This window comes from Perissodus microlepis, chromosome 6, assembly GCF_051167445.1.
Source record: "Perissodus microlepis isolate ML-2025 ecotype Zambia chromosome 6, ASM5116744v1, whole genome shotgun sequence".
Taxonomy (NCBI): domain Eukaryota; kingdom Metazoa; phylum Chordata; class Actinopteri; order Cichliformes; family Cichlidae; genus Perissodus; species Perissodus microlepis.
This window is the reverse complement of record NC_140466.1, coordinates 33,628,372-33,700,204: the sequence shown is the minus strand read 5'-3', so window position 1 is coordinate 33,700,204 and position 71,833 is coordinate 33,628,372. Positions and strand designations below refer to the sequence as shown.

The window sequence follows — 71,833 nt, the reverse complement described above, 5'->3', positions numbered from 1 at the left end:
TACCCAGAATCAGAAATCACTGATGCTGTAATTCGTGCTATCACGCCAGGCTTGCAGCTAAGGAGTTATCTTGAAGGAAAAGAAAACCTCACATTACCTGCTCTTAGGAGAATCCTCAGGTCTCATTACCAGGAGAAAGGTGCCACAGAGTTATACAAACAACTTACCTCTGAGGTTCAGAGCAGTAAAGAGACACCCCAAAATTTCTTGATCAGGACAATGGACTTGAGACAGAAAATCCTGTTTGCTTCTCAGGAAGTTGAGTCCAGTCTAAAGTATGATCCAGCTTTAGTCCAGAGCCTTTTCATGCATACTGTCCTGACTGGTCTTCAGAATGACAATATTAAAAGTGACCTGCAACCTTACCTCCTGCAAACAAATACTTCAGATGAGTTGTTGCTCGAGAAGGTAAATATTGCAGTCGCAAATGAAAAGGAAAGACAGGACAAAAAGAAACATGCCGCTCCATCACGAGTAACAGCTGTAAATACTGTCCAGTCTAATGATTCCCCAGTGGGAAAGAGAAGCACAGCCCAAGAGAAACCAGCCCCTCTAACCCCTGATCTTCTAACAGAAATAAAGGAAATGCGTGCTGACATGGTGCTGCTGAAAGACTTGAGGGCTGAAGTTTCCCAAATCAGAGAAACCATTCAAAAGACAACCCCAGCACCTCAGCACCCCCATTAAGGCTGAACAAAACTGCATGCCATTTTACCACCAGCACCCTCCTGCAGCAGCACAGGAATACCACTCATCACATGGACCTGGGCATGTGCATGGGACGGCACAGTTTCAACAAAGATTCGCACCAAGGCGATATTATCCCTCACCACGTCACCGTCCCAGATGTTTTGCAGGTGAGGCATATTGCCAGCTTTTGTTTTAGGTGTGGGAGTAGTGAGCATTTCCGTGCAGGTTGTAAAGCACCTAGACTGACCAAATCAGATAAAGGGAGCCCTTTAAACTAAGGGAGGTTGCTCCCACCTCTCCTCACTATTTCCCCTGTTTAAGGGCACAACATTTGCACACATGTTTTTTTGAAATTCTATATGCGAAAAGTGAGCGCGAGAGCCCTCGGTGCGCCTGCTTGCTGCTGAAGTCAAAGTAAACTTTATTGTCATCTCCGCTACATACAGTCCAGCATATAGAGAGACGAGACGACGAGGCTCCAGTTACAGCAGTGCAAGAAAACAAACAATAAATATTAGAAGAGTAAGAAAATAAATATAACTTTAGGACCAGGAGTAAAGGGATCAATAACAATTTAACATTTATAATTTAGAGTTTGATGATTTAAAGTCTCACACACAACCCATCGAAAGGGGAGTGGGGGGGAGCTGCTGCTTCCAAATAGAGCATATTTCATCCATAATGTTGTAAATCCAAGCCCATTATGTATTCATGATTTGAATCCTGGGTTGTGTGAAATCCCAGAAATACACCTTAGACAAAGTGAATCTGTGAACTAAGGTGTAGGTCTATTAGGTTATGTTGTGGCGATCCTCGGGTTGGGGGATTTGTGTTCATACTGGAGTGCGAAATTAAAACCAATGGAAGATGGACAAGAAAAGTTCAAAGCCATCAGGTGCTCAGTTTAGAAAAAAGAGAAAAGAAGAGGAGGAGAAACGAGCAAAAGATGCAGGTAAGCAGATGTGTGATTGGATAAGAGAGAGAGTGAGAGAGTGTTCACCCGGGGCGCCAAACAGGCTAGGACCGCCACTGACCATCACGTTAATCTAGCTAAGTGTAAACAGCAGTAAATACTAAATATTGAATGTTGTTGTGTAGCAAGCAGGACCGACAGCGCACAATGTGCTTGGAAATCGCAGCCAATAAAGGTGTAGTTTATGTCTATGAACAGTGAACACCCGTGTTCACACCTGTGTGGATCAGCGTGCTTGTATTCAAAAGGTTTCCCCATGTAATGATCTGCTAGAGGGTGTAGAGAGCCATAGCCCTGTCCCCCAGGGCATGAAGCAGGCATGAAGGAGATCCAGGCTCCAGACATCCAGAGGCCCCAGAGTGCGAGAGCCCAAGGAGGACCACCGGAGGGGCATCCGTGCCACCCTCCTGGGAAGAGCTGAGGAGAGCCCCAGATGAGGGGTCACCCAGTAGCCACGGAGCAGAAGCCAGAGGGGGCTGCATTGGCGTACCCGCCGGCTCTGCCGGCAGCCAGTTGTGCCAGAGTGAATCAAGCCGCAGGCCCAGAGGCCGGAGGCTCGAGGGCCCCCTTTGCCCCGGAAGAGGCCTGACCGGGCAACAGGCACCAGGCCCCGCCAAGTAGTCACCGGGAGTGAGCTGGTACATACCTGAGCGCCCAGCTCCGGACACCAAGAACCACCAACACACCGACCCCTGAGGGCATCAGTTACCGGCAGGGAGTGTGGTGAGAGGAGATAGGCCTTTGGAGGGCCTGAGAGTTCCCAGAGAGGTGGAGTGTCAGACCCGACCTGACATATAGACACAGACAAACTCTGTACATAAGATGTAAGGGTGGTGGCCACAATTCAGAGATGGTCCTGGTGTTTCACTGGGATGCTCTCTCCACATTGCAATGTGTTTATTAAACCCACTTCAAATCAAGCTCACTGGGTGTGTTGCAGGTTATTGTTAAAATTTCCATAACAATGTGTTAGTAGGATTAATGCATTTTCTGTTTGTGTGTGTGATTTTTGTGTGCCTCTCCTTCTTGCAGTGTTTCAGACACTTTTCAATTCTCCACTCAAAGGCAGTCGGTTTTCCTCCCCAGGTTCCTTAGCCCAATTTGATCTCCCACACTAAACAACAGCATTCTTCCATGTCTCCTCCCCCTCCTTCCACTGTAGTCTCGTCTCCCCCCCTTGCAGCAGTCCATTGCAGTCAGTTGTCTTCAGCTTTGTCCTGTGTAATCCCACTGTCTCTGTCTGTTTGGTCATGCAACATGCAGCACCTGTATAAAAAAGGCCAAAGCAGACTGTACTTCCTCAGGAGCAGCACAGCACAGAAGGACTCATCCAGGCTGGAAAAACGAATCAGGAAGGCTGGCTCTGTGGTCGGCATGAAGCTGGACACTTTGGTGACAGTGGCAGAGAAAAGGGCATTAAAGAAACTGCTGGACATTATGGACAATGCTGGGCATCCTCTGCACACGGTGGTAAATAATCAGAGGAGCCTGTTCAGCGACAGGTTGCTTCTCCCAAAGACAAGAACCAACAGGCTTAAAAACTCCTTTGTCCCACACGCCATCAAACTCCTCGTTGGAGGGGAGAGGGAGGGGAAACAGGAGGACAAAGGAGGGCGGGAACCACTGAGCTGTAGTGCTTTTTTTTTCAACTGTGCAATATTTGCAGTATTTTTTATATTCAATCTTTTTGTGGGGCAAATAATATTGACACCAGTCATTTTGTGTTTTTCTGAAATTATTCTGTTATTGTGTACAAAATATTAAAAAAATAAGCTATAGGGAAATCCTCTAGTTGAAAATCCTGTTTAAAAAAAGCACTTGGGACAATTGTGTTGGTGACAGCTTTTGCTATAATATCAATAATATTTATATGAATATGGGATACTGTTACATGTTTGCATACTTTTGTGGAATATGGAGACACTCCTGGCATTATATGAGCAAAGTGAGACTCATTTTTTAGGGTTGGTGGAGATGAGTGTAAAGATCCAAACAATCCCTGTCAGTGATGGAGAAGCTTTGATGAAAATATTTGGTAAAAAGTTCACCAGCATGAAGGAAATGAAGTTTCAAACTTTCCTTAGGAGGACCCCAGCACGCCTGCTTAAAGAAAAGTAAGTGTGCCGATGTGGATGCTTGCAGCGACTGCTGTATAGAGGCCATCCTGGTACACATGAAACACATCAGAGTCATAATTGTTATTTTAGTCACGTGTTTGTTTATTATCCTTATTGTTTTATCTGGGACTGTTTGCAGACATCTCAGAGAGAGGAGACACCAGCATCTGAACAGAGACTCAAACCAGCAACCTGCAGCTCCCTGCTTGGCTGCTCCAGTTTTCTCCTCACTCATGTTGCCCACCAGTGATTTCTAGTTGCCCACCCACACAGCAGGCTAGAATATTGGTTGGTTCCTTTGTTTAAAAGGCCAAAATGAATCAAGGGAGAACGAGAAGAGGATCAGCGAGTGCTTCACCATACAATACAGCACAGCTGATTAACCTGCAAGAAGAATTTCAAATGATACAGGCTGAAAATGTCAAATTAAAAGAAGAGGCAGAAAAATCAAGAGGAGAAGCTAAAAATTCAAAGTTTGAAACTGAAGTAGTATTGCAGGAATTACTGCATGTGGGTCTCAAACTTAAAGGAGAGAAAATGGGAAAACAACAGGCAGAAAACGAGAATGAAAACATGAAGAAAGAACTGTTGGAAGCTCAAAAAGCATTGGAGGAAGAGAAAACCACAGCACAAGAAGCCAAAAATAAATATCAAACTGCAAAGGAGGAGGCAGGAAATGTGATACAGGAATTACAGGAGGTGCAGGAAGCTTTTGAAGAGGGAAAAAGGAAAATGCAGTTGGCAACACAAGAAGCTGCAAATGTAATGGCTGAAGCTGAAACACTAAGGAAGGAAATACTGCATGTGAAGCAACAACTTGAAGAGGAGAAAAAACGTAAACACGAGGCAGAAAATGAGATTGAAAATATGAAGAAAGAATTGTTGGAAGCTCAAAAAGTGTTGGAGGAAGAGAAAATTAAAACACAGGAAGCAAAGAAAGAAATGGAAGATACAAAGAGTTACACTCAAAACATGAAGAAGGAACTGATGAAAGTGCAAGAAGAACTTGCAGAAGAGAAAATTGAGGTGAAGGTATTGAAGAAAGAAATGACCGGCTCTGCGGTGACCAAGAAAGACTGCAAAGACGCACTTAAAGAAATACGAAAGCACAAAAAGGAAGCTAAAGAGCTCCTCAAACACAAAGTGAAACTGGCCAAACAGCAGCTGAAAGAAACATTTAAAGATGCCGAGGAGCAGCTCAACAAAACCTTCAAAGAACTGAAGGCAAAAGAAAAGCAAGCCGAGGACAGGAGGGGATTCTGGAGCAGACTGCTGAGAAAGAAGTGACCCAGCAGCATCAAGTTTGAGGACATCAATAGTTTCTTCCCCCTCTCTCCACCTTTCTTTCACCCCATCCTTCTTCTTGGGACCTTTGTTTGTTTTTTAAAAACTCTAATCTAAATACATGTACTGAAATACACAAATAAAATTGCCATAACTTGACCTCATGTTGCCTGCTTCTTTTCTTGTGTATCTGTGGATGTAAAACAGTAACACACTTCCTGCTCTGTGTGTCTTTAATTGTAAATAAATGCAATATGTTTTCATTTTAAAATGCAGTGCAAAAAACTTCTGCTCTAAATCAAAGCAAAAAGCTTTTTTTTTGCCTGTTGTGGACGTTTTCCATTCAAATAAAGCCTGCAGACGAGCGGTGAGCGGTAGCTAACATTCTTTAATCAAACACACAAAGAACAGACAACCAAGCTTGATGAAGTCCCTGCATGACCGCGGGACAGACGGTCAGCAGAGTCTCCCTGAGCCTAGCATGGCTCTCAGTTAAATACCTTCTCCAGGAACAAAAGGCAGTACACAGCTGTTTCACACCTTAAGGTTCACACTCCCTTGCTACCTCCCAGAGTCCTTGAAGACACAAAAGACTCTTCCTGTGGAGTTGTCTGCTTCCCCCAACTTCCTTACTACACCCCCACCATTTGTCTTACTGTATGAGTGTGAGACATGTTAAAATCCAGTGGCACCAAGGCATCATACAATAAAATAATGTGATTAATACATAAGTAAAAGAAATTCCTATACATGCCCCTTCCTGATTTCTTATGTTTTAACATGTTTGTTACACTTACATGTTTCCAATTTCAAATGTTAACACAGATGTTCAGAGTAAATACAGATTGTAGTTTTTTAAATGATGATTTCATTTAGTTTGGGGAAACAGCTCTCCAACTTTACCTCATGTAGAAAAAGTAATTTCCTTCTAAACCTAATAAGTGGTTTTATCATCTAGCAAGAACTGCAATCGAGCATTTGCAATAACTGGTGATGAGTGTTTTACAGCGCTGTGGAGGAAATTTGGTCCTCTCTTCTTTGCAGAATTGTTTTCATTCGGCCACTTTGGAGGGTTTTCCAGCATAGGCTGAGTTTTTAAGGTCATGCACTGTAAGAAGTCATCTATAGAATTTACCCAATAAATCTGAGGGAACAATTTGCATTGACTTTTTTGTGGTAGATTTAGTTCAATATATTGTGTAAATAAAATAGCTTCAATAAAAAGCTATGAAATACTTAATTAAATTGGGTAAAATTTACCCCATATTTATGTATACATTCAATAGCTACTTACTCATTGAAATTAGGTAAAATTATCTCTTGTTTGCTAGTTGGTAATACCTGATAATTACTAATAAAATTTATTATCAGTTGATAAACATTACCTATTCATATCAGGTAAAATGTACCCCCCCCCCCAAAAAAAAAAAAAAAGATATTCAAATGGTTCATCATCTCAATGTTTTTATTCCATAAAAACACAGAATAAAGTGCAACACAACAGCTAATGCAGACAACACTTTCAAAGGCCACTTAGTCCATTTTAAAAGCCAAAAGCACAGAAACTCTACAAGGTTGTTTCTGTGCATGTACGTTATCAAACATATGTATAGATAGAACAGAACACTAACACCAACATTCAATAGTTTCTGTGCTTGCTGTCAGAAGAAAAATTACAGCTCCATCAAGCTATGTCTGGACAAAAGATCCTCTGGGAACAAGAGGGGAAATGTGTGTGCATTGCATAAGCTTATTTTTGAGGTCGTGGACCTTGTTCAGTAGTTTCGCCCCGTCAAGTTCCAAAAACAGTTTTTCAAAAGTGTCAAATGTGTTCTTCAGCTCCTTCGGATATTCGAGGTTGAGGGCATATATCAGTCCCATCAGCAGTACACATGCCTTTGTTCGGCTTCCACATCCCTCCATCACTTGGTTTCCCTCAATCACAATGAACACATCTGATGGATCCTCCTCAGCCATGATGTTGTGGATCACGATCACCTTCATCATATTGTCTGTGTAATCCTCACATTCCTACGTGTTAAAAAGAAAGAAAGAAAAAGCATACACATGTTTTATTTTATTTAAGATGCTTTTTCAATATATTTCAGTTGATCTAAAGAGGGGAGTGGAAAGAAGATGAATGGAGAAGGGGAGAACAGGGGATAGGAGAGGACAGGAGAGAAGAACATTAGGATCCCTTGAGTTAATAAGTAATCTGTTATCAATATGACAAACCTGGCAGTCATGAAAAAGATCTTCTTGTCTTTCCCCGAGGTAGCTAATGAGGCAGCAGATAAGGAGATCCCTTTTCTTCTCAATGCTCTGTGTCTGTAGGGAGATACAATTTAGTGAAAAGACTAAGTCGAGTGATTTACATACGTTAAGACTGAATTACTTAAAAACAAAAACATGGCTGATGCCTCTCTCCAGCTTTCAATAGGTGAGAGGCTGGGTACACCCTGGACAGTCAATCACAAGGCAACATAGAGACAGACAGGATAAACAACCATGCACGCACACACTCAAACCTAAGGTCAATTTGGAGAGACCAATTAACCTAACAGCCATGTTTTCTGACTGTGGGAGGAAGCCGGAGTACCCGGGGGAACCCACACATGCACAGGGAGAACATGCAAACTCCATGCATAAAGACCCTGGGCCAGGATTTGAACCCAGGACCTTCGTGCTACCCACTGCAGCCCTCCATAATTACATATTTGTGAAAAAAGTCAAATAACATACGTCATTCAAAGTGTCCAGCAGAGGTCTCATCTTGGAACCAGCAGCTCCTCCTTTGGCAGGCATAAGCTGCAAAAGACCTGGTGTGTACTCATCAAGTTTCAGCATGAATGTCTCCACCAAAGAAACTGTGGTGATGCGTCTGAACTCTTCGATGATCTAAGAAGTAAGGGGACAAAAAAAATGACATTTCAAATGACAGACCAGATCTCATAGTTATAACATGAATGTTTTTTGGTGGGAAGGAAAAGTTATCACACATACTCACCTGAGCCTCAGTGAATAATGCTGGCCACCTTTCTTTTAACTCACCCACAGAGGGGCAGAGGCTGACCACTTCAAGTCTTCGGCTAGAGAACGTTTTATTCATTTTGTCTGCAATTATCTTTGCGTTGTTTTTCTTTGTTATTTCATAAATTAATTCCAGCCTCTCTTTCTCCAGTGTCTCTTGGGTTTCTCCAGTAGGATGCGGAGGGAGATAATTAACCTCTGCTTTTTTTTTTGGCTTTTTTACATTCTTTGATGGCACTGCATCAGCTGGATGCTTCCTTTTTAAGGCATTAATTTCAATTTCCGGGTAAGAAAATTTTCGAGATCTTAGCTTGGCACGGTAATTGTGCATCTTGTTTTTTATACGCTGCCACCAGCCATATAAGCCGGCAAATGATCCTGGCTCCTTAAGACACGGAAACTTTGAAACCAAGGCTTCAGCCACTGAGAGGATCTGCTGATTGGTTGGGTAAGCAGTGTACGAAAAAATTACTTTTGCAAGGTCTTGCATTCTTGCTGATTTAACACTGGCATCCATGAAAGGTCTTCCAGTGTTGCGATATGAGTTGTTTGCCTCAGCGAGGATTAGTTGTATGTCTCGGGAAAACTCCGGTACTTGAAATGGCACTGGCCACGCAGCAGGGCGACATGAATCAGGGAGAATGATGGTGTCACTGGAACTTGACGATGCGCAGTCGGACACCTGTGAGGGTGCATCATGATTGGCAGGGCAGATGTCCGTTTCAGTAGTACTTGCAGGATGGGTGCTCACTGAAGTCGAAGAGTTCAATGCAGACGATGATCCTGATTCACATACTGGTTGTAAGTCAAGGGTGATTACTGGCTCTTTAAGGATGACTTTAACAGTGGCCTTGTCATACAAGTCAGCAGTCGAGATGACACTGAAAAACTGATTGTCAAAGTCTTTGTCTTGGTATAGCAGTCCAAATTCCCCATGCAACTGGGAAGTTTCAGTAATTATGGAAACAAGATCTTCCACTGTATGACCTCTCCTCTAAGAAGGTACATGTAATGTCTACAGTGATTAGACATACTTAATAAAACAGTGTGGGGCACAGAGTATTGTTGTGCATCAGTGTGGAACATGTCAGTAACACTGAGGGTTACACACACTTTGCCAGGTACACCTGTTCACCTGCTCGGTAAACACAAATATCTAGTGAACCAATCAGACCTCAGCAAATTAAAGTATTTAAGCATACAGACATGTTCATGATGACCTGCTGAAGGTCAAAGCAAGTATCAGAATGGGGGAAAGAGACTGCGTGGTTGTTGGTGCCAGATGGGCTGGTCTGAGTATTTCAGAAACTGCTCATCCAATGAGCTCACAAAATTACCTCTACAGTTTACAGACTGTAGTGGCAATCCAACCAGCAAAAGGCCACCTGAGGGAATTTGAAGTATTTCCAACTCATCCTGGTGATGAGGTCAAATACAACCAGTACTTTTAACATTTTATCAATTATTTACCAAATTAAAAAACAACTTGTGGTAACTTATTTTTAATTTTGCTGCATACAAGTTGAATGTAACTAAATCACATGCCCTTTTATTGTCCTTGAGCTTATTTCTAGTACAGCATTTAATATAAACACTGTATGTTTATTTAAAAAATAATAATGAAAAACACTCCTTGTAATACATTAAAATCAGCTCAACTTTTATTTTAAAATCCAATCCAACTTTATTTATAGAGCACTTTAAAAGCAACATGGTTGACGAAAGTGCTTTCCAGTAAAAAAAAAAGAGATAAAGTGGATCTGACAGCGGTGGACGGCGAGCCATGCACACCGGCGCCATCTTGACTCACAAACCACAGCTGACATGAGTTGGATATAAACAAAGCATATCATGTAAATAAAGTATATCAGCCAACATACTGGACACTGTTCTGCTGAACAAACACATATTATCCAATATTGTAGCTGGTGTTATTTAATAATATTTAAATATTTTCAGAATTAAAGTTTATATTTATTTGTCACACTATTTGAAACTTAATAACCTTACAATAAAACAAAGTCTCAGATTTAATTATTCTGAAACTAAGTTTAAGATTCTCATAACATGGGCCAGCACCAGACACACTGGTGGTCCTGTGCTGGCCTATGTGTGGATTACCTCTGGCAAACCAGATGTGGGTCACCAAAGGGCCGTCATTCTTTGCGGTATGTGGGCGATGTATAAGCACATTGTATGCAGCCGCGGGCCAGTTGCAGACACACTGCTGGCCCAGAACAGTTTCAGCTCTGGCCTCAGATGTCAGCCTAATGTGTACCTTAATCGAGCCTTGTAATAACAACATGTGCCGGAACATAATAGTGCAGAAGTAACATGACGAAACAAACCACAATTGGGCCAGATGTGGCATGCCATCACATAGACAGTGCCATCTACACCAGGCCTGGCCCACATCTGGATTACATTTCATTTAGCATGCCAGAAGTCAGCCAGCAGTGCCAGCTTGACACCAGATCTGGGCCAGGCCTGTCTGCTATGTGGGAAGTATAAAAAGTATGGGAATGTACAACCATCATACCGCTCAGGGAGGAGACCTTGTAAAGATGCTCGCTGAAACTGGTAACACAGTGTCACTATCCACAGTAAAATGAGCCCTGTACTATCATGAGCTAAAAGGTTCCTCTTAATCTCTGGAGACATGTCCTGTGGTCTGATGAAACAAAAATGTAACTGTTCGGCTATAATGATAAACAATATATTTGGAGGAAAAAGGAGGACGCTTTGAAGCCTCAGAACACCATCCCAACTGTGAAGTATGGAGGTGGCAGCTTCATGTTGTGGGGCCGTTCTGTTGCAGAAGGGACTGGTGCACCTCACAGAATAGATGGCTTCATGAGAAAAGAAATGTATGTGGAGTATCTGAAGACATCAACCAGGAAGCTGAAGCTTGGGTGCAAATGGGTCTTCCAGATGGACAATGACCCCAAGCATACCTCCAAATTAGTTACAAAGTGGCTTAAGGATAATAAATCAAAGTATTGGAGTGGCCATCACAAAGTCCTGATCTCAGTCCCGGAGAAAATTTGTGGGCGGGACAAAAAAAGCGAGTGTGAGACCTACAAACCTGAGGCAGTTACACCAGTTCTGTCAAGAGGAGTGGGCTGAGATTTCAGCAAACTATTGCAGAAAGCTTGTGGAAGGATTCCTGAAGCATGTGGCCCAAGTGTGCGTATACTCAGACTACGAAGAAAGTTAAAAGAAACAAAAAACAAACGAACAAAGTTCTCTTTCTTTATTTTGAATGTGTAAACAGATTCTACAAAAAGATGTAAACACAAAGCGTCCAAAGCAAAAGAGTCAGTTCCCTTTGGGGATGTGATGTTCAACTAGGAAGATTACACTATGAAATAAGAAGTTATCTCTGTTTTTAATTAAACTGCTGCGCAGATAAGCTACACAAAAACACCACTATGTGTTGGAACAGGAAGCGATACTCTACCGCAGAGAGAGCGAACACCTGGATGGCGCTGTAGTCTGCACTATAGCTTTGTATTATTTATTCATTAATGAAAAAGCACACACATTGCAGCTCTTCCTGTTTGCTTACTGGATCTAGAACACCATTTAGATCATAACAGCTCCTGATCAGGATGAATTTCATTTTCAAATCAAATTTCATGTCGCAGTTTCACAATTTTGTAACATATTATTTCAAAGCTTGCTTATGGGCTTGTTTTGGAGCAGACCAACAGTCAGGCTCGTCTTCACCCTTACTGTCAGACTGTGAATTGATGGTTCTGCTATATCTCACCTGGCTGAGTGGGGACACACGTACTAAACATTAGAGTTCCCACTGCAGGAGCTTGGGTTTGAGTCTGCCCTCGAGCGTTTCCTGTGTGCCATACCGCCTCAGTCTCTCCCCACCTTCCTGTCTCATGTTCTGAAATCTCTTCCTCTCCATCATCTTTGAGTTTCTTTGAGTGGAGCTTCTTTTGCAGCTGTGACAAAATATAGAACAGTTTCTGCAACCAGGGGAGTAAAATGTGCTGCAGTGTGAGGGCGCACAGGTGTAGGTGTGGAATTTTACATATAAATATTATAGTTTACTTCATGCACAAGAAATGTAAACATTTAATCTAACCCACTTTTCATCAACTACATAACCTTTATTAGAGAGTATATTCATAAATTGTGTGTATCACACACACAAACACACATCCACTAAACTCTCTCTTTTTATATCTCTCCCTCTCTCTGGTGAATGATGGAAGTTTGGTGGACTGTGTGGTTTGTCTGGCTGAAAGTTGTGTTTTTTTATGTGTGGCATGTTGTGAGGCTGATGATGAGTTAGTGTAATTGTGTATGGTGTTGTTAGTGTAGTTTATGTGGCGTTAGTGGTTTTTCCTGGATGCAGAGCAGGTCAGTATGCCGTGGACTTTTACACCACCATGTTAGGGATGGAGGAAAGTAATAAAGCTTGAGTGGAGAAGCTGCTGCAGGGGTTTCCTCAGCTGAGCTCTGAGGACAGAGCTGTCCTGGATGCTAACTTTTCTTTGGAGGAGATTAGTGCTGCTGCTGGTCAGCTGGCTCCTGCACAGGGTGGGCTGCCTGCAGACTTCTGTAAAAGACCGTTACTGGCATCGAGTCATCACGTGGGGCTCTTTCTTCTCCCTAAAAAACAGAGATTTGTCTCTGCTTAGAAATGGAGACGTGGCTCTGTTATGCACAGATTACTAACTTCCTTCAAAAGTACTGGCCACCAGGCTGAAACACTTTGTGAAATGAATCACTCACAGAGATCAGTCGTACTGTGTACCACACAGCTCTAATGTGAACAAGAGTTTTCTCATGAGAGACTTGGTAGTTATTTGTAAATTGTACAGTTTGATGTTGGAATAATTTCTTTAGATTAAGAGAAAGTGTTTGATAGGATTGACAATCTTTTTTGTTTTTCCATTATGAGAAGTTTTGCTTTTTGGAGGTGGATTTTTGTCACTTTTGGGGCTGTTGTATCAGGCGGCTTTCTGTTTTGTAAAAGTGGATGATGGGCTGAGCTGCCCAGTATAAGTTTGGAGAGGATCTAACTGGAATGTCCTGTTCCTGGAATATATATTTATATTGGTATATTTGTTAGAAATTTAATCTTTGTTGAATGTTTTAAGAGAAGCAAAGTTATCTAGATTTATGTTGCCAGGTTTATGTCGGAGGCCTCTGCTGGTGTTGTCATTGTTTTTCTGTTTTCATTACAGATCAGAGTGATGTGGACTTTCTCAAAAGATGTTTAGATTTGTATGACAACCTTCAGCAAAGGTGAGCTGGTGAAAAAATATGGTGTAACAGGTTTGTTGGTGGTCATATAGAGACTTTTTTTTTTTTAGGAAAAGAATAGTCTCGGAGGTTGCCATGGAGACGGTCTGTGTCAGACTGTCTAAACCAAAAATGGATGCTGTACATACACTGATGAATGTCATTTCAGGAGTGGCCAGATTAAAATCCAGAGAAAACTATGCTGGAGGTGAAAGGTCAAACATTGGTCATCATGTTGAGATTTTTTTAATACCACAGACTGACAAAGAAAACTGAAATTTGTGAATTTTAAAGGTGTGCAAGATGTGCTGTGTTCAGTCGCAGGGCCTTGCCTTTTTATTTCATTTGTTTTTGGTTTTGAGTTTTTATTTGTGCTCTTGTAATTATTTTGTGATAAAACTTTTTCTATTTTGAGATCAAGATTCAAGTGGAAATCTTTGTGTGTCTGTCTCTCTCCCTTGGTTTCTGTAGAGGTACAGTGTGGGGGCGCCTGGATAAATGTTAAACAGAAGCTAGATGTAGTGTTCCTCCACTGTCCATTAAGGATATGAGGAAAAGAAATGGTCGAGAACAAAGTGTATGGTGTATTTATAAAAGAAAATGGCTTTTAAATTGTATACCAAAACGACCACCAGAAAGTCAACTACAACTTGCTACATAATCATCATGACTGTTGTGTCAGTTTAACAGTTTATGGGTTGACTTCTTTCAGTTCATTCACTGTTTACATCATGAAGGAAAAAGAAGGCAACAGGCTGAGAAATGAAGCTGTTGTGTGTCTTTGTGGCCACACGGGGGCAGTGCTGCATAAATAGTAGAATCTCTTCCTGGACACTTTTTCTGGACCTCTTTTTAAATGACTAATAAAGACAACAACAAAATTAATTACATCAGGATCTGATATGGTTTTGTTTTTTTGTTGAGCTTTATATATTTCAGAATGCCTAGAGTTTGTTTGTTTCCCATGTTTTGTGATACAGAACATCTCCTCTCAGACGGCTGTTGTCTCATAATGGGTCATTACCTGGTCTGATGGGGTGTTTGTTCCATTTATAAATCAAGCGATTGATTTGTGAAATGAGAGATGGCCTCTGACCTGCTGACTGGTGTCTGATCTTCTCTGCTCCCCTCAAATTTGACAACTACTCAGCTAATGTGATGGTGGACAGGAAGTCACTAAACCTGGGACTCTGGAAACACATTTCTAGGGATTATACGATACTAGGGCGATTATACTAATTTAGTAAGAAAAGAATGTATGAAAAAAAGATTTTTTATCTATACACTTAAGCAACGACCAGAGTCTTAGAATTGCGCTTTCACCAGGTTTTACTTGACTGAACAACAGAACTTCTCTGTCTCCTTTATAAGGGGTCACATCCTGAGTTACACAATGAGTCTTTCAAATGTGTGCGATAACTCACTGCATGTGTAGTCGTGCTGAGACCGCGTGGTCTTATTTTTATTACCCCTTGATTCAGCTGTGACCTGCTTATCAAGTCTTTTTACAAGTACATCATAATTATCTGCTCTCATGCAGACATAAGTTGAGCAATGGTTTAACAAAATTTCCCATCAAAAACTTGAAGGTTTAGCTTTAAGCTTATTTGTCCAAACAACAAAGGATAAACTGCCAGCACCTGGATTGAAACAGAACATAGTAGTGTTGGATGTAAGTAAAGGAAATACAAGCATAACTGTGACTATGGAACAAATCTCCTTCAGTGTTAAACCTTGATGTTAACCTGATTGTGTTTATTAGAAAAATCAGCCATTACAGTGTCTGTGATTGCTTCACATAGTTAGTTAACTCTGGTTGTCTGATGTTTGTGTCAAATTTGGAGCGAACAAAAGCATGAAAACTGTGGAAGATGCAGACTGTGAAAGTTTAGTTTATTTCATGAATACAAATTATTTTTTACAGTCGCTAGAACAAAGTAGCGTACATTCATGATAAAGTAAATACCACAACACAACATGGACAGTAAGAAGTAAACTGAATTGTCTTAGAACTTATTATATTCTTTAAGCTTAAAAGCAACACCCAGTATTAGACTGTTTGTGTTTTAAGCCTTTTATTCAAAACTAGTATGTGTCAACACTTCTTTCTCCCAGCAGCATTATTGAAGTGACACTTTAATGACACTTTACCTGCTGATGCTTCACATCACAATCTTTATGAGGAAAAAGCTCAGATGTCTGTGCTGTCACTTGTTATGAAAATGGACAGAACCTGGGCTCAGGCTTCCTCTTCTTCTTTCCTTCCTCTTTAATAATAACCATAGATCAGTAAAATAGCCATATTTTTAAACAAATGATTGTGATAAAGAGAATTTTTTTTCCAGTGTGCATGAACTCAAAATCTTTTAAGTTCAAATCTTTTATGTTTACCAACAACTGGGGAAATCCAAACTTGATGTACCAGGTCAACTCAGCGAGCTCCTGTCTTGACCTCCCCTCTGCTGAGCACACACACACACACACACACACACAGAGTATCATCATAAATGCCATGATATCTTTCTTGTTCAAATAGTTTATTCACTTAACAAAGAGGTAGCTTGGAAACTCAGTAAGAAGCAGGAAAAATAGTTTAAGGACACTTTCTCAAATAAAGAGGATTTCATCATCTTTCTGTACATAATACAGGCTAAATAAAAGAAGAGATACATCAGAAACAAATCAGTAGATCCAGAAATTATAGAGGCAAACTCTTTTCAGCTGTAGAGGTAGAGGTACACTTCATGTACTCATCAGTGTACAGTTCAAATGCCTGTGTTAGGGTGCATTGTTTCAGTTTCATTAAGTCTTCTTGCAGTTACATGACAATTATTATGCTGGACAAGAGTGATAAAAGCTATAGTGTCTTTGACACATGCTGACTGCATTCTTCTTATAACCAGAACAGGAAGTGAGATCAGAGGAGAACAAGAGTGAGCAGTTTGGTGAAAGGAACAGGAAGGATGAAGAAGAGGTGAACATCCACACAGTTTAAAAGGAGACATCATGGCACAATAAGAGCACAAGCTCTAAGATGAAGACTGGTAATGATTAAAAACTGCACTAAGTAGTATCATTCTGTGACTTCAAACTTTAGGTAGTGCATAACATTTACCACTTTATATTAATTTTACTATACGTTTAAATAAATAAAAACAAATAACTTTAAAAGGTGCTGTTATTGAGTGAAAATTCAAAAGATTTCAGGGCTGTTGTAAGCCCTGTATGCTTCAAGATCCAAGCAACGCCCTCACCAGCAGCAGCAAACTGATATGGACCAGTTTATGCCTTTTATTCGGTTGTAAACTCTGATATACTTTTATAATTAACCTTTGGGTGACTGCACAAAGACTGAGAGGGGTTGACAGAGAGGGAGAAAGATGGAGGAACACAGCACATATACAGTGGCTTGCAAAAGTATTCGGCCCCCTTGAACTTTCCCACATTTTGTCACATTACAGCCACAAACATGAATCAATTTTATTATTGCACGTGAAAGACCAACACAAAGTGGTGCACACGTGAGAAGTGGAACGAAAATCATACATGATTCCAAACATTTTTTACAAATAAATAACTGCAAAGTGGGGTGTGCGTAATTATTCAGCCCCCTTTGGTCTGAGTGCAGTCAGTTGCCCATAGACATTGCCTGATGAGTGCTAATGACTAAACAGAGTGCACCTGTGTGTAATCTAATGTCAGTACAAATACAGCTGCTCTGCGACGGCCTCAGAGGTTGTCATCTGTAAAATAACAAGTAAAGATGTCAGATATTTGTAGTGAAGTTAAATGTGCCAATTTCCACTTAGAAGCAGTGGAGAAGAAGCCACAAATGTGATGGAAAGACCAAATAAAATAAAATAAAGTACAAATTCCTCACATTTGTACTTAAATGCTGTACTGTAGTAATTGTACTTAATATCATCTGGAAAAAATGACCCAACAACCTCAATGCAAACATCACAGTTTCTGAACAACTGAATGATCTACTTGACGCCTGAAACTACATTGAAAACACACATGACATATTTATATTTTAACAATCGAAAGTTCACATGTAGAAACAATTCACACCGAAGCAGCTTCTTGCATTGAGGACTGTTTATTTTGAATGTTATTTTAATTTTATTATTTTCCATTACTCCGTGTAATGACTTGATTTATCCAACCAATGTAAGAGCAGACCTTCAGAGAAGTAGCAGGTCCGGTACAGGCATGTTCATAACCACCAACAAGCACACCATGAATCTTGTTGTTTTTGGCCATCACTCCACCACCAGAATCACCCTGAGAGAGAAAACATAAATTATGTTTGTTCCAAAACATCTGATAATGATACAGATAAAATGTTGGCAGCATGGCAACTCACCTGACATGTGTCCACTCGAGGTTCTTTGTAACACATCGTGTTTCCATTTGGCCATAAGAATGCTGAATTACATGGATGGAGGTTAAGCTCACACTCAACAACATGCATCTTTGCACACTGGAGATGAGGCGGTGTACCAGGGACTAGAGAAAAAAATGTAAAAAACAAAAGCTACTGCGTGTTTCATGCAAGGAAATCAGACATGAAACATGCTTTGCCTCATTTCTGGAACAAAATGTGTTCTTTAAAAGAAGCTGAGCAGCATTTAAAAAGGAGGGAAATTGACAGTATATCCACAAAAAAAAGAAATAAATACTTTATGTCATCACAGTTTTCAAATAAAATGAAAATGTAACTATAACAGGCACACAAGAAAAATTAAAATATTATATAAACTAGAAAATTGTGAAGTAATCAAAACAATACTGGTCTTACGTTTGTGGTAGGTTGCATTGACTGTATAACCACCAAAGCCTGCAATCTGAATGACACGCAGCCTACAAATAAAAAAAAAAAAAATAGTACATATCCATGTTTTGTGAGCACAAAATAAATCATCTGAATGGAGTCTGCAGGCTGGGTATTTCCAGTTCACTCTAAGTCAGCTAATCTAACTTTGCAGATTCAAACATTTTATTAAAACATTACATTTCCTTCCATTTCCTCATGCTCGTGTTTTATTGTCAGTTATTATAGATTATGGATGTACCTCCTAAGCAGGTACCTAAAATCAAAACCAGAACCCTTTGCTCAATATTCAAGTCTTAGTTACATTATTGTTAATAAAGAAGCTCTGCAGTCACTAATGGGGGTTTGTAACTTCAAAAGCATGATGTCATTTTTTTCATAGACTACAGATGTTGCTACATTTTTTTGCTCTTCCTGGATGTTTAAAAAACCAACCAACTAAACAAGAAAAATACATATTATGTCAACATATTAAGGACTTCCAGAATTCAAACTTTACACTTAAAAAGTTACTCAAAACTCACTTTTTGCAACGTGTACATTTAGGTAAGTCAACAGGCTTAATCTTATTCTCTGGTGGGTCGATTTTCAGAAGCATGATGTCATGTTTTCCTGTTTGGTCCTCAAAGATTTTGTGATCAGTAATTGTCACCATTCTTCCTGGACCTGGATGAATTCCTACATATGCAGACATAGTCCTAAACAATGGAAATGGTAAAAGAACAAAATACCAGTAATGATTTTTGTCTCTGGACTGTTTTTTTAAAATATGTGAAACAGTCATTTCTCACCATCAAGGTTGATCTTTCCAGCAGTGAGCTGCAGTTAGAACCCACTCGCTGTGGATCAGAGAGCCGCCACAAAGAGAATCATGTGTTTCATTAGTTGCAGTTATTTTTACGTGATACAGACGATCATTTTTCTCACAGCTATGGTCGTGAAAGATTCTCTTGTGCAAATCCACCTCTGTGCACACTGTGAAACCTGAGAGAAGAGGCTTACCACCTGAACAACATATTGTCTTAGCCAGGAGCCAGTTATTATGGTTGTAACCAGCAACATGGCTAGAAAAATGTACTAATAAAATTCAGACATTCTGAAAAATTTACAAAAACCTTGAGGCTGTTTTCCTGCCTTAGTGAACAAAGATATGAAATGCTATTTGATTCTGAGTAAGCGCAAAATGAAGTTCATTGTTCTGTGACATACAGCTGTCTTACAGCCTTAAAACTTTTTGTGTGGGCCTCTTTTAGTGGTCACTTATTGCACTCTTAGTTGTTAATACTCAATATTCAGTTTTTCCCCATGCAGGTTAATCAGTCATGTTTGCATGGTTGTAAAATAAAAATATTCATTGTTAATTACTGAAAATCAATAAGTACATAACCTAAGAAGTTGTTTCACATCCTCCTGGATCATATCTTGATATTGTTACCTTTTTAATAATAGCACAACTTTAATCAATTGAATTCTTTCACCTCAGGTGTCTATTTCCAAATCCACTCTAAGCTTCTTCAGAGCGGTTGGTGATGTGTCCAGGTGGCAAAGACCTTAAGGTCGGATTTGTGATATTTGGCTGTATAAATTAAAATATGCATACTATGTGATGTGATTGCAGAGAGATTCAGATGGTGCAAGAGGAGATTTAATGGTTCATTACCTGGACACAATTTAAACTACCATTTATCACAACTAGCTTGTAGCAGTATTTCTCTCTTTCTCTTTCTTTCCCACACATGCATGAGCGTGCAGTGGCGTGTGAGCACCTACAGAGTTAGTTTTTCGAATATATTTCAAATATGGACCCAAATTCAGAACTCAGGAGACAAAGGATGAACTCAAAGATCAGCTTCAATGCAGTAGCAAAAAATACAAAAACACAGTGGCAGGGCAGCAGGAGGGAAACTGGATACTAGCAAAACCAGGGAAACACTGAGGAAGGAAACAATACAGAGAGGGAGGACACAGCAACCAATTAAGACAAACTGAGGGAGTAAATACACAAGGAGCTCAGGACAAACAGGAGACACCTGGGAGGACAGCTGAACCTAAATAAGAAAACAGACAAGCGACGTAAAACAAAATAAAAACCACAAGAGACAACAGACTAACACAATAAGTAACTTGGTGTGCAAGAACAGAAACACAGACGTGACACAGAACGCAGGACAATGGAGGAAAATAAACTCACTGAACTATTTTTAATTACAAATTACAAAAGGAGATAGTCTGAGAAATAAGCTCAAAGCTACAAAATTCAAAGTAACCAGAACAAACTAAGCATAAAGATGAAAGGTGAAAATTTAAATCACAAATAAACTAAGAAACAAATTGAAACTATTTAATAATAACAGTAGTATCTTGGGCTACGTCCACACGTACCCGGGTATTTTTGAAAACGCAGATTTTTCTATGCGTTTGCACCTTTCGTCCACACGTAAACGGCGTTTTCGGTAACTGAAAACGGAGATTTTTAAAAACTCCAGCCAGGGTGGATATTTTTGAAAACTCAGTTTTTGCGTTTACGTGTGGACGAGAAAAACGGAGAAAACGCAGCGTCAAAGGTGTGCGCATTTTTTAACGCCACACTGTGCGCCAGGTTATTGTTTCGGTGAAATGAATTTCTACAATGGCGGACTTACACAAAATACCATTACTGTTAATTTTACTCTCTGCAGTGTTTAAATGCTTACACAGTTACTGTCCCTCCACACATAGGACTCAGTTCTGCTTCTATGCGCCATCTTTGTTTACTCTTTCCCACCCAGGCTGACTTCTGATTGGCCAACATTTCTACACGGATAGGAATATAGCGCCATCTGCTGCTTTGGCATGTTCCTAGCAGCGTTTTCCTTCGTTTTTGTGGACAGGATTTTTTTAAAAAACGAAAAATCTCCATTTTCAAAAGTACCCGTGTACGTGTGGACGTAGCCTTGTTTTGTGTTTCTAGCTTCTAGGGATTCTAGAAATGGAAAAATGTACTTGATGGAAGGGAAGAGCAGTCATGCTGTCCAAATGTAAAGTAAAACATGAGTTGAATCTATCAATTTACACACTTTTCTTATTTGCCTTTCCATCATACTGTGTCATAATGTGCTATTTCTTCTCTGCTGTGCTGAATTTCACAATAGAAGACGACCATTTGGCAGCCACTGTGCAGAGCTGTGGCCCAACTCCAAATGTAACCAGAGCTCTTATCCATCCATTTAGTGGGTTTATCAGCAGTGATCAGTCCCATAGATATGGGCTAGTAGGGCCTTCTACACCTGCTAGTCAGTTCAGAAGGTTGTTATCATCCATTCAGATGGAGGATCACTAACAGGAGGATGGGAAGACTCCAGAATCCATTCTCACTGATCTCCGGTGGATACAGCAGTGTTTACAAGTGAGATGATTTAAATGGACAGCATTTATAGAGTGACTATAAAAAGTCAGCGAGTGTCAGTAATCACTCAGTCAGTGTTGGGAAAGTTACCTTTAAAATGTATTCCACTACAAATGACAGAATACATGCCCCAAACTGTAGTTTGTAACGTATTCCATTAAGTTACTCATTGTGAGTAACGTATTCTGAATACTTTCAATTACTTAATATATTAAAAGTCTAAAGAGCTCGGAAAGAAAAGCGTCTGGACTTCTTTAAGCTGCTTGAAAACGTTTCACCTCTCATCCGAGAACATCTTCAAGCAACTTAAAGAAGTCCAGACGCTTTTCTTTCCGAGCTCTTTAGACTACGATGACCTGATGACTGAGAACCTTCCCAGACTTAATATATTGTCATGCTTTTTACAACTACATGAATGTAGCGATCACATCCTGCAAATTCTTGTTTGTTTTTCTCTACTAATTGGCTGTTAAGCCCAAATCTCCCTGAATATTTACTGTAGAGGAGCAAAGACTTATGTTAACATAAGTTAACATAAGATGTTAAGATAAGATTTGATATTAGCTTGGTGGTGAGTAGCCTTCAGTAATAATAAAAATATCACACAGCAGTAGTACATCCTAGATACTGACGGTAGTTTCAGTAGGCTAACGTTAGTTTTTAAAAACAAACTTACTTCCAGATGTTTCTTTAGGTTGGAGGTGGAGTCTTTGATGCTGAGAGCAGCTTGGTTGCTAGGAAACAGAGTTTGCGTTGCAGGGTCAGATTTCATCCTTTTCTTCTTTAAATGTGAAGTGGTGTTGGAATTTCCAAGTAAGAAATGCATTCCTGCCCTGCTGCTGGCTCTGTTGTGCTGGCTCCGGGTCCATTGTGTAACTGACGCCATCAACATCAACAGTACATTCGAGCCTCTTATTACGTGTTTTATTTGGGTTTCCGGCAATGCGTTTAATTACCAAAATTAGAGATGGGATATCCTAACATATGAAACAGAAAATGACTGCTGTGTAATCCATTTATTTCAGTAACTGTATCCTAATTATCACCTATTTAAACGGTAACTGTGACGAAGTGGTTACTCATATTTTGTATTTTACATACGTAACACCTGTACATGTATTACTCCCCAACACTGCACTCAATAATGTTAATGTGGTTGTGTTGAGTAATACTGCGAGTGCTGATATAAGAGCTTTGAGCTGCATTTGTAGATATTACTACGTGTTTTACAGTCTTTATGGTGCTAGCTTAAAGTTACGGTGTAAGGGTTAGCTTATATTGTGGTAAAGCGGTTACTATTTAAATGGTGTCTAGACAGAAATATTAACTCCTGTTATGACTAAGTTGCTAAGTTACTAGTTAATGAAGTTACCAGTAACATGGTTAATCGCATCCACAGATTCACAGTAAATATCCCGATTAGCTTCAATGGATCTATAATAAATTTCTAATAGTTCTAGCGCTTCATTTAAACCGTATGATACTCATACTTACCCAGAGTCAGTGTAAAAATAAAATTATACCTGTGAACAAAGTCTGGCTCCTTTAATCCTGCATGACAAACTTCAGGATGCAGGTTTATTGACCCACTTTCCTGCTGGCACACCTGTGACACCTGAGAGTCAGCTAGAAACTTACAGGAATGTTTACATCATGCAAAGACTGATAGACTCTGTAATACTGTAAATGATCAGTAACTTAGGTTAATACTAAACATTTGTGCCTCTCTGTCTGTGCTGAACCATTTATAATCAGGTTTTGAGTCAGGCTGCATTGAGTGTGGGACTTAAAAGCATTAGGCTTGAAGATGGTATGAAAATCTCTACTTACCTTCTACGCTATATTTTTGTTACTGATTTATTAATACATTTTACATTGTTTCTTTTGTTTATCAGTAGAGAGAACACAGATTTCAGAGGCGCAAAGAGAAGCACTGTTGCTTCATACTTAATACTTTAAAGCTGCATTAGGGGAAGACAAGAAGCAGAAGTACTTCCAGGTACAGCCGCAGTGAGGGAGCAGACACCTTACACTGAGTTCAGAGAAGTCAGAATTTCAAAAAGCGTCTGAAATGTGCTCAGAAACAGCACATTTTATAATAACAACTATAATATTATTATAAATAGTAGTTATTCTCTTATTATTATAAATAAATATCAAACATTTCAGTTGATTTTCTATCACATATATTGTGTTAGCCCTGTGATAAACTGGCAGCCTGTCCTGCTTTTGCCCTGTGGCAGCTGGGATAGGCTTCAACCTCCCACTGTCACAATCCTGGGTCTTTTGACCCAGCGTTTTAAGTTTTAGTTTATTTTTGATGTTTATGGTTTATTTTTAAGTTCATTAGGTTATCTAAGCTCATTTGTTTATTTAGATTCCCCTTGTGTCTTCTACCCCTGTGTTTTAGTCTCCCTTTGCCCTTTATGTGTTTCATGCTGCGTGTCTTATGTTATCAAGTTTATATTGTCTTGTCTGCGTCTCATGTTTCCTGTTTTACTTTGAAGGTCTGTGTCCTATGTCAGTGTAGTCAGCTTTGCTTCCTTTGTCTCGTTATGTCAGAGTAGTGTCAGCTGTTTCCCCATGTGTTTCCACTTCCCCCTAATCAACCTTGTGTGTATTTATTCTGTGTGTTTCTGTTCATTCTTTGTCAGGTTGTCTGTTGTTCCATGTCTCCCGGATTTTCCATGTTTATGTTTTTGCAACGGTCAAGGTTTTGTTCTTTGCATTTAGTTTTCCCAGTTTAGTTCTAGTTAGGTTCTTTCTTGTGTGCATCTGCCTTTTGTTTTTGTACTCTTTTATCAGCCACATTAAACGGCTCGCTTTTAACCTGACTGTGTTTTACCCAGCAGACATTTATTTCAGTGACTTTTTTGGATTTAACGGACTTTGGATTATTTCCTGTGCAGGGAAGCAGGAGGAGGAGAAGGAGGCTATTTGGGCTCAGATGACCCGGATAGCCACGGCTAACCCAAGGTTTCTGGATTTTCTTGCCTGATGATTTAAAGAACTTTGTTACTGCCTCAACCTCAGTAGTAATATAAAGGCACTTTTTAACTAGTTTAGGAGCATTTCACTTTTCTTTTGTGCTCTGAAAGACACAGAGGCTAGTAGTTTTTAAAACAGAGTACCACAAACAACATGTATCCTTTTAGAAATAAACTTTTCTTGTGATACTTCTAAAAACCACATATTCTTAACTAGCCACAATAGCACTGTATCGACCCCCCAATGTTCCTTTAATGCAACCTATAATTGTCTAGTAGCCACACAAACGCACTGCAACAGTAAGACTTGATGATTAGACAGAGGGGGTTACAGGTAGGGCCCCAACAGTCAGCAAAACAAGTCATAAAACAATAAAAGCTGCATACTTATCAAGAGCATCCCAGCACACACATCCCAACTGTAGTTCCATAGTTTCCACCTTTTTTCTTTACAAACTGCTCCTTTATCTAACAATGACACCTCCTAGCGACTAACTGAACCTCCATAGTTTTTCACCTTTTTTCTTTACAAACTGCTCTTTTCATCTCTCCATGTCAGAGGTCAACTGAAACCAAGTCCACCTATATAAAAACACCCCATCAGACACACAGTATTTTCCTCAGCACTTCACAACTTTCGCAAGGTATATCGTTTTAAAATGCCACCGGCCACACACGTAAGACCATATTTTGTTTGATTATTTCAGTTAATGCTAGAATCTGATTTTGGTTTCTGTGACTGTTTTATACTTACATTTATGTATTTGTTTAATACTGTATGAAGAACAAGTTTTTTTCTTTTTGTAAATTTTGGAGTAGATATACTGTGTGCCAAGTTCCTTGTTTAAAAATAATTTGGAAACATAAAAAAAGATGAAACATCATTCTACTCAAAATTTTAGCTTTTGAAAGATTATGAATAACTTTTGTTCTTTTCCTTTTTCTCTAGTCCCTGATGAACCACCTAATCTTCAGTGTGCAGACATGTGTGTTGCTGACTGTGAGCCTACCAGATACTCTCAGTGTACTGCATATGTGCCATATAACAACAGGCTGTGTCTGGAAGAACATCAAGTAGATGCACGTGGGGTTAGTTGACTGCTAATATTACTGTATATCATCTGTGTATGTTTTAGATATTTTGGGGAGCACAAACTACATTTCTCTTCTCTCGGGGTGATTCTGGTGGTGGAGTGATTTACAACAACATGATTTATGGTGTAATCAGTTCTGGTTTTGAACGTGTCTGTACTGGACCAGCTGTTACTGTGAATGTTTGTTCTGACATGAACTGGATAAATCAGAAAATTGCTCAAAATAATGGAAAATAACTGAATGAAAATAACATCCAGAATAAACAATCATCTCTACATGAAACTTGTGTGCTGTGTGTTGTTTCTACTCTAGAATATCTTCATGTTAACTGCAAATTGTGAACCTTTTTCTTTGGTCTAAAATATTGTGTCAGATTTGCAGCTTGTGTGTGTTTGAATGTGGTGTCACGTGTGTAGCAGCTCATCCTGTTGTTCAGAAACTCTCAGACTCACACTGTGAAGATGCAGAAAGGCTTTCTGATCAGACATGCCACCAATCAGCTGCAGGGCCTGAACATGATAAACTTCATAAATCTGAGTTGATTGTTGGGGGTGGAAATGTTTACATGGAGGCTGTTGGCTCATTGGTGTCAGATGAACTTTTTTTCAATCACTGCACTGAGGGCATTAAAATAAATACAGTAACCATCAAAATAAGTTTTGTTGATAAAATACATTTCTTGAAACCGTCCATTGTATTGTCCGAACTCTAAACACTGAATCCAATTTTCAAACTAAAAGCAGTGCTTTCAAAATTTACACTAAAGCAAAAAAACCTACAAGAACAAAAAATAAACAAAATAAAATTATAGTACATAGCGACATATGTGTTTTATTTCTCATAACACATCATTTCCATCTTGTCTTCAGTCCTGCATTTTTATACTTCTAAGACCAAAATGAAAACTAAACTCTTCATATTCACAAACACTATTTGTTTCAGGATTTCATCATGATTAATTTTCCATATGAGGCAGTGCTTTCAAATTACTTTTGAAGTAGTACAGAGAAATTACTCTTCTCCTCTTCTTTTAAATTGCATCAATATTTTCCAACTGAGCAGTAAAAGGACACGGAACTCAAACATGAAGCATCAACGTGATGTTTAGATGTCGATTAATATTACAATAAGAGACTAAAGTAACTCGCTTTGAACACTTCAGTTTTCTCTCTTGATGCTGCTCTTTGTTTCCTCCTCCACTTGTATTTTTCTGCACTTCAGTGAATGTGCATAGCGCCCTCTGTTGTATGTTTGGGAGAACTGCACTGCATTGTCATCAAATGAAACTGTGCAGAGGTGGAAAATGAGCAAAGGAAGCACATCAACTGAAGAAGCTTCTTGGATCAGAAGTTAAACATCATCCAGAACCTTAAAGAAGTAAAGTCACTTTATTTCCAGGCTCCTTAGACAACCATGACCTGGATGACTGAGAACCTACAAACACACATGAGCAGCAGTTTATTTAATGTGGACCTGAGCGGTGCCCAAAACAACAACCAAACAATTTTTATTGAACCCTACTTCAGCCAATCAGCAGTCTTTATCTCTTTCAGCATCAAACACAAACCACACCTTGAAGAGAGGTGACAAATCCACAAACACCTTCAAATGTAAACACACATCACACATGATCAACATGGATCCTAACATAGTTGATACTTTTTTTTGTAAAGCCTGATACTAAATGTATGCAGGCCACCTGAACTGCTTTGTCTCGAGTGCCGCCCACTGGGTTGGTCACTAGAACTGTGTGTTGCCATCACTGGAGCCGTGGTTGGTCTTTTAGATTATTTAGACTGGGACTGTTTTTTGTTGATTAGGCAGCATGGTGTCCTGACGGCTGCCTCTGTTGTTTTTTTTTCCCAGGAGGAAGAGAGTGGAGCACAGGTGGACAGCAGCCACGGAGCAGAGAGCACGGAGTTTTGGGTGAAGACATGACACAGGAGTCGAGAGAGCTCAAGGGATTATTGTGTTGTCTTATTTACTCCACTGTAAATAAAGAGCACTGTCCATCGCACGAGTCCTGCTTTTGGGTCCTCCTTCCCCACTTCACAAACACTGAAACTAATTATACAGGTAATAATAAAGGAACCAAAAGTTCACATCTATAGCTTTAAATTTGGACAAATCTGTCAACACAACCATCAAGAATAGAATAAAATACAAACAAACACTGAAACTAATGAAAAATTACACATGATATATGAACTGTGGAAACTAACTGAACAATAAAACTCAGAATAAACAAATTCAAACATTATATGAAAGGTATAAACTGATTTGCATCTTATTGATTTGCAGGCTTACTTTGCTCCAGGACTTGACGACTGGCCCAACCCGTACAGTCTTTGTCTCTTAATACTGAATGTTGAAAACTGATACTCATGGACACCTTATTTCAGTCTCTTTACTTTGCATAAGAGACCCAAAGCATTACATCAACATGATGTTGTCTAGTGGACCAGCACGTCCATTACATGTTTTGCCGTTATTGCTGTTTGTTACGAGTTCAAATATTGAGGGTGAGCACAAAACAATAATGGTCCAGAAGAGCTTCGGTCAAACAATGATTTTAATGAACACGCGCGTGGGGAGATGAACACTGCCCACAGACAGCATCGATCTCCGCCCAATGATACACAAGCAGTTTTTTTATATATCAGGGTTTACTTTTATGACGCCCCCTCATGCGTCAAGCAGATACAACACATGCATAAGTTTCAAAACCACAAATGTTCTGTTGACGACTTTTGACACATTTAAAAGGACATCTTCTCCGTCTCGAGGCCAGGTGCTTCCTATTAATCTTCTAACTCTCGCTTATCTCCTGGAACAAACTGTCCCTTAGGCAGACACAATTTTGCAATCACAAGCTTTTGCAAACTATTATTTGAACTCTTACCTAAATATGAGTCTAACTACTGTTTGTGTGTGTGTGTCTCGACCTCCAACGCACTCAGCCTCACCCCGCCCGTTGATGCTTCTAACCTTTTACCAGACAGACGCTCTCTGTGATAGGTGTAATAATCTTAACTAAGAACATGTGTAATCTATTGAATAAATGCTTTGATGAAATGATAATTAATGTAATGGTAATGATGATGGTTATGAATAGTAGCAGTAAAATATTTCCCTGATCTCCACACTCCCGCTTTTGACCTCTTGACCACAAGAGGTCACCATACGTTGCTTGTGTCACTCCTCGACCCACTCAGCTGCTTCCATGTCCATCAATGGCATCATGGGCCCGGGTCACCGTTCCCTCTCTAGCCGTCCTCTGGCCCAGGGAATGAGACAACACCCTCTGAGACATTAGACAAAAACAAACACCTTTCCCTACTACGCCTCCCACACTTATCTCCTCAATTGGTCTCTTAATTCTTCAAACTTGGTTCAAGCTATCATGTTTGGGACTCTCTAATCAAAAGCAAGCCTGACTTATGGCCTTGGCTCCCTATTTCGTCTACCTTTAACAACGGCGGGAGTGAAGCTCCCGTGGAATGTGCTCTGTCTCCTCTATTATCAGAAAAAGCAAGGTCCTGACTCTCTGAAAACAGTATTTCTTATACCTCAGCAGTATAATGCATCATAAAACAATATCATTCATTCACAATAAATCAGCAGCCTAATGTAATACAAATCAGTTTAACAAAGGTAATAGTTATCACCTTCTTCTAATTCAGGAGAATAATGCAAACTAAAACTACATAATAATTTCACAATCATTAATCAGGGGCATAACGTGGCATAAGATAATATAATAATCTCACAGTCCCCCTTTGATCTCTTTTAAAAGAGATCACTTACACCCTAGAATCCAGGTTTGTGAGGTCCATTTCTTCTTCTTAGTCCTGAGGCCCTGTGTCCCTGTTTAACGAGTGGACCATATTGGATGACCTCTGTGATTGCGCAGTTCAGATGCAAGAAAAACTATGATTACAACAACAGTAGTTACAGATAACACTCCCATCGCTCTCCAGTTCTCCCACAGCTTTATCTTGGTGCTCCAGTTTCCCCAACCTCATTTTGGTGCCACCTTGTACCTTTCAAACATACTCAGACTAGAACCTCTGTCCAAGGAGCTTTTAACCTTTACTTTATTGCTGCAGCTATCAGTGTCTTCCAGTCGGGTGATTCTCTGCTCTTCTTTCTTCGACCTCAGGGGTTAGACCACCCTTCAGTCGTTGCACAGATCAGGGGATTATTCTGCCCCGATTTTCAAACAACGATCTGTGTATTCTGGGGTCACAGCCGTGTCCCCCTTTTTACCAAGAGCCTCTCGAACCTCGTTGGTCTGGTGTTCCTGGTTTTTTGCCAACCCCTTCATGGTTATTGCTGTGTTCATGGGATCCATCCTTTTGAGGTGACTAACTAGAGCCCAAACTGCATGACCCTTGGCCCCAGTTGCTGTCTCGGCAGTCTCCACGTCTATCTCTGCTGCGAAGGATCCTCATATCTCCGTGACCTCGTCTGGTGTCTGTTCCTTTCTCTGTAAGACAGAAAACCAAAACACCTCTCTGCCTAGCCTTAATAATCTAATGTTGTTATTCATTGTTCCTCTAGCCATTCAAAATTGGTTTAGAATATTCAGAATGTTCAGGACTCTCTGGCCCAGGGACTTATTCTAATCATAATCTATGTGTGTGTAAGCGTGTTTGCATTTAGCCCTCTGCACTCAAAGTTAATACCTGCAATATATCAGTCCGGACCATCATGCCGAACGAAGCTTATGACCTTCTAAAGACTGAGTGCCAACTCATTATGAGCACATTTGCAATGCGTATATGAAAATAAAAATAACCACTTATTTTAGTAAAAGAAATCAAAAACAAATTAACCATTTTTACTTCTAACCTTTGCCACCTTTTTACAAAAATCATGTGTTTCTTTCAGCCTTCCGTCCTACGATTTCCTCTCCAGTGCGATACTCAGCTTCTCATGAACACAGGCATTTTATCCTCTAAACGCTATTCAGTTTATTTCAATCATTAATGCTTAAACATGAAAATCATGCTTTAAACTTCTCACTGGTTCTCTAAAAAAGTCTGGGAACTTTTGAGTCATTACAAGCTTAAGTTTTACCATACCTAAATTATTTAACACACAAATAAAGTCATAGAATATTCATAAAACCATTGTTTGATGTTAAAACTCATCTTCCCCCTTTTTGACACACTCCCATGTGTCAATTCACCTGGAGCTAGAAATTAAAAGAAAAGGTTAGTGACATCATATCTCAGAAAGTATCAGAAATTCTCCTCTCGAGTATCGTTGCCCCAGTCTTGTCATCCTGTGTTAGGAAATGAAATCAGTGTAGTTATTATGTTAAATCTGTTAAACTCCTGGCTCCGCCCAGAGCCTGCATCTGCACAATTGCCTAGAAACAAAACCTGTATTAATATGAACTTCACATTTGAAACGTCGTTTTTTTTTTCCCCACTGTTTTTCCCTCACTGACCACAGCAGGGTAATCTATGTCTTGATTCAGCCATGAATCCAGCTCACCTGATTCATCCCTGAGCCCAACCGTCACTGGCATCTGATAGTGCTGCACTGCATGTTTTTCCCTTGATGTCACTATTTTCAATGTTTAACCCTTGTGCTCCCCTTCGGGGCAGCCCCAGACCCCGGGGGTCCCAAAGTACCCCACCCTCAGTAGAGACAGGTGAATGAAAATGAAAAAAAAACAGAACAATCATTTGGGGTCGAAGAGTGCCCCAAAGCGATTCTAATGGGTTCGTCAGGGGATCGGGAAAGAAAACGTAGCACTTGGGGGCCACGCACAGAAGCTGCTGCGGCAGCGTGGGGGTCATTGATACCCCAGTACATAAAAATGAAGCATAATCACAATAATGATAATAATGATAATAATGATAATAATAATAATAATAATAATAATAATAATAATAATAATAATAATAATAATAAGAAGAAGAAGAAGAAGAAGAAGAAGAAGAAGAAGAAGAAAAAGAAAAAGAAGAATACAACACACAGACGCTTCTGAGTTTTATTTTATTTTATTTGAAATTACACTCACGATACAACTGAGCCAATCTGGAAGGCCATACCTTTTAGGGTATGCGCAATAGGGAGGGTGCGTTTTTAAAATGCCCCCCCTCCCCCCCGGGGCTGTATTTTTGATTACAATATCAACAAACTGTCCGTGTTTCAGGTGCTCGGTGCTGTACAGCGCCCTCGGTGGCTGTGAATACATGATCAGGAGACGTTGAATGGAAGGAATGAAACGCGGCGTGAGGAGTCTTTTCCTGATGCTGTAATAATGTTCAGCGTAAAAGTCATCCTCCAAGTGTCACAGCGGGATGGAACGGACACACGCGCAGGCTCTGAGTTGGGAAACACAAGAATCTTTATTACAGCACACCAGGTGATCTATTTACAGAGGTGAGGGGGAAGCTGGGCTCCGGGGGTCCACACACAAAGGGAAAAGACGCTGAAAGTCCACACGCACTCCGTCCACTCCTCACGCTCCTCTCCACACTCCACAGAAAACACGATGACGTACTCCACTCCTCGCACACTCAATCACTCAGGAAACACAGGGGTTGGTCCAGGGAATGCGGGTCGGCAACGGTCCAGCGACGAGAAACACAGAGCTGCCGTCTTATAAAGGAGCTGGAACACTCTCGTAACGAGCCACAGGTGCGTGATGGCGACCAGGTGCGTGGACCAAGGGCAGAAGCCCACAGGTGAGCTCCGCCCTGGCAGAGGGAGGAGGGAAAGAGAGGAAGGGAGAGAGCAGGAACAAAATGAAAAACATATGTAGCCATACTGAGCCGACCGGGTAGGCACAGGGACCCTGACACCAAGACTCGCAGACACTCGTGTTGTCTCTGGCTGGGGTGATTGGTCTTGCACCCGTTGCATGCTTCGGTGCGGTACTCGTTGATCACTAGGTCGAGTAGGTGATACACCTACGCAGTTTTCACGGTATCGACGAGTAAAGAAGACGCCCAACCGTCAAGCTCGGCGTCTTTAACTGAGAATATCCAAGGGCTCCACCGAGCCCCATGAGAACACAAGATGTAAAGTACGCTCCTGTGCCAAATAATCCCAGGGAAGCGAGGTGGAAGAATTTACACCGCTCCTTCAATTCGATCCTCTCCTCTTCTTCCCTTTTTCTTTATTCTTCCTCCTTTCTCCTCTTCAGCCTTTCTCCTTCGAGAGTCTTCTGGGCCGCCTTATACATCTCGTTGGTGTAGTGGTTTCCTCCATTGAAATCCACCATTTCATCCAAAAGACAGCCCCAGAGTGTCGATCACAGCGATATTTCTACCGTCTTCGCCCTCTGCCTCTTTTCTCAGACAGCCGTCGGTGACAGACTCGGGCGAAACGTCTTCTTTGAAAGCGTTCGCATCCCCCAGGATGGTGTTTCCGGATGCACTCTTTCCCGATCCTGTTTTACCGACCAGAAGGAGTCTCAGTTCTTCACGGGTCGCAGAGCCTGCGGGGTTGGGGAAATGATAGTAACATTTGAATCATTCTAGAAAAAAAAAAAAACATAAAATACTACGTTACACTAGGCTTTTCTTTTGTTATCTTTGTATTGATGTTGACAGCAAGCAGTTTGTCCACATAAAGCGAGTAGCACAAGCAGCACACAACCCTAGGATTGCACTTTACCTTTGTATCGATGTTGACAGCGAGCAGTTTGCCCACATAACGCCAGTAGCACAAGCAGCACACATCCCTGGATCCGGCTTTTGGTCGCCAACATTTTCAGTAAGCTAAGAAAAGAAGAAAGAAAAAAGAGGTGAAATTAAGGCACATTCAAGGAAAGTATTTCAGATCAGATTAGCAAGTTAAACCACACTGAAAATACACGTTGAATAAACCATGGCCCCAAACTGGTCGGTTGTCCCATGTGTTTCCCCCGTAGCTGCTCCGGGCGCACACACAATGAGCCCTGGTTTCGCGACGCAAGCGTAGCAACAACCTCCTTCTACTCCTCACTGCCTCCTGTATGTGTGTGTGTGTGTGTGTGTGTGTGTGTGTGTGTGTGTGTGTGTGTGTGTGTGTGTGTAGGAGGTACTGGGTTCCTCACAGACGGTGGTGTTCGCGAAACCCACCCTCCCCAAAGCTAAGGGCTCGCCAGCGAGGCGCGTGAGAGTGAGGAAAATGTTTTAAAAAAGGGAAAGGAGGATGAGGAGACACTGAGAGTCCGAGGTCTAAACGGAAGGCTGTGTTCAGGTAACCCGCCCTCCGCAGACCTAAGCGTACGCTAGCGAGGAACTTGAGAATGATGGAGAGGGAGCAAGGAGTACGAGAAGCAACGCAGAGCCCGAGGTCCAACTGGAGGGCGATGTTCGCATAATAGGAAGGCCAAACAGCTTCTCTTTCACTAGCGAGGCGCATGACAACGGTAGAGAAGGAGCAAGAGGACAAGGAGCAACGGATAGCCCAAGGTCCTCACCGAAGGGGGTGTTCGCGAAAACGGCCCTCCACACACCTAAGCATACACTAGCGAGGAGCATAAACGGAGGGCGGTGTTCGCGTAATAGGAAGGCCAAACAGCTTCTCTTTCACTAGCGTGGCGCATGACAACGGTAGAGAAGGAGCAAGGAGGACAAGGAGCAATGGAGAGCCCGAGGTCCTCACCGAAGGGGGTGTTCGCGAAACCGGCCCTCCGGAGACCTACGTGCACGCTAGCGAGGAGCATGAGAACGATGTAAAGGGAGCATAGATGAGGAGGAGGCAAGGAGTGTCTGAAGTCCAAACAGAGAGTGGTGTTCGCGTAATAGGCAGGCCAAGCAGCTGCACTTTCACTAGCGAGGCGCAGGAGAACGATGGAGAAGGAGCAAGGAGGACGAGGAGCAACGGAGAGCTCGATGTCCTCACCGACGGCGGTTTTCGCAAAACCCACCCTCTGCAAACCTAAGCGTACTCTAGCGAGGAGCGTGACAAGGATGTAGAGGGAGCAAGGAGGACGAGGAGGCTCGGAGAGCCTGAGGTCCAACTGGAGGGCGGTGTTCGCGTAATAGGCAGGCCAAGCAGCTGCTCTTTCACTAGCGAGGCGCGGGAGAACGATGGAGAGGAGCAAGGAGGACGAGGAGCAACGGAGAGCTCGATGTCCTCACCGACGGCGTTTTTCGCAAAACCCACCCTCTGCAAACCTAAGCGTACTCTAGCGAGGAGTGTGACAAGGATGTAGAGGGAGCAAGGAGGACGAGGAGGCTCGGAGAGCCTGAGGTCCAACTGGAGGGCGGTGTTCGCGTAATAGGCAGGCCAAGCAGCTGCTCTTTCACTAGCGAGGCGCATGACAACGGTAGAGAAGGAGCAAAGAGGATGAGGAGCAACGGAGAGCCCGAGGTCCAACTGGAGGGTGGTGTTTGCGTAATAGGTAGGCCAAACAACTTCTCTTTCACTAGCGAGGAACTTGAGAATGATGGAGAGGGAGCAAGGAGTACGAGAAGCAACGCAGAGCCCGAGGTCCAACTGGAGGGCGATGTTCGCATAATAGGAAGGCCAAACAGCTTCTCTTTCACTAGCGAGGCGCATGACAACGGTAGAGAAGGAGCAAGGAGGACAAGGAGCAACGGATAGCCCAAGGTCCTCACCGAAGGGGGTGTTCGCGAAAACGGCCCTCCACACACCTAAGCATACACTAGCGAGGAGCATAAACGGAGGGCGGTGTTCGCGTAATAGGAAGGCCAAACAGCTTCTCTTTCACTAGCGTGGCGCATGACAACGGTAGAGAAGGAGCAAGGAGGACAAGGAGCAATGGAGAGCCCGAGGTCCTCACCGAAGGGGGTGTTCGCGAAACCGGCCCTCCGGAGACCTACGTGTACGCTAGCGAGGAGCATGAGAACGATGTAAAGGGAGCATAGATGAGGAGGAGGCAAGGAGTGTCTGAAGTCCAAACAGAGAGTGGTGTTAGCGTAATAGGCAGGCCAAGCAGCTGCACTTTCACTAGCGAGGCGCAGGAGAACGATGGAGAAGGAGCAAGGAGGACGAGGAGCAACGGAGAGCTCGATGTCCTCACCGACGGCGGTTTTCGCAAAACCCACCCTCTGCAAACCTAAGCGTACTCTAGCGAGGAGCGTGACAAGGATGTAGAGGGAGCAAGGAGGACGAGGAGGCTCGGAGAGCCTGAGGTCCAACTGGAGGGCGGTGTTCGCGTAATAGGCAGGCCAAGCAGCTGCTCTTTCACTAGCGAGGCGCGGGAGAACGATGGAGAGGAGCAAGGAGGACGAGGAGCAACGGAGAGCTCGATGTCCTCACCGACGGCGTTTTTCGCAAAACCCACCCTCTGCAAACCTAAGCGTACTCTAGCGAGGAGTGTGACAAGGATGTAGAGGGAGCAAGGAGGACGAGGAGGCTCGGAGAGCCTGAGGTCCAACTGGAGGGCGGTGTTCGCGTAATAGGCAGGCCAAGCAGCTGCTCTTTCACTAGCGAGGCGCATGACAACGGTAGAGAAGGAGCAAAGAGGATGAGGAGCAACGGAGAGCCCGAGGTCCAACTGGAGGGTGGTGTTTGCGTAATAGGTAGGCCAAACAACTTCTCTTTCACTAGCGAGGAACTTGAGAATGATGGAGAGGGAGCAAGGAGTACGAGAAGCAACGCAGAGCCCGAGGTCCAACTGGAGGGCGATGTTCGCATAATAGGAAGGCCAAACAGCTTCTCTTTCACTAGCGAGGCGCATGACAACGGTAGAGAAGGAGCAAGGAGGACAAGGAGCAACGGATAGCCCAAGGTCCTCACCGAAGGGGGTGTTCGCGAAAACGGCCCTCCACACACCTAAGCATACACTAGCGAGGAGCATAAACGGAGGGCGGTGTTCGCGTAATAGGAAGGCCAAACAGCTTCTCTTTCACTAGCGTGGCGCATGACAACGGTAGAGAAGGAGCAAGGAGGACAAGGAGCAATGGAGAGCCCGAGGTCCTCACCGAAGGGGGTGTTCGCGAAACCGGCCCTCCGGAGACCTACGTGTACGCTAGCGAGGAGCATGAGAACGATGTAAAGGGAGCATAGATGAGGAGGAGGCAAGGAGTGTCTGAAGTCCAAACAGAGAGTGGTGTTAGCGTAATAGGCAGGCCAAGCAGCTGCACTTTCACTAGCGAGGCGCAGGAGAACGATGGAGAAGGAGCAAGGAGGACGAGGAGCAACGGAGAGCTCGATGTCCTCACCGACGGCGTTTTTCGCAAAACCCACCCTCTGCAAACCTAAGCGTACTCTAGCGAGGAGCGTGACAAGGATGTAGAGGGAGCAAGGAGGACGAGGAGGCTCGGAGAGCCTGAGGTCCAACTGGAGGGCGGTGTTCGCGTAATAGGCAGGCCAAGCAGCTGCTCTTTCACTAGCGAGGCGCGGGAGAACGATGGAGAGGAGCAAGGAGGACGAGGAGCAACGGAGAGCTCGATGTCCTCACCGACGGCGTTTTTCGCAAAACCCACCCTCTGTAAACCTAAGCGTACTCTAGCGAGGAGCGTGACAAGGATGTAGAGGGAGCAAGGAGGACGAGGAGGCTCGGAGAGCCTGAGGTCCAACTGGAGGGCGGTGTTCGCGTAATAGGCAGGCCAAGCAGCTGCTCTTTCACTAGCGAGGCGCAGGTGAACGATGGAGAAGGAGCAAGGAAGAGGAGGAGCAACGGAGAGCACGTGGTCCTCACTTAGGCCGGTTTACGCATAACCCAACACCCAATTCATTTGAAAGCCTGATGCTTAACATTGTCCACCCCAGCTGTGAAACTCAGAAACCAGTCTTACTTGTTATCATCTATCGTCCACCTGGGCCTTACACAGAGTTTCTGTCTGATTTCTCAAACTTTATATCTAATTTAGTTCTGAGCTCAAATAAAATAATTATTGTGGGTGATTTTAACATCCATGTAGATGCTAAAAATGACAGCCTCAACATGGCATTTAGTCTGTTATTAGACTCAATTGGCTTCTCTCAAAATGTAAAAGAACCCACCCACCACTTTAATCACACTCTAGATCTTGTTTTAACATATGGCATAGAAACTGAACATTTAACAGTGTTTCCTGAAAACCCTCTCCTGTCTGATCATTTCCTGATAACATTTACATTTACAATAATTGATTACACAGCAGTGGAGAGTAGATTTTATCAAAGTAGATGTCTTTCTGAAAGCGCTGTAACTAAGTTTAAGAATATAATCCACCCACTGTTATCATCTTCAATGCCCTGTACCAACACAGAGCAGAGCAGCTATCTGAACGCTACCCCAACAGAGGTTGATTATCTTGTTAATAATTTCACCTCCTCACTACGTACGACTCTGGATACTGTAGCTCCAGTGAAAACTAAGGTCTCTAATCAGAAGTACCTGACTCCGTGGTATAATTCTCAAACACGTACCCTAAAGCAGATGACTCGTAATCTGGAGAGGAAATGGCGTGTCACAAATTTAGAGGATCATCATTTAGCCTGGAGAAATAGTTTGCTGCTTTATAAGAAAGCCCTCCGCAAAGCCAGAACATCTTACTATTCATCACTGATTGAAGAAAATAAGAACAACCCCAGGTTTCTCTTCAGCACTGTAGCCAGGCTGACAAAGAGTCAGAGCTCTGTTGAGCCAACCATCCCTTTAACGTTAACTAGTAATGACTTCATGAACTTCTTCACAAATAAATTTTTTATCATTAGAGAAAAAATTACCAGTAATCATCCCACAGATGTAATATTATCTACAGCTACTCTTAGTACCATTGATGTTAAGTTTTAAGACTCTTTTTCTCCAATTGATCTTTCTGAGTTAACTTCAATAATTACTTCCTCCAAACCATCAACGTGTCTTTTAGACCCCATTCCTACAAAACTGCTCAAAGAAGTCCTGCCATTGATTAATTCTTCGATCTTAAATATGATCAACCTATCTCTAATGGTCGGCTATGTACCACAGGCCTTCAAGCTGGCTGTGGTTAAACCTTTACTCAAAAAGCCATCTCTAGACCCAGCAGTCTTAGCTAATTATAGGCCAATCTCCAACCTTCCTTTCATATCAAAAATCCTTGAAAGAGTAGTTGTCAAACAGCTAACAGATCATCTGCAGAGGAATGGTTTATTTGAAGAGTTTCAGTCAGGTTTCAGAGCTCATCACAGCACAGAAACAGCTTTAGTGAAGGTTACAAATGATCTTCTTATGGCCTCTGACAGTGGACTCATCTCTGTGCTTGTCCTGCTAGACCTCAGTGCAGCGTTCGATACTGTCGACCATAATATCCTATTAGAGCGATTAGAACATGCTGTAGGTATTACAGGTACTGCACTGCAGTGGTTTGTATCATATCTATCTAATAGACTCCAATTTGTGCATGTAAATGGAGAGTCCTCTTCACACACTGAGGTTAATTATGGAGTTCCACAGGGTTCAGTGCTAGGACCAATTCTGTTTACATTATACATGCTTCCCTTAGGCAGCATCATTAGAAGACATAGCATACATTTTCACTGCTATGCAGATGACACCCAGCTCTATCTGTCCATGAAGCCAGATAACACACACCAATTAGTTAAACTGCAGGAATGTCTTAAAGACATAAAGACCTGGATGGCCGCTAACTTTCTGCTTCTTAATTCAGATAAAACTGAGGTTATTGTACTCGGCCCTGAAAATCTTAGAAATATGGTATCTAACCAGATTCATACTCTGGATGGCATTACCTTGGCCTCCAGTAACGCTGTGAGGAACCTTGGAGTCATTTTTGACCAGGACATGTCCTTCAACGCACATATTAAACAAATATGTAAGACTGCTTTCTTCCATTTGCGCAACATCTCTAAAATTAGAAATATCCTGTCTCAGAGTGACGCTGAAAAACTAGTTCATGCATTTATTACTTCCAGGCTGGACTACTGTAATTCATTATTATCAGGATGTCCAAAAAACTCACTGAAAAGCCTTCAGCTAATCCAAAATGCTGCAGCAAGAGTCCTGACAGGGACTAGAAGGAGAGAGCATATTTCTCCTGTTTTGGCTTCCCTTCATTGGCTTCCTGTTAAATCCAGAATTGAATTCAAAATCCTGCTCCTCACATACGAGGTCTTAAATAATCAGGCCCCATCTTATCTTAATGACCTTGTAGTACCATATCACCCTATTAGAGCACTTCGCTCTCGCTCTGCAGGCCTACTTGTTGTTCCTAGAGTATTTAAAAGTAGAATGGGAGGCAGAGCCTTCAGTTTTCAGGCCCCTCTTCTGTGGAACCAGCTTCCAGTTTGGATTCGGGAGACAGAAACTATCTCTACTTTTAAGATTAGGCTTAAAACTTTCCTTTTTGCTAAAGCATATAGTTAGGGCTGGACCAGGTGACCCTGAATCCTCCCTTAGTTATGCTGCAATAGACGTAGGCTGCCGGGGGATTCCCATGATGCATTGAGTTTTTCCTTTCCAGTCACCTTTCTCACTCACTATGTATTAATAGACCTCTCTGCATTGAATCATATCTGTTATTAACCTCTGTCTCTCTTCCACAGCATGTCTTTTATCCTGTCTTCCTTCTCTCACCCCAACCGGTCGCAGCAGATGGCCGCCCCTCCCTGAGCCTGGTTCTGCCGGAGGTTTCTTCCTGTTAAAAGGGAGTTTTTCCTTCCCACTGTCGCCAAAGTGCTTGCTCATAGGGGGTCATATGATTGTTGGGTTTTTCTCTGTATCTATGAAGCGCCTTGAGGCGACTTTTGTTGTGATTTGGCGCTATATAAATAAAATTGAATTGAATTGAATTGAATTGACTCACACAGTTATGTAGATATCCCCGTCCTGTTGTCTCGGGATGCATCACGCTGCCTTGCCTGGGGTTAGCTTCTGTTTTCTGGGGATGAGGGTTGAGTGTGCTCCCTTACCTTTTCAAGGTAAGCTAGGTTAGCCTTCTTGTGTGAGCTTTTCAAGTGCACTTTAAGGTTTGTGGGATTTTTTTCCCTTTAGAAATGTCCCTCATAATTTGTCTCTTTCCACTACAAGACACTTGCTTTATCCAAAACACAGTCATATTCAAAGTAATCCCAAATTGGACTCTGGGCTTTCTCCTGACTTTTCCTGACATGATTCTGCGCGTGGACGGAGCAGCAACACAGACGACTCGACTAACGTACTGCCACCTGCTAGCATAATGAGACACAGCAAGAAAAAATCTGGAAACTAAACTTCATTTTCACCCTTGACTATTGTAGGACACACACACACATCAATGAAAACTAAACACATTTTTGCCATAAATTCAGTTAATTTTAGTTAGTTTTGTGAACACTCATTACAGTTTTAGTTAATTTTCCTTTTTTTGTTTTTATTTTTATTTCCGTTAACTTCTAGTTTTCGTTATTTCGTTAGTTTTCGTTAATGATAATAACCTTGCTCTGCACACTGGAATAAACATAATCAACATGATCAACATTTTACTGCGTGTTGTTTCACCATCTTATCGATTCCAACTCTCCATCCGCATGTGGTTTGGCACATTATATTTATCTAGAACTCCACTCTGTCTCTAAATGTTTGAAGAATTTTTCATGTTTGGGGTCAAATTTTAAGAATTTGACCATACGTGAAATTAATGGTGTTATCACCCCCATCGGGGCTTACCTTTCCCACTTCTGATGATATTCCTCCCTATTCTTTGCAAGTACCCCCTTTTGGTGGCGAGAAACTGTTGGTGTGGTCAAGTGAGTGCTGTAAAAACAAAAGCTCAGGACAGAACAGTTATCAGTCATGTACTTCACACAAAATTAGCATATATTTGATTTCATATTGATCCTCTCAGTGTAATGGTACATTTTAATTTGAATTTATCAAAGCTAAACACAATAATTTTTCCTTGTTTATTTTGCTCTTGTTCTTGTGCAGCACTACATCCTATCACATGCCCCTGTCGGTTATATCCTACTTTTAAATTGCTGACTATTTCAAGAAAGCACCCAAAAGACAGGGACCAGTGTTTATTATTACATATCTCCATTTTGAATGTGACAAGCCTACCATTTCCCTGTTATCCATAGATATTAATAGAGTTTTTTGGCTTTTTTCCTCTATAAAAGTTAATTGACTCTTTACAGTGGCCTGCTATGGTTAATAATAACATGTTCAGTCATGAGTGAAATCAAAGCTTTTCTTCACTTTAGCATTTAACATTCCCAACAATATAATGTGATACATTAATCGAAACACAGCTACTAAAACACAATTTTCTTAATGCAAACATCAGTAACTCAAAATTAGCAACCAAAGGGTTCAGTCTGCAGTTCACACTCATGTGAAGCTACAGCCTCCCCCTTTAGTCTCTGTCATCCTTCTGTTCCTGCAAAAACAAAACAAAGCAAGACAAAACATCCACCCTTCTTTTACAGGCTGGGTGAATTGTTTGTGGACATTTACTAATCCTAAAGTCAGCACCGTTTTTGTCTCAGTATCAAGTCCGTTAAAACTTTTAGTCATCAGTCCATCACAGCCCAGTTACATGCATACATCCACACACATTCATACCAGATATTGCTGCTAATGGAGTCTCACGCGCGACCTATTCGAGCCTCCCTCACCAGCAAGATGACATCATCATTTTAAAGGAAAACAGTTCCTTGTTTTTTGGACTGGATTGACTCGCTGCAATCCTTTTAGGCTCAGGACTTCTCATGTGATCAATGTCCCATATAAGTGAATCTCTCCCAAGCCCATTATAATCATGGAGAAAAATACTTTGCGACTGTTTCCAGTAAGAATATTTTATAGCGCTTTAAAGTTCAATCTCTCAGGCCTGGATTAAAGAGCTGATTTGTTAAATCAGGAACTCACAAAATACCAAAATATCACCACCGGTGGATCACACCTCTCAGATGTTCTTATTTCAGTGCACTGTAACAAAAGCAAAAACAAACGTAACCAATAAAATACTCATATAATAACAAATACTGGGGCCCATTGCAAACATGTCCAAGCATAAAACCATCTTTCTCTCTCTTAGAGAAAGAAAACAATCCAAACCTCACTGATAAAATCAACCTAGTGTTAAGTAAAACCCAAAAATCAACCAAAACTTCACCAGAAAGTTTTTCTCCCTCCCGGGACAATATTGTGCAGGAATACAGGGACCGTAACTCCTTTTTGCCCTGAAAAAAAAACCATGTTGGATTTACTTGATTCAATAGTGGACACTGGTTGCACACAAATGTTTTGCTTTGGCAGAAACTTAAACAACTGAGTTAAATCAACACAACCTTTTCATATTCAGTAATCCTGTGCATTTTGTGTTCATAAAACACGATTGAAACATGTTCAGATGGAGTAAGTTGAGCTCCTGGAATATTTATTTCAACACTATTCAATAACTTTTATCCAAATACTACTTGGTCACTTAAATACTACATGTTGTCTTCATATTGCATACGGTTCAACAAAGTCTAGATCCTGGTTACCATAAAAATTGAATGGGTCTACAACAACTACCATCCTCCTATCTTTATCCTGGTTGCAGCAGGGCCGGGAAATAACCCTGAAGTGACAGGTTACCAGGCAGGGTACACCCCGGACAGCTGACCAGTCTATCAGATAGAAACAAACAGCCGTTTACACTTACATTCACGGATAATTTAGAATCATCAATTAACCTAGCTCTAATAGCTGCATGACTTTTCACTGTGGCAGGAAACCAGAATACCCAGAGAGAAACCACTGCAAACTAGCCAGACTGTGGATTTGCACCCAGGACCTTCTTACTGTGGAGCAACAGCACTAACCAGCATGCCAACAATGTAGGAAATACAGGAAAGCTATGATTTCCTGTATTTGATGCAGAATTCTTTTGTTCTTGTCCTTGACAGGTTAATTCACAATAAATAGCAATAGCATGCATGTGGTGTGTGTGTCGTTGTCTGCCTCTTATAACTCCAGTGATTTTCCTGCAATTTGAAATCTTATGCGGTGTTGTGAATTCTGTGCGTTCAGCAACTAACCACTCTTATTAGATTGTATCGTGTCATCTCAATGAGAACAAATTGAGTTGTTGAATTTCGTACAGATCTTTTAAAGCCTGAGGCAATTGTGTTAAACACACGCGAGATGCTTACGTAAATCCAAGGGCTGGCCCCCTTTTTTTTTTCTTTTTTTTCTTTCTTTTTTTTTTTCCAATGTGTTCCTCCTTCAATTAAATCTCAATCACAAAAATGTGGCGCTCCGAAATAAAACTCACACCGTTAACTCATCATTTTCACTCTGTACCACTGCTCCTTATCAGGCTGTGTGAAGCACAGTAAACAATTCAGTCGAGGCCTTGAGCCATAAACAGACATCACGCACAGACATTGTTTTCATAACCAAACTGCTCTAGACCTTGTCCCCTAAATCTACACAAACGCCCTCTGGGTGACATGAAATGCATTTAACCAATAAACAATCAATGGCTTCTTGTTGTTGTAACAGATTCTGTATTTGGATGTTTGTGTGCAGCATTTTGCGTGTCAGCATAAGCATTTGTTAGTAAAGCATTCTTCATTGCATCAGCGTGTGTGTGTGCATCATTCTTCATTGCACAAGTGTGTGCATGTGTGTGTGTGTGGATCACTTCTCAGTGAATTGAATCAGCATTTCGATTTGTGTGCGTGTGTGTGTGTCAGTTCTCACTCAATCAACGAGTGCATATGTGTTCATATGTGTGTTTCTCTTCATTCTGAGTCAGTGTATGTAGATGTGTGTGTTCGTGTGTGTTTGTGTGTGTTTGTGTTCATCACTTTCCTGTTCTGGTGTTCTGGGTAAACCACGGCCTGAAGGGTGCCCTGGGGTCCTGCCCTCCTCCATTTCAGTCTGTTTGCATCCATTGGTGCTGCTGCTCAAAGTTCTGTCCATACTGGTTCTGGCCCCAATTGAGGCAGTCCTTTTCTCCAGTGTCCTGCATCTTCTCCTTGTCCAGCTCCTCCTTAACTTGACCCTTTTGCTTCTGTAGCTCCTTCAGGGCTTGCTCCTGCTGTTGGAGCTTTTTGTCAGGTTTGGCGACCTCCTGCTCCAGCAAGCTCCGGCCTGATTTCAAGTCCTGTATCTGGGACTCTAAGCCTGACTGATGGGTTCGATTAGCAGCCAGCTCCTCCTGAGCCATGCTCAGTTTCTGCTCTGATGCCTTGAGCTCTTACTGAGGGCAGAAACCTCAGAGTCTTTTCCGTACACGTCAGATTGAAGTTTATTGATGTTTTCCTTGCTTTGCTCCACGGCCTTCTGCAGCTCTGCTGTCCGGCTCTTCTCAGAGGTCAGCTCCTGGCCGAGCCCCGACACCTGTGCCTTCAGCTTATTTTCTTCTGGTGCTTTTGTCCATTCTGAGGTGCCTCCTGACCTCAGTTACTCCTCCTGTCTCTGGCACGCTCTTTTTGCTGCCCGATCATCCGTGTTGGTCTGTCACTGTCCTGCACAGTTTTAATGCAAAGTTGTTAAGGTCAGCATTCTTTTGCTCCCCCTCACTTTTCATCCGGGCTTAATGGGCGTCTCGTCACTGCTCTGTCAGCTGAAGCTGTCTGGAAATCTCCCCCGTGTAGTGAAACGGGCCTTGGATTTAACGCTCTCCGTCTCCGCTGCATGAGATCGTTTTCCTGCAGCACTGTTGACATTGTCAGGTTGTTGTTGTGGGTCCAGCTGCTGTAGCATTTGGTCAGGGTCACATCAAAGGTGGTAGAGGAGAGAGCAAAGATGGTAGAGGGGAGAGCAGGAGTCCAGGTCAGCCTCGGCAAAGCAGCCTGTAATCAAGCATAAAGAGAAAAAACAAAAACAAAACAAAAACGAAACAAAAACAGGCGAACAGGAAAATGATGTTGTGTTGGCTGTGTTATTCAGAGAGGGGAGAAACAACGGGGCCAGGCCCTGTGTCAGCCTTCTCTCCCCCTTTTTTTGTTTTTTCTCACCATATAATCAACTCATAACCCACCAAGTTGACAGGACAACACAGGTACATGTTAAAATTCTTAAGATCATGTTTAAAAGCCCAAAAAAGGAATTTTCCTTCATTCAGTAATCATTTGTATTAATCAGTCAGCAGAAAACATGTCACAATTTGAATCTTTTAACCACTAAATTTGTCGTGTCATCACTGGTTGGTCAGACCAGTGTCTTTTTTTTTTTTTTTGAAGTTAAGCTGTTGTCCTGCAACCCAGAAAGTTTATTTGTTAGTTGTGGATAAACTTCATCATTCAACAACAGGTGTATGTTAAGTTTCGCTGCTTTAACCTTGCTGGAAAATCTTCACGTGTTCATGAATGTAAGCTGTTTTTTCATTGCGTGTGTGTGCGTTTGTGGGTGGGTTAATTAAACTTTTTTCTCAAACGAGGCATTTCTCTAACACGTGCCTTTCTTATACATTTCTTTGGTTGTGTTTTTATTTTGTTTCCCAAATTTTGATTCCCCACCTTAAATAACAGCATTCCATGTCTACAGCCAGGAGTTAGAGCTTGCTTGTGAGATTCAGGGACACATGGTGCTAATAACAATTCAGCCAAAAACTTGCCTGAAAATTTCCAGTGATGGTAACCGATAACTGGAGGAGAAGATGTCCTTTAAGCTTCTTTTCAGGGTGGGGACAAAGCTGGGGTCAAGCTGCAAACTTTTGAGCCAAAGCTTGGCCTGTCTGTCGTCCCAATTCTGTTAATTTATCCTTTTGCCGCTGTACTCAGGTTTCCAGGTTGAGAGAAATCCACCTGTATTAACACACTAAAATATTCACTTAGTATTTCTTTTCTGAAAACATCCACTCACTTCATCTGCCTAGATTTTACTCTCTCTTGGTGCATACTTCACACAGTCAGGCAGTTGCCTTTTATGGGCATGCAAAGTTCCTGTCTCACACACAGCTACTCACCCCGGAAGCTGCAAAGCCGTCTTCACGTCCTCTCTCCACACTCTCAGCCACAATCCTCCATTAATATGAATGTATAAAACCAGTAATAATTATCCCTAGAAACACACCCTCAAGAAAATTCACTGTATACACACAATTCACTGTTCACCATAAAACTGAAACAAATCACCCCCGTATTTATCACTCAATCTTACCCTGCCGACTGAAGTGCCGGTCTAAATCATGCACGATTTGTCTCTTCTATATCAAAACCCAGCCATATATCAAACATTCACCGTAGTCATTCAAAACCTTATTTGTAATATTATAATCAACAAAATCAGCGTTTTTATTACAGGCATGTATCATTGTTTGCAAATCATAATTATAAAACTCAAAAACACGCTAAACAGGAAGCAAAAGTCCTCTGTGCGCTTCACAGCAGCCACCTCATTTGCATGTTCACACACCGTCTAAAAATAGCTCGCAGCGCTGCAGCGCGCTGTCGTCACACACAGCCTCGTCTCACACACAGCTCTATTATTTTATATTACAAAGACGTCTTATATTTACAATCACTCTCAGGCCTGACAGCTTTAGCGCCTACACAATTTTGACAAATTTAAGTTAACGGGTCCAACCGAAGAAAGTCCAACTTTTTTGTGATCAATTAACCAGTATCAGACTCTAACCGTTTCTGGCCTAATCTCTAAAATCCCTAACTCAATTTAACAGTGTCCAAAAAAGCGCAGATACCGTTCCAAACGGTAAAGTGGTGCAACCACTAGTTATTCTGGAGTGCCCCAAGCTCCACAGTGACCAACTGACTATCCCTCAAAGAGGACAAGGCCTAGGCACACAACAGCTTCATTTCTCAGCCTGTTGCCTTCTTTTTCCTTCATGATGTAAACAGTGAATGAACTGAAAGAAGTCAACCCATAAACTGTTAAACTGACACAACAGTCATGATGATTATGTAGCAAGTTGTAGTTGACTTTCTGGTGGTCGTTTTGGTATACAATTTAAAAGCCATTTTCTTTTATAAATACACCATACACTTTGTTCTCGACCATTTCTTTTCCTCATATCCTTAACGGACAGTGGAGGAACACTACATCTAGCTTCTGTTTAACATTTATCCAGGCGCCCCCACACTGTACCTCTACAGAAACCAAGGGAGAGAGACAGACACACAAAGATTTCCACTTGAATCTTGGTCTCAAAATAGAAAAAGTTTTATCACAAAATAATTACAAGAGCACAAATAAAAACTCAAAACCAAAGACAAATGAAATAAAAAGGCAAGGCCCTGCGAATGAACACAGCACATCTTGCACACCTTTAAAATTCACAAATTTCAGTTTTCTTTGTCAGTCTGTGGTATTAAAAAAATCTCAACATGATGACCAATGTTTGACCTTTCACCTCTAGCATAGTTTTCTCTGGATTTCAATCTGGCCACTCCTGAAATGACATTTATCAGTGTATGTACAGCATCCATTTTTGGTTTAGACAGTCTGACACAGACCGTCTCCATGGCAACCTCCGAGACTATTCTTTTCCCCAAAAAAAAAAAGTCTCTATATGACCACCAACAAACCTGTTACACCATATTTTTTCACCAGCTCACCTTTGCTGAAGGTTGTCATACAAATCTAAACATCTTTTGAGAAAGTCCACATCACTCTGATCTGTAATGAAAACAGAAAAACAATGACAACACCAGCAGAGGCCTCCGACATAAACCTGGCAACATAAATCTAGATAACTTTGCTTCTCTTAAAACATTTAACAAAGATTAAATTTCTAACAAATATACCAATATAAATATATATTCCAGGAACAGGACATTCCAGTTAGATCCTCTCCAAACTTATACTGGGCAGCTCAGCCCATCATCCACTTTTACAAAACAGAAAGCCGCCTGATACAACAGCCCCAAAAGTGACAAAAATCCACCTCCAAAAAGCAAAACTTCTCATAATGGAAAAACAAAAACGATTGTCAATCCTATCAAACACTTTCTCTTAATCTAAAGAAATTATTCCAACATCAAACTGTACAATTTACAAATAACTACCAAGTCTCTCATGAGAAAACTCTTGTTCACATTAGAGCTGTGTGGTACACAGTACGACTGATCTCTGTGAGTGATTCATTTCACAAAGTGTTTCAGCCTGGTGGCCAGTACTTTTGAAGGAAGTTAGTAATCTGTGCATAACAGAGCCACGTCTCCATTTCTAAGCAGAGACAAATCTCTGTTTTTTAGGGAGAAGAGAGAGCCCCACGTGATGACTCGATGCCAGTAACAGTCTTTTACAGAAGTCTGCAGGCAGCCCACCCTGTGCAGGAGCCAGCTGACCAGCAGCAGCACTAATCTCCTCCAAAGAAAAGTTAGCATCCAGGACAGCTCTGTCCTCAGAGCTCAGCTGAGGAAGCCCCTGCAGCAGCTTCTCCACTCAAGCTTTATTACTTTCCTCCATCCCTAACATGGTGGTGTAAAAGTCCACAGCATACTGACCTGCTCTTGAAGCTTTCACCAGTGGCTTCATGGTGGTACAGTACTCCCTAAGGAATGCAACTTCTGCAGGACTCAACCTGTAAGACACAACAACAAAACCCACCATGACTATAATAGGGATCTTCTGATTTAATATTAAGAGTCTGCTCACGTTTTTAACCATCCATTAAGGAAAATTCACAAAATTTGCAACCATATTGGTAGGTGTCCAATTTTACTCACATTTTCACCTTAAACTCCTCACAAATGCTCCTGATGGCATTTTCCCCCTTCTCATCAATGATGCGTATTATCCTTTCAGTGGCAAGGTAGGTTGAATTCCATTGTGTTGCATTGGGACGAATGATCTGTAGTTCACACTTGTCCTCTACCACTTCATTAGCCAAATGAGACCGGCCAGTTTTGTTCCAAATGGCCTGGCATTTTGCAAAGGTTGCACGGGAGAGCCTCTTGTAGGTTTCATTCATGCTCTCTGCTAGGGCAGCATCAGATGTTGCCACAAGGTTTAGCAGGTGACATGCACATCGCTGATGAGGCGGGAGTTGATACTCCAAACCAGAGTCTTCATCAAGAATTGCACTTGCCTCATGGTAGTCAATATGGTCAGTCAGGTCAATAGTTTCTGGGTCTGCTTCATCTTCAGCTTCATCTGCATCATTTTGTGCCCCAAACATGTGGAAGGCCTTGACAAAGTTGGATCCACTATCAGTTGTGGTTCTTACAACTTTGCCTCTAATCTTGTATTGGCAATGGATATCATCAAGCGCACCAGCAAGCATGTCAAATGTGTGAGACCCTCTCAATCTTTTGCATGCTGGTTCTGCAGATCTTCTTTCCAGGGACTCTTCCTCTATCCAATGGCATGTGACTCCAAGGTAACTTTTCTGATGAGCTGACCAACAATCAGTAGTGGTAGCAACAAATTTGACTTTATCCAATGCTGCAACCAAAGTCATCTTCATGTGATCAGCAGCTTCACAGATTCTGGCACAGACAGTGGGTCTGGAGATGACTTTGGCTTGAGGTTGTAATGTGGTAACCAATTCTTTGAAAGATGGCTGTTCTGTTCTACCACTGCAAATGGCTGTAGACCCTCACATATGAAATTGATGACAAGCTTGTCAACAGTTGCTTGTGGAACATGTTTGTTTGCAGCTCTCAACATCAGGTCTGGTAACTTGGCTTGTGTATTTGCTGAGAGCTTGTTTGGTGTGGCTGTGGTCTTTCGCTGACGAGATGTTGATGCCACAGTGATATTGTACTGCTCAATCTTCGATGGATGTTTCCTCTGTAGAGACAAATATTATCATACGTCAGGTTCATACATTACTTCATAACATCACTGTGATTAACACTAAAGGAAAACACATTTTTAAAACATCATTCAACTAGACATGAGCTAATCTTTGATTGTTTAGCATAGTATAAAAGAGTGGTGAATTTGATCAAATCTTGCAGATATATTGCTGTATTTATTTACAAATGTAAACCAATTTTGAACGATCATTGCAAAAAACATGAATTTCTGTATACATTCTAAGTTCTGTAATCTGTATACTATCTGTAAAAAGAGTATCGACCAATGTATCAGTATCTAAATTTTTAACTCCTTTTTATCAGTATCACCCTAAAGTTTTCAGTATTAGTCAGGTCCTAAAAATACTAAGAGAGCAAAATATGTGTATATAGCAAATCTAATTTAAGAAAAGGGATCACATACACAAAAATGCTGCCCATACAGCTAACAAATAAAAACAATCCACATTATGTTCTTTAAAAAAATATATCATATTGGGAAACATATAACCCTACTGATTAAGAGCCATGTCACTATGATAGACCTATATCAGGCCAATGATACTGATCAACTGATCCATCAATCGGGCTCTGGTACATGTCAGCTGAGAGCTGGAAGATTAATTTGAGATGCAGCTCAGCACTGTGTTCAAGTTTTTGTTTTTTATAGGCCAGCTGATTGTAGGCCTGTGAGTTTTAAATGACTACAAATTTAATTTATTGTAATGACGGTGGTTATCCAAATAATAAGCTAAAACATTCCTATGAATTGTAGCTCAATTATGCATGCACACACGCACATTAGCTAGCTCCGTCTTATTTTAATATCAGGCTAACCAATGGCGGTGACAATATCTTAGCCAAACTAATAACCTTAACACACATGAAAAATAAGAAGGCAATATTGTACACGTATAGTTGTAAAACCTCTTACCTCAATGTGTTTTTTTAAGATTAGACGCTGAAGTCTTGTAAGCTGAAATGACTGTAGAGGTCAAACAAAGTTTGCACTGCATCTGGACGCTGTCTCCTTTTCTCCCTCTGTACATGAAAAATTCCTCCAGGTATGGCCACGGGCACGCGTCCTCCGTCTTTTCTACGTCGTTTTCATGGTTGACAGTGTTGTCCTCTGTCTCCATTTTGGCTTCTTTGTCTCGAAATCTTCCGTCTATAAAGTAGTTTGTACTCCACCATTTAGCACCTCTAGACACCTGTGCCTGCTGCTGCAGCAGAGTTTATTCTTTGCTTACGTCTTAAATTGGCACGTGTTAAGATATTCATTGTGTGTACTCATGTTGTACAGTGTTTAACTGGATTATGGTTACTGTGGTTTAACAGAGACAGTATTTTAGTTGTCACCACAAGGAGGCACTGTTTCATTGTAAGATCACGAATGCTGCGTCATCACGCCCCTAAGAAGAAAAAAGTACACCACAACGAAAATGGCACCCATGAGGAAAGTTTTGCCGCCTGTTGATGTGGAATAAAGTTCCCAAAATATTAAGGACATTTTTGACTCCGTTGTCATTTTCCTTCGAGTTGATCGCTGTGATGCTGCAATACTCAACAGCGAGGTTGCGATTGCACGGCCTTATTGGCTGCAAAAATGCAAAAGAAAGGTTTGAATGTTAATTCAAATTGTGGGCGTACTCAGTAGCGACTTTTGATTTTATAAGTAGCGAAGTAGATTACATGGTGTAAGTTGTACTCAAGTATGAGTAAAATTACACACTTGAAAAATTACTCAAAAAAGTACAAGTACCCAAAAAATCTACTTAATTACAGTAACGTGAGTATTTGTAATTCATTACTTCCACCCCTGACTGTAAATGACCATAAATTAACTGTAAATTACACTGCTGTGAGCTCCATTCATATAGTTATATCACCTGCACATGTGTTGACAACCGTAACCATGGCCGCCGAGGGTATATAAATGCTGCACAAGGTTCCAAACGTCTGTTTACACTTGCTCGTGGACTTGTTTCGACCTGCTCCAACCTCAGCCTGTGGAAAGCTAAGTTTTGGAAAACACTTTACTGAAAGCGGATTTAACTTGAAAGCACAACAAGTACTTCATCTGTGGATTGTTTGTACTTGTTTTTGTTTTTCAAGTTTGAAGATGGCTCGCCATGGACCCGGACTCCCCGACTGTCACCTGGACTTCGCTGCAGGTACGTTTGAAAATTTCTTTAAATGTAAATTACTGTAATAATTTAACAAGTTCCAGTGTGAATATCAAGTTTTAACGTGATCAAATATGTGTATTCCAAGATTGTTTCTCGTAAATTGTTTGTATGCTTTAAATTTTCCGGGAGAGGTGTAGAAATTATTAACGACTGGTGTATGAATATGAAAAAAAGGTGTTACTTTGATTTGAAGGCTTCAAATTTGACACTTTTCTTTAAAATGAAATGGTTAAAAATAGCTTAATGGACTAAAATTTGTAAAATAACCAAAAATCAGTTTCCGTGGTAACGGCATCTTCAAGATGTCATGGCGTCAGAACACGCAGGTGTAAACAGATCCAGGTCCCCTCCTAACATCCTTTTCTTCTCCGGATCAAAGGCTTTATTGACATAAACTATATTTTTTCTCTGCTGCAAAACACAAAGATAAAAAAAATACAAATAAAATAATATCAAAAGAATATGAAAACAGTAGTAATAATGGCATTAAGACCTATCTTCTGTTACGGTAATGCTTTTAACCTTATTGGATAGCAGAGAGAGATATTGTACACAGGGATATTTACACAGGGATAGCATGTTTACCACAGATTAGATGTATCTGTCCTTATGGCAGATACAGTCCTTGTGCACATTTCTAAAAATGTGGATTCTGAGTTAAGAGTTTCTGTTTGTTTGTTTGTTTGTTTGTTTTTCACTTGACCATCATTTTCAGACATACCTGCAGAGCTTTGTGTGTGCAATTTTTACTCTTGCCAAGGAGATTGTGTTTTTATTTAAAAAAAAAAATTTTATATTTAGGACATGCGATTGGTACATGTGGTCTAAATGTTACATTATGGTTTGCATCCACATATTTAACTTATGAGCTTTTTTCAAAATGTGTGACATCGTGAATTGTAAATAAAACAGGAGAATGAGCTGCATGGTTAGTTATAAATTTACTGTAGTATATTTATATAATAAGTTACTCATGTCCGGCTATTTACAAATCAATACCTATTATCCATTACCTATTCCAACATAGTGTTTGCATAAAGGCTTACAAAGAACAAATAAAACAAATTGAATGTACACAAAATACAGTGTCATATATAGTGTCAATATAGTGTCACCTTAAAAGTACACAGAGTGAGCTGCCTTGGTGGAGGTTTGGTGGTCTTCTATTAAAAAACTTCACTTAAAGATTGAACAAGTAGAAGTGTCATTCAGTCTGACATAAAATGCTTTTCTCTCATCCTCTGCTCAAACTAACAGATGTAGGTCTGTTGCTTTAACACTAGGTGTCTATTACATTCCTAATGTTATTTTAAAAACTGTTTCCTCACAGGGCGTCTTGACTATGTGGTTGAACGCCCTGCAGAAGAAGGCCTTCCTGAAGTCATCAGGATCCTGGATGACAGTCTCCAGAGCACCACCTCTTCTGGTGAAGCCCAGGACACTGATACCCAGCGTATCAGCGAAGGTGAGTATGGTGAGTATATTCTTATCTCATCCTCCCCCTCTTCTGATGAAGAACAGGACACTGATACCCAGCGTATCAGCGAAGGTGAGTATGGTGAGTATTTTTTCCCTCTCTCACCCTCACCTTCTTCTCATGAAGCACCAGATGCTGATGACGGTGAACAGCAAGGTGAGTATGGTGAGTATTTTATCCCTCTCTCACCCTCACCCTCTTCTCATGAAGCACCAGATGCTGATGACGGTGAACAGCAAGGTGAGTACCCCCCCTACCTACCTGTAGACGATGACGAGGTGAGTGAACAGACTGACAATTCATCTGACTGGAACGACTCAGAAGAGTGGGGGGATTGGCTTAGCGATGACTCGGGGTATGACACCATGGATGAGAGAGATGATTCCCCTCTCATCCGGGAGCACCCTCCAGAGCCGTTTTGGCACGATTGGCAACATCCTATTGCTCCAGGTGCTGCCCCCGTCGCCATGCCGCCTTTCGGCCAGGCCAACGCCCCACTCTTCCCTCGAGTTGTTGCCCCAGTTGGTGATCCGCCAGCTGCTCCTCCCTCAGCTGCTCCCTCTGCTGCTCCTTCCTCAGCTGCTCCCTCTGCTGCTCCTTCCTCAGCTGCTCCCTCTGCTGCTCCTGCCTCAGCTGCTCCCTCTGCTGCTCCCTCTCCTGCTCCTTCCTCTGCTGCTCTCTCTGCTGCTCCTTCCGCAGCTGCTCTCTCTGCTGCTCCCTCTGCTGCTCCTTGCTCAGCTGCTCTCTCTGCTGCTCCCTCTGCTGCTCCTTCCTCAGCTGCTCCCTCTGCTGCTCCTTCCTCAGCTGCTCTGTCATCTGCTTCCTCAGCTGATCTCTCTGCTGCTCCTTCCTCAGAAAAGAGAAGCAGAGAAGACATCTGCACCGAAGAGGTAAGTGCAAAGAGGTGCAAGGTAAGTGACCAGTTTGATGCCCCTTCAACATCCTCAGGTAGTTTTGGAGTCAGACGTTTCTGGGAGAGGCCTTTTACCCTTTCCCTTGATGACAGTGACTCTGATTAGTTTATGTTAGAACGTGTTTTTAAACTTTGCCTTTGTGTTTTTGTTTTTACAGATATAAGAACATCTGACTCGGACATGTGAGACGTATTGTTTTTTTCTTGATATGTGACATTAATATTAATATTACATTGTGACTGAAAGGTAGTTTTTTAGTTGTTATTACTTCCAGTTACGTCCAAGATGGAGCTAACACCCCACCCAGAAGACAGCCTTACCCCGACCAACCCGATGAGAAGGATGGATGACCAAGTGAAAAACGGGAGAGTGGTGCTGTGTTCCAACTATGTAAGTTATCACCTCACATTGACAACAAACTGTATTGAAGGCAAAATTCTTCCAATAGTTGGTATAAATCATCATCCTATGTCAGCAGCACTGTAGGTTTAGGTTTATTTATATTTTTCATGTGTATACGTTGGGTTTAAAATTGCTTTTTAACAACATACTGCAGCTACCAACAATGAAAATGCTGTTTTGTGTTAAAATGACGTCTTTCTTGTGTTATTGCTTTGCAGGGAAGCTGAGAGTGGACAGAGCTGCACAGAGGACCAAAGATCCACTCTCAGCACTTCATACCTGACTGGCCACAGCACCACCCCTCCTCACCCAGGGTGAGGAGGGTCCTGACCCCGCCTGCACAGAGGGAGTTGTGAACATGCACTTCTGTGTCGGTGGGTTTAGGATCCTCCTCACACACACACGGATGAAGACTGTCACTGGAAGATGTCTCCATTGCATCAGCAGGACGTAAGCATTTGTAAAATGTTACAGTTTGTGATGTTTTATACATATTTTTATTGCATCATTTAAAACTATGAGATATAAAATAAACCAATTTTCATAACATTTTCTGTGTATTTAGTTGTTTTCTTAATAAGTTATTTGGAACATCAATGCAACCTGTCAGCTTTTTATTGAGGATTTAGAAAGTTGCTGGTGGTCCGAGTGTGTACAGTGGGGTGTTGTTTTTGTCACATGGTGAAAGTGACCTCATGGGGAGCAAAAAGAACAACTGAACTATTTGGGGATTCACAGACTTTCGTAATCGCTAAAAACAATTAATAAAAATTGTTCTGTGTGAACTAAAATCTCAAATATAAACCATCCTGACACACTGACACAAATGATCTGCTGTTTATAAGCAGGACAGTGTTTTCATGAGCCTGGGTGAAGCTAATTTGCATGAGTTTAACCTCCTGGTCAAAAACTTGCATGACTCTGTTATCACTGTAACTTTCTTCTGTTTATTTATTCATTTTTGCTAATTGTAGTAGATTAATATGTTCACCAACTGATTCTTGGCCTGAATGTTTGAATGTTTGCAGTTTCAGGTCCTACTGATCAGTTTTAAGTATTGTAGAAAGTGAGCAGCAATTAAATCGAGTTCTGGGATGAAATGGGACAAAAGGGTAATGTGACAGCCACATTAGTTCCCTTCCCTCGTTTAACAATGTGTAAGCAAACTGCTTTAACCTGCAATTTACTGCATGTTGTTAGGCTGCATGGTTCAACCACAGTCTGCTAACCACCCGTGGTGATCGAAGGTTTTGAGGTCTTGCTTGAGCTACTGATGAAGTTTTATCAAAGCTTGTTAAGTTTCCCAACCACATTTTATCCTGATGGTCCAAGGCTTACATCTTTATGCTCACAAACATACTTCTGTAATTAATCAGTGACCGATTTATTACTTTAAGTTACAGTGTGAGGGGCATTAATGAACATAAATCAGATTTAACTGGATTATGTGTTTAGGTCAAGAGACACAGACCTTCATCTTTAAGAGGCTCTTCTTGAATGTCTAATCACGATGTTTGCCATGCAAATACACTGGGCGGTTGTTTTTAACAGAATCATTTAATGATTCTGATGAAATGAAGTATTGTTTCAATGAGCTGTGGCACCATTCTTGCTTTAGCAGTGAAAGGAGTCAGGTAGGGCTCCATCAGGAAGAGGGCCCCAGAGGTCCTATGCCCCCGCCCACTTCCCTGGGGCTTGAACATCAGTGGATTTCCACTTAAGCAAAGCCTCATCAAGTTCCTGCAAACAGCTCTACACACACACTATCATGTACAGAGTGTGGATGCTGTGTCTAAGACCACGATCATTGTGTTTCTACCATCTGGTGCAAGCTTCATCTGTCTCACTGTGTTCTCCTAAAGGCCAAGACAGCAGGACAGTGAAATCAATCTCACTTATAGGTGCCAGAAATTAGTGGATATGAGATTAATGGTGGTAATCAGGTTATGCATTTGTTGTCTTCTCAGCAGGTGGGAAACATCTCTCTTTATTTGTTTATGTACATGTGTATCAGAAATCTATTTTCCTGTACAGCTCAGGTTTAAGGCACAATGTTGATCTAATCTAATGAAGATCAGTGCCTTTTTAGAGTCAGTGAAAATACTGACATTAGTGATGTTAACCCTTGACTAAGAGTTTCTTAGTCAAATGTTACTGGGAAACACATTTCCACACCACCATCTTCTAAGCTGTGATGCTACATGTGCAGCAGCAAACGTCCAATTAGTACCGATCAGAAGGTTGGAGGTTCGATCGCTGCCTGATCTGGTCTGTATCTCAAAGTATCCTTGGACACGATACTGAACCCCAAACTGCTCTTTCATGAGTCCATCAGAGTATGAATGTTAGATAGAAAGAACTTAGGTGCAGAAAAGTGCTTGTGTGAATGGGTGAATGAGGTGTATAAAGTACTTTGAGTGCTTGAGTAGAAAAGTGCTATTTAAGAACAAGGATGTGCAAGAATTTGCTAGACACGCTCTTCTTTTTCCAAAACTAAAAATGTTATTTCAAATTTGGCAGCCTGTGTGTCAAAGAGACTGAAGAGTAACTAAAGGGCAAAGTCCAGGAATACAGCCAAACTCAGGAGATCAGTTAGGAGCACAACTGAGCAAAGGTGATTCAAAAAAATGGAGAGAATCTCTGCCATGCAGTGCCATGCTGAGCAGACTGGTTTACAGCCACAAGAGAGACTCAGCGTTCACAGATCATAAAATCTTCAGGGAGCAAAGCTCTCAGAGAAACTATAATGCAATCCACAGATAGAATACAGTCAATAAACTCCAAGTGAAATGTTAAACAGTGCATGGATAGCTTTTTGTTCAGCTTTTTCTTCGTATCCTTTTTCCCCCTTTCTAAAGTCTCTTCAGAGGCTTTGCAATTTGTCAAACAGCAGCTGGTAAAAAGGCTTTTGCAGTGAGGCAGGGAGCCTGTTCAAACCAGATTATGCTTGATTTGATGACTGCAGAGAACTTGGGGCTGACAGCTCAGATTAGGATCGGTTCTCCCTTGAAAAGGCATTAGTGTGTTCTGTCATGGCAGGATTTCTGTTCAATGTGCAGTTAGATTGAAATCAAAGGGCACCAAAGACACCCAAACCTGAGGGATCATTACGTGACACCCAAAGCATCTGAGCAGTCTTATTCCTTCATCTGTACCAAATTACTCAGATTCACAGACGTCGTGCACAGCAGACCTGCAATACAACAATGAATAACAGGAGTTACGCCTGCGTTTGACAGGTCAAAATGTCACAGGGAGCAGTTCAGTTAAGTTTCATTCCCCTCCAGAAATCACTTCATGCATGATTATCAGGAACCTTTGAGTAATGACAGCACTTAAATGAGTGTTTCCTTACCATAATCCACTTTGTCACCAAGTTTTAGGATGAGAACGTTTTTTTTCTACTTCTATTATTTTTTTTAATATCGTTGTTATTATTTCTGTTGTAATTTGTGTTTGTTTTTTGTTTGTTCAGTTTTTCAGCCTTGTTGCATTTTTTTCTATTTCCATTGTGTTTTATTCAACTTCTGTTACATTTTGCAGGATTTTGCAGCTTTTTCTATTGACGGGTGTTTTCTTCAGGGACACCATATTATCATTATCTTTAAAACTGCATTTGAAACTTAATGCTGAGTTTTTACTTTCTGCAGTTGAAGTTATCTAAAGAAACTGTGTGTGGGTGCAGCTGAAAGAACGTCTTTTGGTAAATAATACAGAAATTCTGAAATCCTCTACTGCTTATATCAAACAGAATAAAAGAAACCAAAGCTAAACTCTAAAAGATTATTTATTTCAGCTTGTTTACAGTTATCCACACCTCACAGCTTTTTATGGGTTGATAGTTTTCCTGATCCAATCTGCATACTCAGGATCACAGAGGTCCATGAAGGCAGCCGGTGCTCTGCATACAAAGTCCGGATCTCCCACAAAAGAAGAGATCAAATGTAATATTAGTGCATTCCATAGATTATCAGCCAACAGCCTTGAAGACACACTTAGCCTCTTTTAGTTTTCAGCCTAGAACGAGGAACCACCAGCAGGTTTCTGTCAGAAGACCTCAGTGACCTGCACCTTATAGATGGAAGCAAATGAAGTTTGATCTCAGCTTCATGCTCTTGTTCTGCTCGTGCTCTGATTTGAATTACATGTTCTACACACTTCACTGTATCTCACTGTCAGTTTGTCAATTTGTGACATTAATTCAGAGGAATATGGTGTAAACCAATGATTTATAAACCTAAAACAGCTCATGATCACTAACCAATGCTAACTTTGAGAAGCAATGCAGAACATATTGTGCCCTCTGTGTGGCTAATGGTGCTCTTAAGAGTTGAAGAGCAAAACAAAAGAAAAAAAACCCTCACTCACGAGTCTGCGACTGCGTGCTGACAGAGAGCGAGTGGGTTACCTCTGTGTGACTTCAAGCTGCAGAGGGTAAGGCTCTGACTGTGGTCTGCATATATGTGCCGAGCAGCAATTCAGAATACCCACCGTGCACAGTTTCTGTGAGGTTTGGCATAACTCGATGCATTGAATCATTTTCATATTATACAGACAGAATTATGCAGTAAGAACCAGCAGTTAAATATAGAAACTGTTGTTGAATACTCACTGATACACAGAGGCAAGAGAAGAGGCAGCAGACACAGTGTTCCTGCCATTCACCCTCTAACAACTGCCTTTCTGTCTGAATGGTGACCATTGTATAGTCACCAGTGTCATTATGAAGCCTTATCATGCTGCATGAAAAGCTGCAATACTCCACATATTTATGCAAAGTTACTCATCAGCAGTTTTTGCTTTTGCCTTTCATAAAGTGCTGGGAGGGAAATGAAGCTGAGAAATGAAACTTTGAGTATTGTGTAAACCGTCGATTTATTATAGAAGATATACAGTATGAACTGACCATAAATGTACTTTGGTCAAGACCTGAATCAAGTTTCATCCAAAGGCTTGTGGCTCAAATTTGAGCAGGGCCTGACAGCTTCAGTAGAAAGACGCTGAGGGTCCTGTCACTGTTGTTGATGTCTCTGTCCTGAAAGATCACAGACTGCCCTGTGATTTGTGGTGTTTCTTGTGGACTCGTAAAAGGATTTATTTATATGATATAGTCTTCACAGATGTCAGGTCTCAGGCCAGCTTGAAAGAATTGTGTTTCATCATATAATTACAGTTCCTGATAGTTGGACCAATCACAGCCAAATGAAGTGAAGCTGTTCTGGTGATGGCCCAACACCATCATCTGTACTTCAGCAAACTGTCTCTGTTCTCTGCACATAAACTAAAAATATGACTATATTATCATGAAAACGTACTAAAGGAATTGATAGTGCCCTTTGTCTCCATGTGACTATAATCTTATTAAACTATATTATTATATTATTTCAATTTCATTTTTATTTATACAGAAAACAAATCACAACAACAGTCGTCTCAAGGCGCTTTGTATTGTAAGGTAGACCATGCAAAATACATACAGAGAAAAACCCAATAACCACATGACTCTCTGTGAGCAAACACTTTGGCGACAGTGGGAAGGAAAAACTCCTTTTTAACGGAAAGAAACCTCCAGCAGAACCAGGCTCAGGGACACTATCTCTACGTAAAAGTAGGGATAGTGTCTGTCTCCTGAATCCAAACAGGAAGCTGGTTCACTAGAACAGGGCCCTGAAAACCGACGGCTCGCCCTCCCATTCTACTTTTAAATTCTCTTTTAATACAACAAGTAAGCCTGCAGTGTGAGAGTGAAGTGCTCTAATAGGGTGATATGGTACTACAAGGTCTTTAAGATCAGATGGGGCCTGATTATTTAAGACCTTGTATGTGAGGAGCAGGATTTTGAATTTGATTCTAAGCCAATGAAGAGAAGTCAATATAGGAGAAATATGCTCTCTCTTTCCCTGTCAGTACTCTTGCTGCAGCATTTTGCATGAACTGAAGGCTTTTCAGGGAGTTTTTAGGACATCCTGATAATAATGAATTACAGTAGTGCAGCCTAGAAGTAATAGATATTAGAGATACTGCACAAATGGAAGAAAGCAGTCTTACATATTTGTTTAATATGTGAATTGAAGGACATATCCTGGTCTAAAATGACTCCAAGGTGTTACTGGAGGCCAAGGTAATGCCATCCAGAGTAAGAATCTGGTTAGATGCCATATTTCTAAGATTTTCAGGGCCGATTACAATTGCCTCAGTTTTAAAAGCAGGAATTAGAGGTCATCCGGGTCTTTATGGCTTTAAGACATTCATGTAGCTTAACTCATTGGTGTGTGTTATCTGGCTTAGCTAGGCTAAGCTAGAAAATTCCTAAAAATACAGTAAGTGAATACAAGAGAGTGTGCTTCGGATGAAGCAAGTGAAGATTAAACTATGAAATAAGAAGTTATCTATAAGTTTTTAATTATTTTGGCTCTCCAGATAAGCTACACAAAAACACAACCATGTGTTGGAACAGGAAGTGATAGGAAGTGAGAAAAAAGACCTTAGGACAGGTGAGATTGGTCAATGGTAGATGTTATGTATGAACCAAAATATATGGTGTGCTATACAAGCTATCGCCAGTAGCGGGCACTATGCCCAGTTATGTGTGTGTGTAACTTCTGTGTTATGTTAATAAAGAGAATAAGTGGAAATGTAAACAAGCTACCGTGTGTATCAGTCTGACTCTGTATAAGCCCTAATCAGTGTACTGACACTACAGGAGGAAATATAAGGCGAGGAATTACAAGCCTTATCCTGACGCGAGAGCATCCTGACGCGAAACATCTGCGCCTGGTTTGGGAACAGCACCAAGCAGGACAGACGAGATCTGCAAAGAGTGGTGCGCTCGGCCGAACGCATCATTCAATCAGAGCTCCCTGACCTGCTGTCCATCTACACCAAGCGGTGCAAGACCAAAGCTATGAAGATTATGATGGACCTCTCCCATCCCAACAATGGACTCTTCTCACTGTTGAGGTCTGGGAAGCGCTTCCGCTCCGTTAAGGCCAAAACAGAGAGAATGAGGAGGAGCTTCTTCCCCCAGGCTATTCGGGCCCTGAACCAGGTGTAGGACCGGACTCTCCCACACATCACATCACTATAAGACTGGACTCTCACACACATCACATCACCACACACACTCTGGTTTTTCTTCATGCACACTTCCTATAATTTAGAATGTCTTTCTGCTATTTGCACATTTTTACTGTAAATTTCTAAGTTAAATCTGTAAATTTTGTAATAACCTGTAAATTGTAAATACTGTAAAACCACTGTCATTTAATGGTCGGGCATTGCATTGCACAGCTACAAGCATTTCACCTCATGTCATACTGTGTATGGTTGTGTGTGTGACAAATAAAATTTGAATTTGATAACAATAGAGCTCTTTTTCTGAAATCGTAAAAGGTAGTAAAAGTCAGCAAAACAGCAATTGTTGAAGCTGCTTCCTGTTTGAGGGAACTGGCCATTTAACCACTTTGACTGAGTGTGCTTTTAAATTACCTTTTTCAACAATAAAGCCCAGGAATGACACTGAAATTCACATTTCTCACCTTTTAAATTGAGATGTTTTTTTCTAGGAGACATTTGAGAAGGACTTGACAGGTATAAAACAACTGGGAGAAGTTAAGAATATTGTTGAAATAAAGAAAATGTGGATGATGAAGTCACAAAGGATGTCATTGACTAGGGCCTGAAAGACTCCTGGTGCGTTTGCTGAAAATGCTATTTTCAAATAACCGAAACGACCCATTTGGGTTTAAAAATTATACTGATTACTGGAAGGTGAAGGAGGACCAGTAAGCGAGTCAATGAAGCAGTCATAAGGACGATGAGGTGTGAGATAAAGAGCTAAACCTCCTCTCACTTTGGTTAAGGGTAAACAGCCTATTGCCCGCAGCATCAGCTAAATTCTTTGTCATAAACACTTTGCAATGAAATTTGGGTTTGGTTTCAGCATGGCTTCGGCCCATCTCAGAGCTCACCCTCACAGCAGGATAACCATGAAAGCAAATTTTGCACAGTCTGAAGAATAAGTTCTACTTTGTTGATGAAACACTAGGAAACACTGTTTGAGGAACCCTCTGTTCTTTTCTAACTCGCTGGTGAAAACTTCAGGTGGCCTTTCTAGAGGTACAAGCTCTCTGAGCTGTGCTGCTGCCTGCTGACCATGTCCATCGTTTTATGACCACAGTATCTTATAACGGATGTCAATCCAGCAGATTATCTTTGGCATGTGGTGGATCAGGAGATTTGCAACATGGATGCACAGCCGACAAACCTGAAGCAACTGTGTGATGCTATCATATCAATATGAAACTGTGAGGAATGTTTCCAGGTCTTTGTTGAATCTGTGCCACAAAGAATTAAGGCAGTTCTGAAGGTGAAAGAAGGTCCAAAACAGTACTGGCAAGGTGTAACTAATGAAGTGGACAGTGACTGTATTTAGTGTCTAGATGTTTTTTTCAGTATTTTATTCACTTAATAGCAGGACAGAATACCACATGACTGTGGCCTTGTGTTATACCCTCTCTACTGCAGTGATGCTGCAGACAAACACAAACATCGTGATTAGACATTTAAGAAGAGCCTCTTAAAGATGAAGGTCTGTGTCTCTTGACCTAAACACGTAATCCTGTTAAATCTGATTTATGTTCATTAATGCTCCTCACACTGTAACTTAAAATTTGTCACTGATTAATTACAGAAGTACGTTTGTGAGCATAAAGCTGTAAGCCTTGGACCATCGGGATGAAATGTGGTTGGGAAACTTAACAAGCTTTGAAAAGACTTCATCAGTAGTTCGAACAAGACCTCAAAACCTTCGATCACCACGGGTGGTTAGCAGACTGTGGTTGTACCATGCAGCCTAACAACATGCAGTAAATTGCAGGTTAAAGTAGTCTGCTTACACATTGTTAAACGTGTACTGTACTTAAAACTGATCAGTGGGACCTGAAACTGCAAACATTCAGGCGAAAGTTACAGTGATAACAGAGTCATGCCAGTTTTTGACCAGGTGGTTAAACTCATGCAAATTAGCTTCACCCAGGCTCATGAAAAAATTGTCCTGCTTATAGACAGCAGATCATTTGTGTCAGTGTGTCAGGATGGTTCATATTTGTTGACATAGAACAATTTTTCTTCATTTTTTAAGGATTATAAAAGTCTGAATCCCCAAATTGTTCAGTTTGTCTTTTTGCTCCCTATGAGGATGAGGTCACTTTCACCATGTGAAAGGCCTAGTGGTATGGCCTGTCTACCCTTATTTGGATTACCGTAATGACGACAATATCAACGGCGCGCACAGCGTCGCTGCTTTCAGGAGCCATTGGAAGTTTTAAGGTTGCTCAAAAGGGCGTATGCTCCGTGGAAAACTCCATATCCCACAATTCATAGCACACCTCTATCGAGTGTAACAATGGCGGCTGCCACCTTGTTTTTATATTCCTCTTATTCGTGTTTCTAGGTCACAAAATAAACTTTTAAGATATTTTCAGGCGAGAATGTAGATGTGTAAACTTCAAATATCTGCTCATTTTATCAAGACATCCCATATTAGCAACAGTTCTCTTACATGTTGCTACTAGCTGGCTACCTAGCTAGCTAGCGTGGCTAGCGCCGCTTTGCTCAAAAGCACCCGGGCTTGGCTTACAGTGAGGCGGCTCACACTCGTTTCAGCCCCCGATCGCTCACAAAGAGTCTGTGTCTCAGCTGAACTTGTTTTTCGTTTATATGGGCCGATGATTCAATTATTAATTTTAGTAATGGTATAAACAGTGAAAGGTGGTTGTCCAGATGCTGGTCGATGTGGAAAAATAACTGAGTTGTTTGGTGGTGGCGGCTAACGCGGAGCTCCAACAAAGGGTAGCTAGCCACCGGTGTATGACAGAAAGGACATGCGGGAAAAAGACACATACGAGGCGGCGAGGCAGCCGCTGATCGACTGGTGGTGGCTAACGCGGAGCTCAAACAGATGGCAGCCATGGATCAGGGAAATTGAATTGCGGGAGAAGCAGACCCAAGGCGGCTGCCGGTCAGAGCGTCAGGTTAACTGAATTTCAGGTAAGAAGTTATGAACTGCACTCTATTTGGGTCAGATATAAACCCAGTTTAGGTGTAGTTTATTTTCGTTGTGCTGACTTTTTACAATCAGTTACAATAACTTACAATAACTGTGTGCGTGCTGAGTTACTGATGTTGAACTTTATTTTATTCATAAGGGTTAGTTGTAGAGTTGCCAACTGTTCCGTACAAACGGAATTGTCCGGCATTCAGAGAAAATATTACCTATTGAGCTGAAAAGGAACACAGTTTGTCCCCTACTTCAGGTAGAACGAAGAAGACACAAACAGCTGGTAACTGTGCAGGGGTGGATCTAGCAAAGCTTTTGCCAGGGGCCAGGTAGGGCATTAACAGGGAAAGGGGGGCACAAAGATATACTTTTCTTTCTTACTCTCATAAAATATTTAGCTTTTATTAAATAGTTATCTGAATCTTACAACCAAAGTTTGTATAATAAAACACAAGATTGGCTGTAGACCATTGTTAATCATTCAGAACACTGTGTAAAAAAAAAAAAGTGAATGCAAAAGTGCATAAATGTTTATTTTACGTGTTTGATGTGTGTGGCGGGGCGTGGAGTGCAGTGCCGCTGCAGGGGAAGTGGACCCACCTGAGCGGCATCTGCAATCACGCCTCTCAGGCGTAAAGTCTGTGCTCTCTCGGCTGTTTTTTTTTGGTGTGTGTCAGGCTGTGAGTTGAAAAGCTACAGCCGGCTGTGTGGGTACACCAACCATGTGTGAAAAGTGGTCCATAACGTAATGCTTCAAAGCGTGTTCATGCAAACATTGTCGGGTCTGCCGTGGTACAATGGGACTTCTGCTCATGAACCTCTGTGCACAACGTCTGCAAATCGGGGCTGTACGAAGTCACCTCATCTTTACACAAAACTGTAAGCTGTCATCTGTGAGGCGTGAGCGGTGTTTGGTTTTACCATAGTTCATGGTGGAGAATGGCTGCTCTGCTGAGTTTTGCTCTCTGTAGCCGTTTGAATGGCAAACTACACTGATTAGCAGCATAGGCACACTTAAAATTTCTTCTGAAATTTTCGCTTTCTAGTTCAAATTACACTTTCAGCAGCAACTAGTGAGGTAAAGCAAATGAGAAGCTGTTGTGTTTCAGTGTGACCAGTGCTGCATAAATGTTGTGTTATCTTACCAGGCATGGTCTCTTTATAAATGCCCAACAGAGCCAACAAAAGGACTTTAATTATATGCTCTGTGTTGTTTGTTAAGCTTTTTGTATGTCAGTATGTCCAGATAAACTTTGTTTCTCATGGTTTACTTCATACAAACCGTCTCCTCTCAGATCTCAGAGGACTGATGTCTCATTATGGGTCCCTGCATTAGTGTGATGGAGTGTCTGTGGCATGTTGAAATCAACTGATTGATTTTCGTTAAAAAGAAAAACTTCTGACTGACTGGTGGCTGACCTTCTCTGTTCCTCACAGAATTGCCATTTGTGGATGTGGTCCACTGATCCACATCCAGTCACACATACAGAAGAGGGGGACATTCAATTAAAAACATTAAATACAGATCAAAAGCATAAATGTACTTTACATGAAACAAATGCTGGGTGAGCAGAAGTGGAATTTGCTGTAAGCTGAAGTCAGCGAGCAGCAACATCCTGAGAAAATCATGACTTAGCACTAATGTCCTTAGCTATAGTCAACACAGTCACACACTATGAGGCAGTCCTGTTTGAAATTTCCACCAAATCTACTTTTGTGTTTGTAGTGCTGTGTTTCCTCAGTGGATGCAGATGGTCAAAGTCTGTGTTTTCAAATATGTAGAGTGTCATTTCTCTACATAACACAGAAATAAGAATTTACAAATGAAACAATTATTCAGAAACAAAATGTGCAAAACCCCAAAATAAACGAATCTTCAGTTTAGAGCAAAGGAATCATCTATTAATGTTGTGGAGTTGTTAAACACACACAAACTGCTCCAAGATGAATAACTCGGTGTGGAGATCAGCGAAATATTTTACTGCTACTATTCATAACCATCATCATTACCATTACATTAATTATCATTTCATCAAAGCATTTATTCAATAGATTACACATGTTCTTAGTTAAGATTATTACACCTATCACAGAGAGCTTCTGTCTGGTAAAAGGTTAGAAGCATCAACGGGCGGGGTGAGGCTGACTGCGTTGGAGGTCGAGACACACACACACAAACAGTAGTTAGACTCATATTTAGGTAAGAGTTCAAATAATAGTTTGCAAAAGCTTGTGATTGCAAAATTGTGTCTGCCTAAGGGACAGTTTGTTCCAGGAGATAAGCGAGAGTTAGAAGATTAATAGGAAGCACCTGGCCTCGAGACGGAGAAGATGTCCTTTTAAATGTGTCAAAAGTCGTCAACAGAACATTTGTGGTTTTGAAACTTATGCATGTGTTGTATCTGCTTGACGCATGAGGGGGCGTCATAAAAGTAAACCCTGATGGTATAAAACAACTGCTTGTGTATCGTTGGGCGGAGATCGATGCTGTCTGTGGGCAGTGTTCATCTCCCCACGCGCGTGTTCATTAAAATCATTGTTTGACCGAAGCTCTTCTGGACCATTATTGTTTTGTGCTCACCCTCAATATTTGAACTCGTAACAAACAGCAATAACGGCAAAACATGTAATGGACGTGCTGGTCCACTAGACAACATCATGTTGATGTAATGCTTTGGGTCTCTTATGCAAAGTAAAGAGACTGAAATAAGGTGTCCATGAGTATCAGTTTTCAACATTCAGTATTAAGAGACAAAGACTGTACGGGTTGGGCCAGTCGTCAAGTCCTGGAGCAAAGTAAGCCTGCAAATCAATAAGATGCAAATCAGTTTATACCTTTCATATAATGTTTGAATTTGTTTATTCTGAGTTTTATTGTTCAGTTAGTTTCCACAGTTCATATATCATGTGTAATTTTTCATTAGTTTCAGTGTTTGTTTGTATTTTATTCTATTCTTGATGGTTGTGTTGACAGATTTGTCCAAATTTAAAGCTATAGATGTGAACTTTTGGTTCCTTTATTATTACCTGTATAATTAGTTTCAGTGTTTGTGAAGTGGGGAAGGAGGACCCAAAAGCAGGACTCGTGCGATGGACAGTGCTCTTTATTTACAGTGGAGTAAATAAGACAACACAATAATCCCTTGAGCTCTCTCGACTCCTGTGTCATGTCTTCACCCAAAACTCCGTGCTCTCTGCTCCGTGGCTGCTGTCCACCTGTGCTCCACTCTCTTCCTCCTGGGAAAAAAAAACAACAGAGGCAGCCGTCAGGACACCATGCTGCCTAATCAACAAAAAACAGTCCCAGTCTAAATAATCTAAAAGACCAACCACGGCTCCAGTGATGGCAACACACAGTTCTAGTGACCAACCCAGTGGGCGGCACTTGAGACAAAGCAGTTCAGGTGGCCTGCATACATTTAGTATCAGGCTTAAAAAAAAAAGTATCAACTATGTTAGGATCCATGTTGATCATGTGTGATGTGTGTTTACATTTGAAGGTGTTTGTGGATTTGTCACCTCTCTTCAAGGTGTGGTTTGTGTTTGATGCTGAAAGAGATAAAGACTGCTGATTGGCTGAAGTAGGGTTCAATAAAAATTGTTTGGTTGTTGTTTTGGGCACCGCTCAGGTCCACATTAAATAAACTGCTGCTCATGTGTGTTTGTAGGTTCTCAGTCATCCAGGTCATGGTTGTCTAAGGAGCCTGGAAATAAAGTGACTTTACTTCTTTAAGGTTCTGGATGATGTTTAACTTCTGATCCAAGAAGCTTCTTCAGTTGATGTGCTTCCTTTGCTCATTTTCCACCTCTGCACAGTTTCATTTGATGACAATGCAGTGCAGTTCTCCCAAACATACAACAGAGGGCGCTATGCACATTCACTGAAGTGCAGAAAAATACAAGTGGAGGAGGAAACAAAGAGCAGCATCAAGAGAGAAAACTGAAGTGTTCAAAGCGAGTTACTTTAGTCTCTTATTGTAATATTAATCGACATCTAAACATCACGTTGATGCTTCATGTTTGAGTTCCGTGTCCTTTTACTGCTCAGTTGGAAAATATTGATGCAATTTAAAAGAAGAGGAGAAGAGTAATTTCTCTGTACTACTTCAAAAGTGATTTGAAAGCACTGCCTCATATGGAAAATTAATCATGATGAAATCCTGAAACAAATAGTGTTTGTGAATATGAAGAGTTTAGTTTTCATTTTGGTCTTAGAAGTATAAAAATGCAGGACTGAAGACAAGATGGAAATGATGTGTTATGAGAAATAAAACACATATGTCGCTATGTACTATAATTTTATTTTGTTTATTTTTTGTTCTTGTAGGTTTTTTTTGCTTTAGTGTAAATTTTGAAAGCACTGCTTTTAGTTTGAAAATTTGATTCAGTGTTTAGAGTTCGGACAATACAATGGACGGTTTCAAGAAATGTATTTTATCAACAAAACTTATTTTGATGGTTACTGTATTTATTTTAATGCCCTCAGTGCAGTGATTGAAAAAAAGTTCATCTGACACCAATGAGCCAACAGCCTCCATGTAAACATTTCCACCCCCAACAATCAACTCAGATTTATGAAGTTTATCATGTTCAGGCCCTGCAGCTGATTGGTGGCATGTCTGATCAGAAAGCCTTTCTGCATCTTCACAGTGTGAGTCTGAGAGTTTCTGAACAACAGGATGAGCTGCTACACACGTGACACCACATTCAAACACACACAAACTGCAAATCTGACACAATATTTTAGACCAAAGAAAAAGGTTCACAATTTGCAGTTAACATGAAGATATTCTAGAGTAGAAACAACACACAGCACACAAGTTTCATGTAGAGATGATTGTTTATTCTGGATGTTATTTTCATTCAGTTATTTTCCATTATTTTGAGCAATTTTCTGATTTATCCAGTTCATGTCAGAACAAACATTCACAGTAACAGCTGGTCCAGTACAGACACGTTCAAAACCAGAACTGATTACACCATAAATCATGTTGTTGTAAATCACTCCACCACCAGAATCACCCCGAGAGAAGAGAAATGTAGTTTGTGCTCCCCAAAATATCTAAAACATACACAGATGATATACAGTAATATTAGCAGTCAACTAACCCCACGTGCATCTACTTGATGTTCTTCCAGACACAGCCTGTTGTTATATGGCACATATGCAGTACACTGAGAGTATCTGGTAGGCTCACAGTCAGCAACACACATGTCTGCACACTGAAGATTAGGTGGTTCATCAGGGACTAGAGAAAAAGGAAAAGAACAAAAGTTATTCATAATCTTTCAAAAGCTAAAATTTTGAGTAGAATGATGTTTCATCTTTTTTTATGTTTCCAAATGATTTTTAAACAAGGAACTTGGCACACAGTATATCTACTCCAAAATTTACAAAAAGAAAAAAACTTGTTCTTCATACAGTATTAAACAAATACATAAATGTAAGTATAAAACAGTCACAGAAACCGAAATCAGATTCTAGCATTAACTGAAATAATCAAACAAAATATGGTCTTACGTGTGTGGCCGGTGGCATTTTAAAATGATATACCTTGCGAAAGTTGTGAAGTGCTGAGGAAAATACTGTGTGTCTGATGGGGTGTTTTTATATAGGTGGACTTGGTTTCAGTTGACCTCTGACATGGAGAGATGAAAAGAGCAGTTTGTAAAGAAAAAAGGTGAAAAACTATGGAGGTTCAGTTAGTCGCTAGGAGGTGTCATTGTTAGATAAAGGAGCAATTTGTAAAGAAAAAAGGTGGAAACTATGGAACTACAGTTGGGATGTGTGTGCTGGGATGCTCTTGATAAGTATGCAGCTTTTATTGTTTTATGACTTGTTTTGCTGACTGTTGGGGCCCTACCTGTAACCCCCTCTGTCTAATCATCAAGTCTTACTGTTGCAGTGCGTTTGTGTGGCTACTAGACAATTATAGGTTGCATTAAAGGAACATTGGGGGGTCGATACAGTGCTATTGTGGCTAGTTAAGAATATGTGGTTTTTAGAAGTATCACAAGAAAAGTTTATTTCTAAAAGGATACATGTTGTTTGTGGTACTTTGTTTTAAAAACTACTAGCCTCTGTGTCTTTCAGAGCACAAAAGAAAAGTGAAATGCTCCTAAACTAGTTAAAAAGTGCCTTTATATTACTACTGAGGTTGAGGCAGTAACAAAGTTCTTTAAATCATCAGGCAAGAAAATCCAGAAACCTTGGGTTAGCCGTGGCTATCCGGGTCATCTGAGCCCAAATAGCCTCCTTCTCCTCCTCCTGCTTCCCTGCACAGGAAATAATCCAAAGTCCGTTAAATCCAAAAAAGTCAATGAAATAAATGTCTGCTGGGTAAAACACAGTCAGGTTAAAAGCGAGCCGTTTAATGTGGCTGATAAAAGAGTACAAAAACAAAAGGCAGATGCACACAAGAAAGAACCTAACTAGAACTAAACTGGGAAAACTAAATGCAAAGAACAAAACCTTGAACGTTGCATAAACATGGAAAATCCGGGAGACATGGAACAACAGACAACCTGACAAAG

General features: G+C 41.2%; 3 protein-coding genes and 1 long non-coding RNA gene across 5 annotated transcripts; 1 reads left to right on the top strand and 3 right to left on the bottom strand.

The window, feature by feature from the left end:
- Positions 1-6,702: 6,702 nt before the first annotated feature.
- Positions 6,703-9,054, bottom strand: LOC146386073 (uncharacterized). The gene is made up of 4 exons (XM_084932096.1): positions 8,072-9,054; positions 7,807-7,962; positions 7,300-7,392; positions 6,703-7,095 (listed from the first exon to the last, which is right to left on the bottom strand). Exons 1-4 carry the CDS (start codon positions 8,609-8,611, stop codon positions 6,754-6,756), a joined length of 1,131 nt encoding a protein of 376 aa, XP_084788222.1. The 5' UTR covers positions 8,612-9,054; the 3' UTR covers positions 6,703-6,753.
- A 7,610-nt stretch (positions 9,055-16,664) lies between these two features.
- Positions 16,665-18,968, bottom strand: LOC146386072 (trypsin-like). The gene is made up of 4 exons (XM_084932095.1): positions 18,724-18,968; positions 18,167-18,228; positions 17,732-17,874; positions 16,665-17,649 (listed from the first exon to the last, which is right to left on the bottom strand). Exons 1-4 carry the CDS (start codon positions 18,891-18,893, stop codon positions 17,491-17,493), a joined length of 534 nt encoding a protein of 177 aa, XP_084788221.1. The 5' UTR covers positions 18,894-18,968; the 3' UTR covers positions 16,665-17,490.
- A 12,790-nt stretch (positions 18,969-31,758) lies between these two features.
- LOC146386071 (uncharacterized) lies at positions 31,759-46,366 on the bottom strand. The gene is made up of 3 exons (XR_014800544.1): positions 41,223-46,366; positions 33,308-33,411; positions 31,759-33,128 (listed from the first exon to the last, which is right to left on the bottom strand). It is a non-coding gene; the product is annotated as an uncharacterized LOC146386071 (long non-coding RNA).
- Positions 46,367-51,709: 5,343 nt separating this feature from the next.
- On the top strand, positions 51,710-55,836 carry LOC146386070 (uncharacterized). Of its 2 annotated transcripts, XM_084930058.1 has the most exons (4): positions 51,710-52,431; positions 53,777-53,911; positions 54,080-55,227; positions 55,458-55,836. In XM_084930058.1, the coding sequence occupies exons 1-3, from the start codon at positions 52,194-52,196 to the stop codon at positions 54,940-54,942; spliced, it is 1,236 nt and encodes a 411-aa protein (XP_084786184.1). In that variant the 5' UTR covers positions 51,710-52,193; the 3' UTR covers positions 54,943-55,227; positions 55,458-55,836. The 2 variants fall into 2 exon arrangements, with proteins under 2 accessions (XP_084786184.1, XP_084786183.1); XM_084930057.1 differs by having other exon boundaries at positions 53,777-55,227.
- Positions 55,837-71,833: the final 15,997 nt, after the last annotated feature.

Bases quoted from the DNA above. Each gene is read 5' to 3' on its own strand.
- LOC146386070 (XM_084930057.1), top strand. From the start codon at position 52,194: ATGCTGCACAAGGTTCCAAACGTCTGTTTACACTTGCTCGTGGACTTG. The intron at 52,432-53,776 runs GTACGTTTGAAA...GTTTCCTCACAG, and splicing joins TCACCTGGACTTCGCTGCAG to GGCGTCTTGACTATGTGGTT.
- LOC146386073 (XM_084932096.1), bottom strand. From the start codon at position 8,611: ATGGATGCCAGTGTTAAATCAGCAAGAATGCAAGACCTTGCAAAAGTA. The intron at 7,393-7,806 runs GTATGTTATTTG...ATCTCCCTACAG, and splicing joins TGCTGGACACTTTGAATGAC to ACACAGAGCATTGAGAAGAA. The intron at 7,096-7,299 runs GTTTGTCATATT...TTTAACACGTAG, and splicing joins ATCTTTTTCATGACTGCCAG to GAATGTGAGGATTACACAGA.
- LOC146386072 (XM_084932095.1), bottom strand. From the start codon at position 18,893: ATGTCTGCATATGTAGGAATTCATCCAGGTCCAGGAAGAATGGTGACA. The intron at 18,229-18,723 runs GTGAGTTTTGAG...TTTTATTTGTAG, and splicing joins AAATGTACACGTTGCAAAAA to GCTGCGTGTCATTCAGATTG. The intron at 17,875-18,166 runs GTAAGACCAGTA...TTTTTTCTCTAG, and splicing joins CAATGCAACCTACCACAAAC to TCCCTGGTACACCGCCTCAT.